We start from the raw sequence: 72,089 nt of genomic DNA, 5'->3' as shown, positions 1-72,089 counted from the left end.
TATGTAGATGTATGCTAACCAGGTTAATAGTGAGACATGAAGGCAAAATGTACCGGCTATAGGATAACGTATAATCTGAGACAGGTAAACCAATAGAACAATCCGCCTAAGTAGAACTGGCACAACAAATGGTTACTATGACAACTACAATATGACAGCAAGTTCTATCGAACCTGTCACGCAGATCATCGCAACAGGCAGTAGTAACACGCGAGTAAGGGAGGTGTAATTTAGATAACAGGAAGTAATGTACATATGTATATATGAGCCTAGGAGCAGTGGATAAGGCACTGGCTAAATAAATGTACGCAATTGCAACAATACACCCAGAGTGTGATACACCGTCAATAATGACACAAAGATTGAAACATTATTACACATTTAGTAACTTAAAATATGTAACACAGTATTCTTGTATGTATACAATAACACTATAAGTCTTTTATAAAATCGAGGATACCGGATATAATACTACACTTTACACTTCCGGTCCTCACAGTGGAACGCAAAATATGCGGTCCACACACACACTGTTTGGCGTCACCACACTGAGAAATTTCCACACACAGGTATTTTTGATTTAGTTTTGATTTGGTTAATGAGCAACATGCTTCTATTTAAGTTTGTTTGATGCACTGTATGTTTATGCTGATGATGGGGTAGATTACCCCGAAAACGTTTCATTAAAATTTACTACGTTTTTTCACTAAAAGACCTGAGAGTGCGACCATTACTTTGGGAATATTGATTACATGTTGGCACCCAGGCGGATGACCATTGGAGGGTAACACTGTGTAACTGATGGGTTTTTATATATATATATATATATATAATATATATATATATATATATATATATATATATTAATATAAGTGTGTGTACATATATATATATATATATATATATATATATATTAATATAAGTGCGTGTACACATATATATATATATGTGTGTACATATATATATATATATATATATATATATATATATTAATATAAGTGTGTGTACATATATATATATATATATATATATTAATATTAATATAAGTGTGTGTACATATACATATATATATATATATATATATATATATATATATATTAATATAAGTGTGTACATATATATATATGTATATTAATATAAGTGTGTGTACATATATATATATATATATATATATATATATATATATATATATATATATATATATATATATATAAGTGTGTGTACATATATAATTAAATATTTCTGTGTTTTACTGTACATTGTTATTCCAATGTTTTTCATTTACAGGATTATGTCCTTTTTAGGGTAAATACATTTTACTATAAATATCTGTATATACCTATACCTTCATATATATTCCTATAGATATGTATTCTACATGAACAGTTTTTTATTTTTATATATATTTATATATATATATAATAAAAAGTACATTATTTTCTATCGCCTAGATTTAGAGTTCTGCGGCCAAAGGGGTGCATTAGCTACGCGTGTATTTTTTCCCCCGCACCTTTTAAATACCGCTGGTATTTAGAGTTCACAGAAGGGCTGCGTTAGGCTCCAAAAAGGGAGTGTACAGGCATATTTACCGCCACTGCAACTCTCAATACCAGCAGTGCTTACGGACGCGGCCAGCTTCAAAAACGTGCTCGTGCGCGATTCCACCATATGAAAGAATGGGGCAGTTTGGGCTGAAAAAAACCTAACACCTGCAAAAAAGCAGCGTTCAGCTCCTAACGCAGCCCCATTCTTTCCTATGGGAAAACACTTCCTATGTCTGCACCTAACACCCTAACATGTACCCCGAGTCTAAACACCCCTAACCTTACACTTATTAACCCCTAATCTGCCGTCCCCACTATCACTGACCAAGGCATTTTATTATTAACCCCTAATCTGCCGCTCCGTACACCGCTGCAACCTACGTTATCCCTATGTACACCTAATCTGCTGCCCCTAACCCCCGCTGACCCCTATATTATATTTATTAACCCCTAATCTGCTGCCCCCAACGTCGCCGCCACCTACCTACAATTATTAACCCCTAATCTGCCGACTGGACCTCACCGCTACTATAATAAATGTATTAACCCCTAAAGCTAAGTCTAACTCTAACACTAACACCCCCCTAAGTTAAATATAATTTAAATCTAACAAAATAAAATAATTATTAACTTAAGTATTCCTATTTAAAGCTAAATACTTAAATTTAAAATAAACCCTAATATAGCTACAATATAAATAATAATTATATTGTAGCTATTTTAGGATTAATATTTATTTCTTTCATGTAATTAGCAAGAGTCCATGAGCTAGTGACGTATGGGATATACATTCCTACCAGGAGGGGCAAAGTTTCCCAAACCTCAAAATGCCTATAAATACACCCCTCACCACACCCACAAATCAGTTTTACAAACTTTGCCTCCTATGGAGGTGGTGAAGTAAGTTTGTGCTAGATTCTACGTTGATATGCGCTCCGCAGCAGGTTGGAGCCCGGTTTTCCTCTCAGCGTGCAGTGAATGTCAGAGGGATGTGAGGAGAGTATTGCCTATTTGAATTCAATGATCTCCTTCTACGGGGTCTATTTCATAGGTTCTCTGTTATCGGTCGTAGAGATTCATCTCTTACCTCCCTTTTCAGATCGACGATATACTCTTATATATACCATTACCTCTACTGATTTTCGTTTCAGTACTGGTTTGGCTTTCTACAACATGTAGATGAGTTTCCTGGGGTAAGTAAGTCTTATTTTCTGTGAAACTCTAAGCTATGGTTGGGCACTTTTTTATAAAGTTCTAAATATATGTATTCAAACATTTATTTGCCTTGACTCAGGATGTTCAACGTTCCTTATTTCAGACAGTCAGTTTCATATCTGGGATAATGCATATGAATAAATCATTTTTTTCTTACCTTAAAAATTTGACTTTTTTCCCTGTTGGCTGTTAGGCTCGCGGGGGCTGAAAATGCTTCATTTTATTGCGTCATTCTTGGCGCGGACTTTTTTGGCGCAATTTTTTTTTCTGTTTCTGGCGTCATACGTGTCGCTGGAAGTTGCGTCATTTTTGAGGTTTTTTTTGCGCTAAAAGTGTCGGCGTTCCGGATGTGGCGTCATTTTTGGCGCCAAAAGCATTTAGGCGCCAAATAATGTGGGCGTCTTTTTTGGCGCTGAAAAAATATGGGCGTCACTTTTGTCTCCACATTATTTAAGCCACATTATTTATTGCTTCTGGTTGCTAGAAGCTTGTTCACTGGCATTTTTTCCCATTCCTGAAACTGTCATTTAAGGAATTTGATCAATTTTGCTTTATATGTTATTTTTTCTATTACATATTGCAAGATGTCCCACGTTGACACTGAGTCAGAAGATACTTCTGGAAAATCGCTGCCTGGTGCTGGATCTACCAAAGCTAAGTGTATCTGCTGTAAACTTATGGTATCTGTTCCTCCAGCTGTTGTTTGTACTGATTGTCATGACAAACTTGTTAATGCAGATAATATTTCCTTTAGTACTGTTACATTACCTGTTGCTGTTCCGTCAACATCTAATACTCAGAGTGTTCCTGATAACATAAGAGATTTTGTTTCTAAATCCATTAAGAAGGCTATGTCTGTTATTCCTCCTTCTAGTAAACGTAAAAAGTCTTTTAAAACTTCTAATTTTTCAGATGAATTTTTAAATGAACATCATCATTCTGATTCTGATAATGGTTCTTCTGGTTCAGAGGATTCTGTCTCAGAGGTTGATGCTGATAAATCTTCATATTTATTTAAAATGGAATTTATTCGTTCTTTACTTAAAGAAGTCCTAATTGCATTAGAAATAGAGGATTCTAGTCCTCTTGATACTAAATCTAAACGTTTAGATAAGGTTTTTAAATCTCCTGTAGTTATTCCAGAAGTTTTTCCTGTCCCTGATGCTATTTCTGAAGTAATTTCCAGGGAATAGAATAATTTGGGTAATTCATTTACTCCTTCTAAACATTTTAAGCAATTATATCCTGTGCCATCTGACAGATTAGAGTTTTGGGACAAAATCCCTAAGGTTGATGGGGCTGTCTCTACTCTTGCTAAGCGTACTACTATTCCTACGGCAGATGGTACTTCCTTTAAGGATCCTTTAGATAGGAAGATTGAATCCTTTCTAAGAAAAGCTTACTTGTGTTCAGGTAATCTTCTTAGACCTGCTATATCTTTAGCGGATGTTGCTGCAGCTTCAACTTTTTGGTTAGAAGCTTTAGCGCAACAAGTAACAGATCATAATTCTCATAGCATTATTAATCTTCTTCAACATGCTAATAATTTTATTTGTGATGCCATCTTTGATATCATTAGAGTTGATGTCAGGTATATGTCTCTAGCTATTTTAGCTAGAAGAGCTTTATGGCTTAAAACTTGGAATGCTGATATGTCTTCTAAGTCTACTCTGCTTTCCCTTTCTTTCCAGGGTAATAAATTATTTGGTTCTCAGTTGGATTCTATTATCTCAACTGTTACTGGAGGGAAAAGAACTTTTTTAATACAGGATAAAAAATCTAAAGGTAAATTTAGGTCTAATAATCGTTTTCGTTCCTTTCATCACAACAAGGAACAAAAGCCTGATCCTTCATCCTCAGGAGCGGTATCAGTTTGGAAACTATCTCCAGTCTGGAATAAATCCAAGCCTTTTAGAAAACCAAAGCCAGCTCCTAAGTCCACATGAAGGTGCGGCCCTCATTCCAGCTCAGCTGGTAGGGGGCAGATTACGTTTTTTCAAGGAAATTTGGATCAATTCCGTTCACAATCTTTGGATTAAGAACATTGTTTCAGAAGGGTACAGAATTGGCTTCAAGATAAGGCCTCCTGCAAAGAGATTTTTTCTTTCCCGTGTCCCAGTAAACCCAGCGAAGGCTCAAGCATTTCTGAAATGTGTTTCAGATCTAGAGTTGGCTGGAGTAATTATGCCAGTTCCAGTTCTGGAACAGGGGCTGGGGTTTTATTCAAATCTCTTCATTGTACCAAAGAAGGAGAATTCCTTCAGACCAGTTCTGGATCTAAAAATATTGAATCGTTATGTAAGGATACCAACATTCAAAATGGTAACTGTAAGGACTATCCTGCCTTTTGTTCAGCAAGGGCATTATATGTCTACAATAGATTTACAGGATGCATATCTGCATATTCCGATTCATCCAGATCACTATCAGTTTCTGAGATTCTCTTTCCTAGACAAGCATTACCAGTTTGTGGCTCTACCGTTTGGCCTAGCAACAGCTCCAAGAATTTTTACAAAGGTTCTCGGTGCCCTTCTGTCTGTAATCAGAGAACAGGGTATTGTGGTATTTCCTTATTTGGACGATTTCTTGGTACTTGCTCAGTCTTCACATTTAGCAGAATCTCATACGAATCGACTTGTGTTGTTTCTTCAAGATCATGGTTGGAGGATCAATTTACCAAAAAGTTCATTGATTCCTCAGACAAGGGTAGCCTTTTTAGGTTTCCAGATAGATTCAGTGTCCATGACTCTGTCTTTGACAGACAAGAGACGTCTAAAATTGATTTCAGCTTGTCGAAACCTTCAGTCACAATCATTCCCTTCGGTAGCCTTATGCATGGAAATTCTAGGTCTTATGACTGCTGCATCGGACGCGATCCCCTTTGCTCGTTTTCACATGCGACCTCTTCAGCTCTGTATGCTGAACCAGTGGTGCAGGGATTACACAAAGATATCTCAATTAATATCTGTAAAACCGATTGTACGACACTCTCTGTCGTGGTGGACAGATCACCATGGTTTAGTTCAGGGGGCTTCTTTTGTTCTTCCGACCTGGACTGTAATTTCAACAGATGCAAGTCTTACAGGTTGGGGAGCTGTGTGGGGGTCTCTGACAGCACAAGGGGTTTGGGAATCTCAGGAGGTGAGATTACCGATCAATATTTTGGAACTCCGTGCAATTTTCAGAGCTCTTCAGTCATGGCCTCTTCTAAAGAGAGAATCGTTCATTTGTTTTCAGACAGACAATGTCACAACTGTGGCATATATCAATCATCAAGGAGGGACTCACAGTCCTCTGGCTATGAAAGAAGTATCTCTAATTCTGGTATGGGCGGAATCCAGCTCCTGTCTAGTTTCTGCGGTTCATATCCCAGGTATAGACAATTGGGAAGCGGATTATCTCAGTCGCCAAACGTTACATCCGGGCGAATGGTCTCTTCACCCAGAGGTATTTCTTCAGATTGTTCAAATGTGGGGACTTCCAGAAATAGATCTGATGGCCTCTCATCTAAACAAGAAACTTCTCAGGTATCTGTCCAGATCCAGGGATCCTCAAGCGGAAGCAGTGGATGCATTGTCACTTCCTTGGAAGTATCATCCTGCCTATATCTTTCCACCTCTAGTTCTTCTTCCAAGAGTAATCTCCAAGATTCTGAAGGAATGCTCGTTTGTTCTGCTGGTAGCTCCAGCATGGCCTCACAGGTTTTGGTGTGCGGATCTTGTCCGGATGGCCTCTTGCCAACCGTGGACTCTTCCGTTAAGACCAGACCTTCTGTCGCAAGGTCCTTTTTTCCATCAGGATCTCAAATCCTTAAATTTAAAGGTATGGAGATTGAACGCTTGATTCTTAGTCAAAGAGGTTTCTCTGACTCTGTGATTAATACTATGTTACAGGCTCGTAAATCCGTATCTAGGGAGATATATTATAGAGTCTGGAAGACTTATATTTCTTGGTGTCTTTCTCATCATTTTTCCTGGCATTCTTTTAGAATTCAGAGAATTTTACAGTTTCTTCAGGATGGTTTGGATAAAGGTTTGTCTGCAAGTTCATTGAAAGGACAAATCTCTGCTCTTTCTGTTCTTTTTCACAGAAAGATTGCTAATCTTCCTGATATTCATTGTTTTGTACAAGCTTTGGTTCGTATAAAACCTGTCATTAAGTCAATTTCTCCTCCTTGGAGTTTGAATTTGGTTCTGGGGGCTCTTCAAGCTCCTCCGTTTGAACCTATGCATTCATTGGACATTAAATTACTTTCTTGGAAAGTTTTGTTTCTTTTGGCTATCTCTTCTGCCAGAAGAGTTTCTGAATTATCTGCTCTTTCTTGTGAGTCTCCTTTTCTGATTTTTCACCAGGATAAGGCGGTGTTGCGAACTTCTTTTGAATTTTTACCTAAGGTTGTGAATTCTAACAACATTAGTACAGAAATTGTGGTTCCTTCATTATGTCCTAATCCTAAGAATTCTAAGGAGAAATCATTGCATTCTTTGGATGTAGTTAGAGCTTTGAAATATTATGTTGAAGCTACTAAGAATTTCCAAAAGACTTCTAGTCTATTTGTTATCTTTTCCGGTTCTAGGAAAGGTCAGAAGGCCTCTGCCATTTCTTTGGCATCTTGGTTGAAATCTTTAATTCATCATGCTTATGTCGAGTCGGGTAAAACTCTGCCTCAAAAGATTACAGCTCATTCTACTAGGTCATTTTCTACTTCCTGGGCGTTTAGGAATGAAGCTTCGGTTGATCAGATTTGCAAAGCAGCAACTTGGTCTTCTTTGCATACTTTTACTAAATTCTACCATTTTGATGTGTTTTCTTCTTCTGAAGCTGTTTTTGGTAGAAAAGTACTTCAGGCAGCTGTTTCAGTTTGAATCTTATGCTTATATTTTCCGATTTTTTCTTTATAAGATTTAAACTTTATTTTTGGGTGTGGATTTTTTTCAGCAGAATTGGCTGTCTTTATTTTATCCCTCCCTCTCTAGTGACTCTTGCGTGGAAGATCCACATCTTGGGTAGTCATTATCCCATACGTCACTAGCTCATGGACTCTTGCTAATTACATGAAAGAAAACATAATTTATGTAAGAACTTACCTGATAAATTCATTTCTTTCATATTAGCAAGAGTCCATGAGACCCACCCTTTTTTGTGGTGGTTATGATTTTTTTGTATAAAGCACAATTATTCCAATTCCTTATATTTATGCTTCACACTTTTTTCTTATCACCCCACTTCTTGGCTATTCGTTAAACTAATTTGTGGGTGTGGTGAGGGGTGTATTTATAGGCATTTTGAGGTTTGGGAAACTTTGCCCCTCCTGGTAGGAATGTATATCCCATACGTCACTAGCTCATGGACTCTTGCTAATATGAAAGAAATGAATTTATCAGGTAAGTTCTTACATAAATTATGTTTTTACAGGCATCTTTGTATTTATTTTAACCAGATACAATATCTATTAAATAGTTAATAACTATTTAATAGCTACCTAGATAAAATAATTACAAAATTACCTGTAAAATAAATCCTAACCTACACTATCAATAAATTAATTAAATAAACTATCTACAATTATCTACAATTAAATCAACTAAACTAAATAAAAAAACAAACAAACACTAAATTACAAAAAAACAAACACTAATAACAAAAAATAAAAAAAGATTACAAGAATTTTAAACTAATTACACCTACTCTAAGCCCCATAAAAAAATAACAAAGCCCCCCAAAATAAAAAAATGCCCTACCCTATTCTAAAATTAAAATTGTAAAGCTCTTTTACCTTACCAGCCCTTAAAAGGGCCTTTTGCGGGGCATGCCCCAAAGAATTCTGCTCTTTTGCCTGTAAAAAAAAAACATACAATACCCCCCCAACATTACAACCCAACACCCACATACCCCTAATCTAACCCAAACCCCCCTTAAATAAACCTAACACTAAGCCCCTGAAGATCTTCCTACCTTGTCTTCACCACGCCGGGTATCACTGATCCGTCCAGAAGAGGGTCCGAAGTTTTCCTCCTATCCGGCAAGAAGAGCTCCTCCAGAGGGTCCAAAGTCTTCATCCTATCCGGGCAGAAGATGACATCCGGGACCAGCAGACATCTTCATCCAAGCGGCATCTTCTATCTTCTTCCATCCGGCGCGGAGCGGGACCATCTTCAAGCAGCCGACGCGGAGCCATCATTCTTCACCGACTGACTAACGACGAATGAAGGTTCCTTTAAGGGACGTCATCCAAGATGGCGTCCCTCGAATTCTAATTGGCTGATAGGATTCTATCAGCCAATCAGAATTAAGCTAGGAAAAATCTGATTGGCTGATTGAATCAGCCAATCAGATTGAAGTTCAATCCGATTGGCTGATCCAATCAGCAAATCTGATTGAGCTCGCATTCTATTGGCTGTTCCGATCAGCCAATAGAATGCGAGCTCAATCTGATTGGCTGATCCAATCAGCAAATCTGATTGAACTTGAATCTGATTGGCTGATTCAATCAGCCAATCTGATTGTTCCTACCTTAATTCCGATTGGCTGATAGGATTCTATCAGCCAATCGGAATTCGAGGGACGCCATCTTGGATGACGTCCCTTAAAGGAACCTTCATTCGTCGTTAGTCCGTCGGTGAAGTTAGATGGCTCCGCGTCGGCTGCTTGAAGATGGTCCTGCTCCGCGCCGGATGGAAGAAGATAGAAGATGCCGCTTGGATGAAGATGTCTGCTGGTCCGGATGTCCTCTTCTGCCCGGTTAGGATAAAGACTTTGGACCCTCTGGAGGAGCTCTTCTTGCCGGATAGGAGGAAGACTTCGGACCCTCTTCTGGACAGATCCGTGATACCTGGCGTGGTGAAGACAAGGTAGGAAGATCTTCAGGGGCTTAGTGTTAGGTTTATTTAAGGGGGGTTTGGGTTAGATTAGGGGTATGTGGGTGGTGGGTTGTAATGTTGGGGGGGTATTGTATGTTTTTTTTGATAGGCAAAAGAGCAGAAGTCTTTGGGGCATGCCCCGCAAAAGGCCCTTTTAAGGGCTGGTAAGGTAAAAGAGCTTTACAATTTTAATTTTAGAATAGGGTAGGGCATTTTTTGGGGGGGGGCTTTGTTATTTTTTTAGGGGACTTAGAGTAGGTGTAATTAGTTTAAAATTCTTGTAATCTTTTTTTAATTTTTTGTAATTTAGTTGATAAAATTGTAGATAATTGTAGATAGTTTATTTAATTAATTTATTGATAGTGTAGTGTTAGGTTTAATTGTAACTTAGGTTAGGATTTATTTTACAGGTAATTTTGTAATTATTTTAACTAGGTAACTATAAAATAGTTATTAACTATTTAATAGCTATTGTACCTGGTTAAAATAAATACAAAGTTGCCTGTAAAATAAATATAAATCCTAAAATAGCTACAATATAATTATTATTTATATTGTAGCTATATTAGGGTTTATTTTACAGGTAAGTATTTAGCTTTAAATAGGAATAATTTATTTAATAAGATTTAAATTATATTTAACTTAGGGGTGTGTTTGTGTGAGGTTTAGACTTAGCTTTAGGGGTTAATACATTTATTAGAGTAGCAGTGAGGTCCGTCGCCAGATTAGGGGTTAATACTTGAAGTTAGGTGTCAGCGATGTTTGGGAGGGCAGATTAGGGGTTAATACTATTTATTATAGGGTTTTTGAGGCGGGAGTGAGGCGGATTAGGGGTTAATAACTTTATTATAGTAGCGGTGAGGTCCGGTCGGCAGATTAGGGGTTAATAATTGTAGGTAGGTAGCGACGACGTTGGGGGGCAGATTAGGGGTTAATAAATATTATATAGGGGTCGGCGATGTTAGGGGCAGCAGATTAGGGGTTCATAGGGATAATGTAGGTTGCGGTGTGCGATCGGCAGATTAGGGGTTAAAAAAATTAAATAGAGTGGTGGCGATGTGGGGGGACCTCGGTTTAGGGGTACATAGGTAGTTTATGGGTGTTAGTATACTTTAGAGCACAGTAGTTAAGTGCTTTATGAACCAGCGTTAGCCCAGAAAGCTCTTAACTCCTGGCTTTTCTCTGTGGCTGGAGTCTTGTCGTTAGATTTCTAATGCTCACTTCAGCCAAGACTCTAAATACCAGCGTTAGAAAGATCCCATTGAAAAGATAGGATACGCAATTGGCGTAGGGGGATCTGCGGTATGGAAAAGTCGCGGCTGGAAAGTGAGCGTTAGACCCTTTCATGACTGACTCTAAATACCAGCAGGCGGTAAAAACCAGCGTTAGGACCCCCTAACGCTAGTTTGGACGGCTAACGCAGAACTCTAAATCTAGGCGTATGTGAATAACATAGGAAAGTAAAATATTCTTTTTGTGCATCGTGTTTTGTGATCTTGGTTTTAACGCAATTGGGTTAGCGCATATGAAAATCTAGTATTCTTAAGGAGCATTAGTGAAAATTTGAATATAAAATATTTAAAAAAAAACATAAAAAAGTATTTAAAATTATTAAACATAATGTACAAAAAAAATACAGATATATTCTATGGATTATTAAAAATATTTACACAGTGATCAGCTGCTGCTCTCTGTGCATTAATCCCAGCTAAGATCTGGCAGGAAGACCACTGTCCCTTCCCCTGAGACTGACAGCAGCACCTACAGACAGTGATCAGCTGCTGCTCTCTGTGCATTAATCCCAGCTAAGATCTGTCAGGAAGACAGCTGCCCCTTCCCCTGAGAGTGACAGCAGCACCTATAGACAGTGATCAGCTGCTGCTCTCTGTGCATTAATCCCAGCTAAGATCTGTCAGGAAGACAGCTGCCCCTTCCCCTGAGAGTGACAGCAGCACCTAGAGACAGTGATCAGCTGCTGCTCTCTGTGCATTAATCCCAGCTAAGATCTGGCAGGAAGACAGCTGTCCCTTCCCCTGAGAGTGACAGCAGCACCTACAGACAGTGATCAGCTGCTGCTCTCTGTGCATTAATCCCAGCTAAGATCTGGCAGGAAGACAGCTGTCCCTTCCCCTGAGAGTGACAGCATCACCTAGAGACAGTGATCAGCTGCTGCTCTCTGTGCATTAATCCCAGCTAAGATCTGGCAGGAAGACAGCTGTCCCTTCCCCTGAGACTGACAGCAGCACCTAGAGACAGTGATCAGCTGCTGCTCTCTGTGCATTAATCCCAGCTAAGATCTAGCAGGAAGACAGCTGTCCCTTCCCCTGAGAGTGACAGCAGCACCTAGAGACAGTGATCAGCTGCTGCTCTCTGTGCATTAATCCCAGCTAAGATCTGGCAGGAAGACAGCTGCCCCTTCCCCTGAGAGTGACAACAGCACCTAGAGACAGTGATCAGCTGCTGCTCTCTGTGCATTAATCCCAGCTAAGATCTGGCAGGAAGACAGCTGCCCCTTCCCCTGAGAGTGACAGCAGCACCTAGAGACAGTGATCAGCTGCTGCTCTCTGTGCATTAATCCCAGCTAAGGTCTGGCAGGAAGACAGCTGCCCCTTCCCCTGAGAGTGACAACAGCACCTAGAGACAGTGATCAGCTGCTGCTCTCTGTGCATTAATCCCAGCTAAGATCTGGCAGGAAGACAGCTGTCCCTTCCCCTGAGAGTGACAGCAGCACCTATAGACAGTGATCAGCTGCTGCTCTCTGTGCATTAATCCCAGCTAAGATCTGGCAGGAAGACAGCTGCCCCTTCCCCTGAGAGTGACAGCAGCACCTAGAGACAGTGATCAGCTGCTGCTCTCTGTGCATTAATCCCAGCTAAGGTCTGGCAGGAAGACAGCTGCCCCTTCCCCTGAGAGTGACAGCAGCACCTAGAGACAGTGATCAGCTGCTGCTCTCTGTGCATTAATCCCAGCTAAGATCTGGCAGGAAGACAGCTGTCCCTTCCCCTGAGAGTGACAGCAGCACCTAGAGACAGTGATCAGCTGCTGCTCTCTGTGCATTAATCCCAGCTAAGGTCTGGCAGCAAGACAGCTGTCCCTTCCCCTGAGAGACAGTAATTCTAGCGGATATTAGGGCAGGCACTCTTACCACACCCCTTATTAATCATTTCTCAATATTCCATAACAAAAATGTAAGGAGTTTTAAATGGAATCTGATGGAGAGTTCCACCAGTTATACAAGGAGATAACAGGACAAGAAACCTGGCAGAATGTGAGGCCTTCTGGATATTCAATAAGGGCATTGGTGAGGTGAGTGCCCGCAAATTAGAGGGACTGTTTAAATCTGTTTCTAAAAAGCTGTGAAGGATATTAAGACATTACACTTTAAACTCTAAGGTTGATGTGAGGTAGCTTAAATAATATTTAGCAGACAAATTACATGAGATATTAATGCCCTATTATATTTAGATAATATTGCATTTTGCTCAAATTTAGCATGTTTGATCTCAGCTCTTATTTCCACAGTTTGGGTTCCGGCCCGGATAACGGGTATTAATCCATCTGAAACATTTGAATAATTTATATAATTAGCTTAATGGGCCAGTTTATTCAGACAATACATACAGCCTCCAGGGAGTGTCAGGACAAGTGGGTCCACTATTACTATCTATATGTATTAATATTACTTAGATGTGACAAGTATAGAATATTGTATTTCTTTCTACAATCTATAATTCATTTGTTTGGCAATAGTACCTAGGGATAGCGGCAACAAGGATTGGACTCATAGGCTAATGATTGCGTTTATATGTGTCAGAGTGTATCAATGCTTTGCATACAATTCATTAGGTATGAGGACGTGAGGTCCTTCCATGTAGTAATTATCTTTCTGTTAATGAAGTTGTTACACATCTTGGGAGGCAGTTTATTAGTTTACATACTACGGACTAACTGGGTATGCCAATAAGGGAGAGAGGGGACACAGGTAACAGGGGATACCGTTTGGTCTATTGTTTTTGGAGGTGTGTGACTCCGGACCAATTGGATCAAAGGAAAATGTTTAATACTTTCAGTGTGAAATGTTTTACATGAGGCTAGGAGCACGGCACAACAGCAAAACATGTCAGCCTATGTACTAATTTTCCTGTGATCCACTCACCCAGGGTTTTACCCAGGGTTGAGCACAACCCATTTGTTTTTACGATGTTGTAATAAAGTTTATTATTTTTAAACCCTAACCTTACTTGGTGCTCCTCAATTGCTCCTTGTCTATCCTATTTTTGGCCACCAGTTAGCATGAACGAAGATGTAGGGTCCTGCAGGGGTACAGTTACCCGGTCTGACAATCCAGTAGTATCCCGTAACAGTCGGAAGTCCGTGGGAGCCACGGGAAGGTGGTAGAGAGCAAGGACAGAGTCAGCAAATGGAGCAGTGATCGGCTGCAAGCAACGCTGCAAGTGAAACTTGATACTTACAATTGGAACCCTCTAACAGCCCAATAGCTGTTTAGATCTGGACTTGGGAACTGTGAGTAAACGCATTGTTGTGGTTCTATGCATTTAGCATAGCGACTCATAAGGTTCCAGTTATCTAACACAGGGGAAGTTGTTGTGGATTTCTTTGGATATTACAGACTGGGAGACTTGTGTGCAACTTATCTATCTGTACCCACACAGCTGTGTGAATATGTCTAGAAATGCAAGTGCTCTATATTCAGGCTCAAACAGTTTTCAAGGATTGCATGAATTTTTCTATTTGCTAAGGCATTTTTACATATGTGAATTGACTGTTAGAAGTGCGAGATCGTATTCCCAATTCTTTTCTCAACTTCACCTATACTACATATATCTGAGCGGTGCTTATCCGCTGACAAATACCCTTATGATAAGGGCTCAGGTGTGGCCAGCAGAATGACTATCATGTCTTTTTCTACCTTTACAACAAAGTTGCTGATAAGTGACCAGCTAAATAGTCATCAACATAAGCGATTACTATTGTAAAATTGAGGTTTGTAAAGCCTATTTTATGTCATTTGATGTTTTCCTATGTTCTCTTTTGTTTGTTTTCAAAATATTCTTTTGGCACATTTAATTGATGTCATTATCACTACATGGCTATGGTATGTGATGTTTTACGCAAAACCTCAATATAAACATTTAAAAAACAAACAAACAAAAAAAACACACACATTCTAATTTCGAATATTGAAATTCAATTGGAATAGACAAATGTATAAAACTTTGTTTTAAATGAATGTTGTCAAATATTCTCCCATCCCTAGTGGCTGGCAGTTTTGTGGTACAACCTTGTACCCATGTGCCATAAATTCATCATCTCTCATACACTGCTCCAAAAAATAAAGGGAACACTAAAATAACACATCCTAGATCTGAATGAAATAAATATTGTAATGAAATAATTTGTTCTTTACATATTTGAATGTGCTGACAACAAAATCACACAGAAATTAAAAATGGAAATCAAATGTTTCAACCCATGGAGCTCTGGATTTGGAGTCACTCAAAATTTAAGTGGAAAAACACACTACAGACTGATCCAAATTTGATGTAATGTCCTTAAAACAAGTCAAAATGAGGCTCAGTAGTGTGTGGCTTCCATGTGCCTGTATGACCTCCCTACAGCACCTGTGCATGCTCCTGATGAGGTGGCGGATGGTTTCCTGAGGGATCTCCTCCCAGACCGGGACTAAAGCATCTGCCAACTCCTGGACAGTCTGTGGTGCAAGGTGACGTTGGTGGATGGAGCGAGATATCATGTCCCAGATGTGCTCAATTGGATTCAGGTCTGGGGAACGGTGGCCCAGTCCATAGCATCAATGCCTTCGTATTGCAGGAACTGCTGACAGACTCCAGCCATATGAGGTCTAGCATTGTCTTACATTAGGAGGAACTCAGGGCCAACCACACCAGCATATGTTCTCACAAGGGGTCTGAGGATCTCATCTCGCTACCTAATGGCAGTCAGGCTACCTCTGGTGAGCACATGGAGGGCTGTGCGGCCCCCCAAAGAAATGCCACCCCACACCATTAATGATCCACTGCCAAACTGGTCATGCTGGAGGATGTTGCAGGCAGCAGAACGTTCTCCATGGCATCTCCAGACTGTCATGTCTGTCGCATGTGCTCAGTGTGAACCTGCTTTTATCTGTGAAGAGCACAGGGCGCCAGTGGCACATTTGCCAATCTTGGTGTTCTCTGGCAAAAGCCAAACGTCTTGCACGGTGTTGGACTGTAAGCACAACCCCCACCTGTGGACGTCGGGCCCTCATACCACCCTCATGTAGTCTGTTTGACCATTTGAGAAGACACATGCACATTTGTGGCCTGCTGGAGGTCATTTTGCAGGGCTCTGGCAGTGCTCCTCCTGTTCCTCCTTGCACAAAGGAGGAGGTAGCGGTCCTGCTGTTGGGTTGTTACCCTCCTACGAGCTCCTCCACATCTCCTGATGTACTGGCCTGTCTCCTGGTAGTGCCTCCATGGTCTGGACACTACGCTGACAGACACAGCAATCCTTCTTGCCACAGATCACATTGATGTGCCATCCTGGATGAGCTGCACTACCTGCGCCTCTTGTGTGGGTTGTAGACTCCGTCTCATACTACCACTAGAGTGAAAGTACCGCCAGCATACAAAAGTGACCAAAACATCAGCCAGAAAGCATAGGAACTGAGAAGTGGTCTGTGGTCACCACCTGCAGAACCACTCCTTTATTGGGGGTGTCTTGCTAATTGCCTATAATGTCCACCTGTTGTCTATCCCATTTGCACAACAGCATGTGAAATTGATTGTCACTCAGTGTTGCTTCTTAAGTGGACAGTTTGATTTCACAGAAGTGTGATTGACTTGGAGTTACATTGTGTTTTTTATTTGAAATAGTTTTTATTGATTTTAAACAGAAATACAGAGTTTCCAAAATTTACATGCACAATTTTACCCCTTCATGACCAGATAAAACAAATTCTGTCATGTAAACATTTTGAAACAGTAAATATGATTTGATGGCCTAACCCATCCCTCTCTATATTCTGCCATTATGGTAGATTACCTAAATGAAATAAGAAATTCAACTCCCCAACCTGTAAAACACTCCCCCCACACCCCTTTTTCCAGGCTGTCCTAACATGTCTCCAACCCACGTGAGGATTAATATGTATCACTAGCCTTCCTCAAAACTTCACCTAATTAGACGGGATATGTCACCACTACCCATGCCATCATTTCTGTTTAAGTATGTCGTGTCCTACTACTTATGTTCCTATTATTCTTCCTGTTCTGACAGATTCTGCACCTCGTACTTCATTAACATCCAAAAAAACCATACCTTATCAAATTGCTCTGGCTGGCCTTGTGACCATGCCGCCGCTTCTGATAAATGAAAGGTGTCTAAAATTTTATCTGTCACTTCCTGCCATGTGGGTGTCCCCACTTTCCAATGTCTAGCGACACAGATTCTCAGACACGTACAGAGAATTCTGATAAAACAGTTAATTGATTTGTTGAATGGTCTTACTCTATCATGCAACAATGCCTGTGATATTGTGAGGGTAATTCTTTCGTTCAGAAGCAGACCTATCAACGTTGAAAGTTTCCCCCAAAGTGTCTGAACCCTAGGGCATTCCCACCACATGTGTCTAAATGTCCCTTTCTCCCTACATCCCCTATAGCAATTACCATCGTGTGTTACTGCATAGTGCATCGTTCTGGTAGGTGTGAGGTACCATCTAAAAACTACCTTGATAGCATTCTCTCTCAGATCTGAACTGAATAATCCTTTACTTGCATCCCTCAGTAAGTCCTCCCATTCATCCTTCTCCCTGACTTCCCCAATATCTCCTTCCCATCTCTCCATTAAAGGTGATTTAGTCTGGCTTCTCGCTTTTTGCATCAGCAAGTAGATTCGAGAGATCAGTTTTTTCCCCCTGAACGGAGCACTTATCATTCTCTCCAATTCTGTAATAGGTGTAGACCGTTTTGATGACATGTAAGTATGTATGGATGAGCTAACCTGTAGGTACAAATACCAGTGAAGGGGCTCCGGCTCTATTCTTTCCCTGATCTGATTGTATGTGAGTATTTTTAAATTCTGCAAGAAATCAGCTACCCTGTACAAGCCCTTGTTCTCCCACTTTCCGACCGACCTCCTCAGTTCACCAGGTATTAAGAATTTAATGGGTTTAAGTAAGGACAACGGTCTACAAAGTTTTAACCCTCTCGTGATTTTTGTCCAAAGGCTTAAAGCCTCCATTGCAACCGGTGATTTATATTCATTCACTTTTAAAAGTTTCTCATATGATGTCCGATGCCCTATTATAACCTGCTATTTATGCCTCTATCTTAGGCCAAATTAGTTCATTGTCACTCTTCCCCATCACTACTGACTGAGCTAGTCTAGAGGCCTGGTAGTAATCAATGAGATTTGGTAGTCCTACCCCCCCCCCATCTGTCTGTGCTGTTTCAATACCTGCACCACTATCCTAGTCCTACCGTCTCCCCTTAAGAATTTTATTAAATTGTCCTGTAAGGCCTCGAGATCTTTAGTGGTTATACCTATGGGCATAGCTCTAAAAATGTACATTAGTCTCGGAAGGAGGTTCATTTTGATTGCCATTAATCTACCATACCATGAGAAGTTCCCTTTTTTCCATTTTACCAAATCACCTCTAATGGCCTTGTAGATTGGAAGATAGTTTAACCTATATAGTTCTGACAAGCTATCGCTCAGTTTAACCCCTAAGTAAGTGATGTGTTTCCCCCCCCACCCCGCAATATCAAATATCAAAGTTTAATTCAATTGCCTTTTTCGTGTGTGATGGAAGACAAATCTGAAGTGCCTCGCATTTGGTGGCATTGATCTTGTAGCCCGAAATCACTGAGAACTCTTCCAGGGTTTTAAATAGGTGTGTTAGTGAGTGTAGGGGTCTGGTTAGTGTTAATAACACGTCATCTGCAAACAACATTAATTTATATTACGAAGCTGCTACCTGTACTCCCGAGATATCTTTCGAGTTCCTAATGTATGAGGCCAGTGGCTCTATGCAGAGAGCGAATAACAGTGGCGACAATGGGCACCCCTGCCGGGTCCCATTTAAGATCGCTATTTGTTTAGATATATGGCCCGCCACCCCCACTACCGCTGTTGGCCCAGAATAAATACCTTTAAGTGCTTGTATAAAGGTCCCTTTAAACCCCATAACTGAGAGCACTTTGAACATGAAACTCCAGTCTACCCTGTCAAACGCTTTTTCTGCGTCTAATGACAGGAATTGAGCTGGAGTCCCAGCTGCCCTCAAGTAATCTATCAGGGTGACAGCTCTCCTAACATTGTCCGGGGCCTCCCTATCCTGTATAAATCCCACCTGATCCTGGTGGATCAGTGCGGGGATAATCTGTTTTAGTCTATTTGCCATTATTTTGGCAAAGATTTTAATGTCATGATTTATTAGGGAAATCGGCCTATAATTCTGACAAGATTTGATGTTTTTCCCCCCTTTTGGTATCACTATTATCTTTGCCTTGAGTGCTTCCCTAGGTATCTCCCAACCCTCCATTATACCATTACAAAAGTTGACCAGATGTGGTACCAATTCTTTCTTGAACAGTTTATAATATTCCCCTGTCAGTCCATCAGGACCTGCAGCCTTTCCTTATTTTAAATCCTTGATTACCCCCAGGACTTCTGAGCTTGTTATTTTCTTATTAAGACTATCTAGATCACTTTCCGTGACTGTTTGCAGTCTCGCTCCTTCTAAAAATTGTCTCTTCTTGGCGGCTATATGTCCTGACCCTACTTTTTTTTCCCTTGTAACCACAGACCCCTCAGTGGTGTGCATGGGCTTCAACATCCTAATCTGTTTGTCAATCCCTGCTTCCCATTTCCCCAAACCCTCTATTCGATCAACATATTTGCCTTTAGGAGACCCAGCCTGTAAGAATAAAAACAAAAACATACAAAAACATCTCACATAAACATTAGATAAACCAATCTTAACTGAACAGTACATTAAGGTAGACTAATAAGGCAGCCAAATATTACTTTCCTATATTGACTCTTAATGGCATACATTTAAATAAAGCCAACTCCACAACAGTATAATAAGCCCATAATAAACTAGAAACTGCTTACATGTCCCTCTTTCATGACCTTCCTATACAATGTTACAAACCATCGTACCTTCCGATGATGCAAAGGGTACAGTCTCTTTTAGCCCCTAAACGTAATTAAACTTTAATAAACATTCTCCTTCAGAATCTCAGTCCTTAGTCCATAATAAACATTGAACATAACCTGTAAGAAAAACATAGCATTAACAGCTGTGTATACTCATCTGTCCGGCGCTCTTGTCCTAGCAAGTCCCATTCTTCTCGGTCGTGGACTAAAAACTGAGCACCATAGAGCTTCACATCAATTAAGCCCTGAAAAGAAAATTCTGTCACTTCATGTCTTCCTTCTCTTCTCGGGGACACGTGCCCACTTCCTCTGGAATGGTTTTCTGATACCCTCTTCACCCCCTGTAGGGGGTCTTTGCTGTTGGAAAGTTGGTGGCTCGAGTTTCATTTTTCTGCAGGTTTCTGGAATCTCTGCTGGGTCCTTGATTGATAGGACTCTATTCTCCCAGGAGATGTGCAAAGCCAATGGGAATCCCCATCTGTAAGGGATTTGATTTTTCCTCAGCTGGGCTGTGAGTGGGCGAAGTGCTCCTCTTCTCTGTAGTGTCCTTAAGCATAAATCTTGAAAGAATTGGATGACATTGCCCTGATGCTTAAATGTTGGATTTCTGCGTGCTGCCGCCATTATTTCCTCTTTTTCTTGGAATCTGAGCATCCGAATTATAATGTCCCTAGGCGGGTCATCCCCTTTGGGTTTCGGCCTGAGTGCCCTGTGAGCCCTTTCTATCTGGAATTTCTCCTTACCTCCAACCCCTGTAATACCTTGGAATAGGTTGAATAGATACGTGTTCAGCTCTTTTGGGGTCACTGATTCTGGGACACCTTTCAGGCGTATATTGCAGCGGTGACTGTGATTCTCTAGATCTTCGAGCTTGTCATGTATATCTTCCAGTTCTTGCTGCTGAGCTGTCGATTGAGTTGTAATATCATTCAGGCCTTCTGCTAATGCTTATCTGCTTTCTTCAAGAGAGTCAACTCTAGAACCTAGTTCACAAACTTCCTGCTTAAGTTCCGTCAAACTGTTAGTGACCGTGTTCTGGAGTGTTTCAATTTTCTCAAGATGTCTCTCTAAATTTGTAGAAATGTCTTGTTTTGACACCAGTTGTTCTAGGTCAGCTCTAGTTAAGGGTTCATGGCAACCCGTACTCGTATGGGGGTTCGTGTCATTATCTCCGTCTGACTGAGGTGATTGTTGTTCTAGCGATTTCTCCCCTCTGGTAGCTTTAAAAAAGATGGGTGCCGTAGACTGCTTGTTTATAAGCGTAGCTTTAATGTTCCTTTTGGAGGCCATTTTTGAGGCTCCCCTTTGACCAGGCAAAGTTTTTCTTTTGTAGATTTCAGCAAATGCACCTACAACAGTCTCTTACTCTCTTTAATGCCCCTAGTTTTCACACTCTCCGTTATTCAAAATTTAGCATTCAAAAGGGGCAGCTCCTCCTGATTTCTAAAGGCAGTCTCAATAATTTACAGCTCCTCTTTTGGCCCTCTTCAAATATATAAGATGTTTAAGGCCTCTTCTAGGGATAAAATATGTGTTCATTGTGTGCTTTGCTATGTCTCCCTTAAATCTCTGAGGGGTATGAAGAATCCTACAGGGCATGAGCTTGCTTCAGTTATACAGACTGTAGGTCTCATTCATTTATTTATGCATCATCCTAGCACTCACTGAACAGTAAGATTTAAACTGCTCACTTTTTCCCCTGCAGCCCTTTGGCATCACTCCATAGATTTCCCCTTGCTGTTTAATAGCAACTGCATCCCTTCTATAATTAGTGCGGGCCTCCTTGTACACCTCTGTGAGCAGCCAGACCTCCCATCACACTTGCGGTGTTACCCGCTAATCGGTTCAGCCCTTGCTGTGTGACCCCAGTTGTGATCACCCTCTGCCTCTCAAGAATACTTCCCCGCTGACTTGCGGTAATCACCGCTACTCACTTCATCTCCGTTTGACTTAGCAAGCACCGCTTTGCAAGCCGATGTTCTCACAAGTGCGCCACGTGGCCTTTTAACATGGCCGCTGTCTCTCTGTGCCCGTTATACCGGTTGAGGTTTTTTCTTGCCGGGTGCTATGTGCGGCGCTCCGCCGCAAGACTCACACTGTCCTGACACTCTGGGCTCACCTCCACTCTTCTTATATCTGGCTTACATGAGGCTGTCTGCTCAAAAATGCCTGTAAGCTAGCTTGGCTGTCTGGAGCTTTACCCTTATGCGGCCATTTCGCTCTCACTCCAGGCTCCGCCCTACATTGTGTTTTTTAAAGGGACACTGAACCCAAAATTTTTCTTTTGTGATTCAGATAGAGCATGAAATATAAAGCAACTTTCTAATTTACGCCTATTATCAAATTTTCTTCATTCTCTTGGTATCTTTATTTGAAATGCAAGAATGTAAGTTTAGATTCCGGTCCATTTTTGGTGAACAACCTGGGTTGTTCTTGCTGATTGGTGGATAAATTCATCAACCAATAAAAAAAGTGCTATCCAGAGGTCTGAAGTTATAAAAAAAAAGCTTAGATGACTTTTTAAAATAAAGATAGCAGGAGAACGAATAAAATTGATAATAAGAGTAAATTAAAAAGTTGCATGCTCTATCTGAATCATGAAAGAAAAAAATTGATTTCAGTGTCCCTTTAAGTGTTACCTTTACAGGGAGTGCAGAACTATTAGGCAAGTTGTATTTTTGAGGATTAATTTTATTATTGAACAACAACCATGTTCTCAATGAACCCAAAAAAGTCATTAATATCAAAGCTGAATAGTTTTGGAAGTAGTTTTTAGTTTGTTTTTAGTTATAGCTATTTTAGGGGGATATCTGTGTGTGCAGGTGACTATTACTGTGCATAATTATTAGGCAACTTAACAAAAAACAAATATATACCCATTTCAATTATTTATTTTTACCAGTGAAACCAATATAACATCTCAACATTCACAAATATACATTTCTGACATTCAAAAACAAAACAAAAACAAATGAGTGACCAATATAGCCACCTTTCTTTGCAAGGACACTCAAAAGCCTGCCTTCCATGGATTCTGTCAGTGTTTTGATCTGTTCACCATCAACATTGCGTGCAGCAGCAACCACAGCCTCCCAGACACTGTTCAGAGAGGTGTACTGTTTTCCCTCCTTGTAAATCTCACATTTGATGATGGACCACAGGTTCTCAATGGGGTTCAGAGCAGGTGAACAAGGAGGCCATGTCATTAGATTTTCTTCTTTTATACCCTTTCTTGCCAGCCACGCTGTGGAGTACTTGGACGCGTGTGATGGAGCATTGTCCTGCATGAAAATCATGTTTTTCTAGAAGGATGCAGGCTTCTTCCTGTACCACTGCTTGAAGAAGGTGTCTTCCAGAAACTGGCAGTAGGACTGGGAGTTGAGCTTGACTCCATCCTCAACCCGAAAAGGCCCCACAAGCTAATCTTTGATGATACCAGCCCAAACCAGTACTCCACCTCCACCTTGCTGGCGGGAGTCGGACTGGAGCTCTCTGCCCTTTACCAATCCAGCCACAGGCCCATCCATCTGGCCCATCAAGACTCACTCTCATTTCATCAGTCCATAAAACCTTAGAAAAATCAGTCTTGAGATATTTCTTGGCCCAGTCTTGACGTTTCAGCTTGTGTGTCTTGTTCAGTGGTGGTCGTCTTTCAGCCTTTCTTACCATGGCCATGTCTCTGAGTATTGCACACCTTGTGCTTTTGGGCACTCCAGTGATGTTGCAGCTCTGAAATATGGCCAAACTAGTGGCAAGTGGCATCTTGGCAGCTGCACGCTTGACTTTTCTCAGTTCATGGGCAGTTATTTTGCGCGTTGGTTTTTCCACACGCTTCTTGCGACCCTGTTGACTATTTTGAATGAAACGCTTGATTGTTCGATGATCACGCTTCAGAAGCTTTGCAATTTTAAGAGTGCTGCATCCCTCTGCAAGATATCTCACTATTTTTGACTTTTCTGAGCCTGTCAAGTCCTTCTTTTGACCCATTTTGCCAAAGGAAAGGAAGTTGCCTAATAATTATGCACACCTGATATAGGGTGTTGATGTCATTAGACCACACCCCTTCTCATTACAGAGATGCACATCACCTAATATGCTTAATTGGTAGTAGGCTTTCGAGCCTATACAGCTTGGAGTAAGACAACATGCATAAAGAGGATGATGTGGTCAAAATACTCATTTGCCTAATAATTCTGCACACAGTGTATTATTTTTTTGAGCAGTGTATAACAATACAGATAACAAAACATTGTTCATATTTACTGAGATTCTACTGAAAAATATCATACACAGAGATAAAAATATATTTTAAATAGTAAATCTAAACTTCTACTTAGCTTTTCAGTCATTTTTTTTCAGTCATCTCTAAAATAATCATTTAATTATACTGAACATAAGTATAAATCACAGTTGTTTTTTTGATTGTGTTTGTAGAATTGGTAAATGTATAATTATAGTTATCTTTACCCATCTGCAAGAAACTTGCCCAGCATTGCAATTAGCAAATTGAGAGGAACACTATATATATGTGGGTGAAACTGACACACAAAATCCTTATGCGCGGGCAATGAGCACGTGCATTGAGTCTTGTATAATATGGTGCTCAACGCTTCTCTGTCAGCCTGGAATATGGTCAAGATCACTGCAGCGGTCCAGCTGTTGTCTTTGGCTTTCATTATATTTATTGCTGATAGCAGTGACTTTGAGACATTGAAAATTCTTAAGGAAAAATATTTCAAACAGGGAGATTTTTTACTGGGTGCAGTAATGCAGCTGGTGCTTCCTGGAAAAATATTCAGCATCGATTACACAGAGTCACCTTCATTTTATAATCCCACCTGGTAAGCCACCATTACACATTTATTCCATCTGCTACGCCACTATTACATATTTATCCCATCTGGTAAGCCACCATTACACATTTATCCCATCTGGTAAGCCACTATTACATATTTATCCCATCTGGTAAGCCACCATTACACATTTATCCCATCTGGTAAGCCACCATTACACATTTATCCCATCTGGTAAGCCACCATTACATATTTATCCTATCTGGTAAGCCACTATTACACATTTATCCCATCTGGTAAGCCACCATTACACATTTATCCCATCTGGTAAGCCACCATTACATATTTATCCCATCTGATAAGCCACTATTACACATTTATCCCATCTGGTAAGCCACCATTACACATTTATCCCATCTGGTAAGCCACCATTACATATTTATCCCATCTGGTAAGCCACTATTACACATTTATCCCATCTGGTAAGCCACCATTACACATTTATCCCATCTGGTAAGCCACCATTACATATTTATCCCATCTGGTAAGCCACCATTACACATGTTTATGTGAAACTATTAAATAGTGTTAGTATTCCAATCCAACAGAATTCCAGTACAAATTACCTCATGAATTTTGTACACAGTTTAAAAATTCAAACGCATAACCAATCAGAAAATCACAACTATATATTGCATAGGGACAATTCAACAGCAGTACTGGGTCTGTCAGTGACACTTTTACTGCAGCTTTCTGCATGCCTTTGGGACTTTTGTAAACCAATATATTTGATACTCCATGTTGGTTGGTTTTGAGTGGCATTTTCAGCTGGTCATGCAGCAATTTTACTATATTAAAGTGATGGTAAATGTGAACATCCAACAAACACTCAAATTTACCATCACTAAAAATAAAGCTGAGTTTAAGTGATCAATTATTAAAAAAAGGGTGCTAAGCTCACCCTGACCGTGCCACTGCACCTTGCTAAACTCAGCGGCTCTGGCCGCCAATGGCACATCGCTCTTCTACCAATGAGGTGATGTTTGCCCCTATAAACCAATAGCCATACCAGCATACATAACACTGTCAGATGACACACACAGCTATTGGTTTAGAGGTAAAAATGTCATCTCAGAGCCACTGAGTATATCGAGGTGAAGTGGCACATTCATCGTAAGTTTAGCACTTTTTTTTAATAATTGATTACTTAAACTCAACTTTATTTTTAGTGATGGTAAATCCTAGCACTTGTTAAATGCGCAGATTTACCATCACTTTAAGTTCCTGTGCATGCTAAGGCCTAGATTTGGAGTTCGGCGGTAAAAGGGCTGTTAACGCTCCGCGGGCTTTTTTCTGGCCGCACCATAAATTTAACTCTGGTATCGAGAGTTAAAACAAATGCTGCGTTAGGCTCCAAAAAAGGAGCGTAGAGCATTTTTACCGCAAATGCAACTCTCGATACCAGAGTTGCTTACGGACGCGGCCGGCCTCAAAAACGTGCTCGTGCACGATTCTCCCATAGGAAACAATGGGGCTGTTTGAGCTGAAAAAAAACCTAACACCTGCAAAAAAGCAGCGTTCAGCTCCTAACGCAGCCCCATTGTTTCCTATGGGGAAACACTTCCTACGTCTGCACCTAACACCCTAACACCCTAACACCCCGAGTCTAAACACCCCTACCCTTACACTTATTAACCCCTAATCTGCCGCCCCCGCTATCGCTGACCCCTGCATTACACTTTTAACCCCTAATCTGCCGCTCCGTAAAACGCCGCCACCTACGTTATCCCTATGTACCCCTAATCTGCTGCCCTAACATCGCCGACCCCTATGTTATATTTATTAACCCCTAATCTGCCCCCCACAACGTCGCCGACCCCTACCTACACTTATTAACCCCTAATCTGCCGAGCGGACCTGAGCGCTACTATAATAAAGTTATTAACCCCTAATCCGCCTCACTAACCCTATCATAAATAGTATTAACCCCTAATCTGCCCTCCCTAACATCGCCGACACCTACCTTCAATTATTAACCCCTAAACTTCCGATCGGAGCTCACCGCTATTCTAATAAATGGATTAACCCCTAAAGCTAAGTCTAACCCTAACACTAACACCCCCCTAACTTAAATATAATTTTTATCTAACGAAATAAATTAACTCTTATTAAATAACTTATTTCTATTTAAAGCTAAATACTTACCTGTAAAAAAAACCCTAATATAGCTACAATATAAATTATAATTATATTATAGCTATTTTAGGATTAATATTTATTTTACAGGCAACTTTGTAATTATTTTAACCAGGTACAATAGCTATTAAATAGTTAAGAACTATTTAATAGTTACCTATTTAAAATAATAACAAATTTACCTGTAAAATAAATCCTAACCTAAGATATAATTAAACCTAACACTACCCTATCAATAAAATAATTAAATAAACTACCTACAATTACCTACAATTAACCTAACACTACACTATCAATAAATTAATTAAACACAATTGCTACAAATAAATACAATTAAATAAACTAGCTAAAGTACAAAAAATAAAAAAGAACTAAGTTACAGAAAATAAAAAAATATTTACAAACATAAGAAAAATATTACAACAATTTTAAACTAATTACACCTACTCTAAGCCCCCTAATAAAATAACAAAGCCCCCCAAAATAAAAAATTCCCTACCCTATTCTAAATTAAAAAAGTTACAAGCTCTTTTACCTTACCAGCCCTGAACAGGGCCCTTTGCGGGGCATGCCCCAAGAATTTCAGCTCTTTTGCCTGTAAAAAAAAACATACAATACCCCCCCCCCAACATTACAACCCACCACCCACATACCCCTAATCTAACCCAAACCCCCCTTAAATAAACCTAACACTAATCCCCTGAAGATCTTCCTACCTTGTCTTCACCATCCAGGTATCACCGATCCGTCCTGGCTCCAAGATCTTCATCCAACCCAAGCGGGGGTTGGCGATCCATAATCCGGTGCTCCAAAGTCTTCCTCCTATCCGGCAAGAAGAGGACATCCGGACCGGCAAACATCTTCTCCAAGCGGCATCTTCGATCTTCTTCCATCCGGTGCGGAGCGGGTCCATCTTGAAGCAGGCGACGCGGATCCATCCTCTTCTTCCGATGTCTCCCGACTAATGACGGTTCCTTTAAGGGACGTCATCCAAGATGGCGTCCCTCGAATTCCGATTGGCTGATAGGATTCTATCAGCCAATCGGAATTAAGGTAGGAATTTTCTGATTGGCTGATGGAATCAGCCAATCAGAATCAAGTTCAATCCGATTGGCTGATCCAATCAGCCAATCAGATTGAGCTTGCATTCTATTGGCTGATCGGAACAGCCAATAGAATGCGAGCTCAATCTGATTGGCTGATTGGATCAGCCAATCGGATTGAACTTGATTCTGATTGGCTGATTCCATCAGCCAATCAGAAAATTCCTACCTTAATTCCGATTGGCTGATAGAATCCTATCAGCCAATCGGAATTCGAGGGACGCCATCTTGGATGACGTCCCTTAAAGGAACCGTCATTAGTCGGGAGACATCGGAAGGAGAGGATGGATCCGCGTCGCCTGCTTCAAGATGGACCCGCTCCGCACCGGATGGAAGAAGATCGAAGATGCCGCTTGGAGAAGATGTTTGCCGGTCCGGATGTCCTCTTCTTGCCGGATAGGAGGAAGACTTTGGAGCACCGGATTATGGATCGCCAACCCCCGCTTGGGTTGGATGAAGATCTTGGAGCCAGGACGGATCGGTGATACCTGGATGGTGAAGACAAGGTAGGAAGATCTTCAGGGGATTAGTGTTAGGTTTATTTAAGGGGGGTTTGGGTTAGATTAGGGGTATGTGGGTGGTGGGTTGTAATGTTGGGGGGGGGGTATTGTATGTTTATTTTTACAGGCAAAAGAGCTGAAATTCTTGGGGCATGCCCCGCAAAGGGCCCTGTTCAGGGCTGGTAAGGTAAAAGAGCTTGTAACTTTTTTAATTTAGAACAGGGTAGGGAATTTTTTATTTTGGGGGGCTTTGTTATTTTATTAGGGGGCTTAGAGTAGGTGTAATTAGTTTAAAATTGTTGTAATATTTTTCTTATGTTTGTAAATATTTTTTTATTTTCTGTAACTTAGTTCTTTTTTATTTTTTGTACTTTAGCTAGTTTATTTAATTGTATTTATTTGTAGCAATTGTGTTTAATTAATTTATTGATAGTGTAGTGTTAGGTTAATTGTAGGTAATTGTAGGTAGTTTATTTAATTATTTTATTGATAGGGTAGTGTTAGGTTTAATTATATCTTAGGTTAGGATTTATTTTACAGGTAAATTTGTTATTATTTTAAATAGGTAACTATTAAATAGTTCTTAACTATTTAATAGCTATTGTACCTGGTTAAAATAATTACAAAGTTGCCTGTAAAATAAATATTAATCCTAAAATAGCTATAATATAATTATAATTTATATTGTAGCTATATTAGGGTTTATTTTACAGGTAAGTATTTAGCTTTAAATAGGAATAATTTATTTAATAAGAGTTAATTTATTTCGTTAGATAAAAATTATATTTAAGTTAGGGGGGTGTTAGTGTTAGGGTTAGACTTAGCTTTAGGGGTTAATCCATTTATTAGAATAGCGGTGAGCTCCGATCGGAAGTTTAGGGGTTAATAATTGAAGGTAGGTGTCGGCGATGTTAGGGAGGGCAGATTAGGGGTTAATACTATTTATGATAGGGTTAGTGAGGCGGATTAGGGGTTAATACATTTATTATAGTAGCGCTCAGGTCCGCTCGGCAGATTAGGGGTTAATAAGTGTAGGCAGGTGTCGGCGACGTTGAGGGGGGCAGATTAGGGGTTAATAAATATAATATAGGGGTCGGCGATGTTAGGGGCAGCAGATTAGGGGTACATAGGGATAACGTAGGTGGCGGCGATTTGCGGTCGGAAGATTAGGGGTTAATTATTGTAAGTAGCTGGCGGCGACGTTGTGGGGGGCAGGTTAGGGGTTAATAAATGTAATACAGGGGTCGGCGGGGTTAGGGGAAGCAGATTAGGGGTACATAAATATAACGTAGGTGGCGGTTGGCAGATTAGGGGTTAAAAATTTAAATCAAGTGGCGGCGATGTGGGGGACCTCGGTTTAGGGGTACATAGGTAGTTTATGGGTGTTAGTGTACTTTAGGGTACAGTAGTTAAGAGCTTTATAAACCGGCGTTAGCCAGAAAGCTCTTAACTCCTGCTATTTTCAGGCGGCTGGAATTTTGTCGTTAGAGCTCTAACGCTCACTTCAGAAACGACTCTAAATACCGGCGTTAGAAAGATCCCATTGAAAAGATAGGCTACGCAAATGGCGTAGGGGGATCTGCGGTATGGAAAAGTCGCGGCTGTAAAGTGAGCGTTAGACCCTTTAATCACTGACTCCAAATACCAGCGGGCGGCCAAAACCAGCGTTAGGAGCCTCTAACGCTGGTTTTGACGGCTACCGCCGAACTCCAAATCTAGGCCTAAGTTTGCAATCTTTTTGTGTTTAAATAGATTTTCCTGCTATAACATTTACCATTTTGTTCAGTTTTTACTAATGTAAACAGCTATTGCATTTATGTAGAAAGTGAAATTAAGGACAAATTATTAGCTTCCTGATAATATAACCTTCATATCTGAGAAGAATTTTAAATGAATAATGCAGCTTTATTTTGTAAAATAAGTATATTGTTTTTATGATTTTTCCCCCCACTGATGTTTATATCACCTAGAACCAAAAGACCCTCACTTACCAATTACAAACTAATACATATATATAGGATTTGAGCATAATTTGTTGTTTGTACAGAGAGAGATAGGGGGGCCATGCTCTTTCCTTGGCTTAGTTAAATAACAATACTTTATTAAAAAAGGAGCATAAGCAAATCTTCCTTTCTAATCTCTAATAGCTAAATATTTATAACGATATATACACAATAAAACACCTACCTAGTGCCCCCCTAACTGCTATATGATTCAGTGGATGCTTGTCAATATGGACAGGAGGGGCTGTGCCCCGCTAAAAAAATGTCCCCGGAAACCAAATTAATATAATAAAACAAAGGAGCATTAAACTATGTTTTATTACAGCACTTTTTTTTATTACCAGCAAGAGGGGCTTTCTAGTTAGAACAATACAGGAGAGTGAGGGACCAGATGTGGGGTAAATAGCTGTGAAATAGGGCTCACCAGGGCAGACTGTATAAGCACCCAGTTGCATTCATTTCCAAGTAGGACAAATATGCATTAGCTCAATGAATGAAAAATGTTTTCAACTAGGCACCTAGTCATAGACACCCAATTATCTGCCCAAGTAAAGACCAGATTACGCCTGGAGCGCTGTTACATGCAAGCAAAAAGGGGTTTATCGCAGGTGTTTGTGTGTTTTGGGTTTATTGCTCGTATCTCAAGTTGAAAGTAAAAGTGAACGCTTGAGCAAAATTGCTGTTTAGGCCACAATGATGACCGCATCCTCAGAGCTCTGGTAATTGTTTCTCTAAACAGAAGTCTCACAAAACACATCAAAAATACATTACAAAGTACAGTTACACAAATAACACCATCTAATAAAATTATTTAAAATAAAATTGCACAAAAAAGTTTTGAGGGCTCAAAGATATGAAGTTAAATGGCTTTAACATAGAGATACATACATATACATGTCTAAATGCGGATGAGCGAAAACAAATTACTTTGAACTTGTAATACGAGCGTTAACCGACAAATGTAAAAAACTAACTTCTAGTGGAGTTAGCGCTCGAGGGGAGCATTAAATATCACTTCCCTTGTAATCTGACAATAAACTAGGAATGCCTCGGATTGGAAGCAAGCCCCTATTTACCCACCTTTCTTTGGGAATGTTCTTTATTTACTTTGTATAACAGATTCTGAACATAGGCTATGATCATTTGAGGTCTTCATCTGGGTATTATTAAAGGAACATTATACACCAATTTTCATTTAACTGCATGTAATAGACACTACTATAAAGAAGAATATGCACAGATACTGATCTAAAAATCCAGTATAAAACCTTTTAAAAACATACTTAGAAGCTCCCAGTTTAACACTTTTGATTAGGTTGACTGGAACACCCAGTGAAACAAAGACTCCCCCCCCCCCCTTCCTCTGCATTTGAAAATACTCTTTACACAAACAGGAGCAAGCTGGAGTAGGTATACATCAGTATACGCCTACAATTTTAGGGCTTGGTTAGGAGTCGGAAAATCAGCACAATGCTCTTTGAAAATAAGCAAAAACTATACATTTGTACTAAAAAAAACACTGTATGGGCTATATACAAAACATTTTTGCAAAGAAAAATCTAGTGTATAATGTCCCTTTAACATAGAAGTATGGATCTTAACAAATTACATATATATAGATATATATTTATATACACATACACACACACACATCTACATGTAGGCGCACTGCACTATTTTGTCAGCTGCCTGAGATCATGCAATGAAAAAGGTGAGTTGATAAAAGCATGGATGTAGAATATTCATAATACACTTACACTACATAAAGGGCACATTTATGAAGATTGAGACCACATTAGAACATTGTGATTATCTTTACTATATACCTTGCTGCTCTGTGCATATTTATCAGCCCCAGAACTGCAGCTGACACTTGCCTGAGGATTGATATGACCGTTCACACACTGTCATTGTGACTGTATTAAAGGCTAGTGTCATACGGTATCAGGCAGGCATCCTGCTGTAAGACTATCTTTATTTACCAGGTATGTCTTGCTCATATTGTCTCCTGTATGTTTTAATTTACATTATTTAACAACTGGCTTATGACAGACAATAAGTTAGATTAGGTTGCTGACCCCTGGGTTAGGCCTTAGTAAAACACACCTTTTATTTTGCTATAAGCATGGCTATCCTAAGGCTAAGCTACTATTATGCCTGTTGCTGTCAGTGGACTTTTTTGCCTTGAACCTTTTATAAATGTGCCACACTCATGTGTGTGAGTACAGTACTGGCAGTACATGTGTACGTGTATGTGAGATTATATAGTTGTGTATTTGATAGTATGCATGTGAGTGTGGTTGTGTTGTAAGTGCATGTGAGAAAGTGTGTGAGTTCAGCTATTGTGTAGTTTATGTTTGCATTGTGCATGCTGAAGGGATAGGGTGGGATATCACATTCAATGTTTAGTTTGGGAAGAGCCTAGATGCCCCACTAACTGACAACTTCACCAGCTGCCACAGTCATGACTGTTGATAGAAAACTGATAAATCCACCTTATAAGAGCAAATTACAATGGGAGAGAGGGAAAACAGCAGTTCACAGAAAAGTAGATAACATTAACTCCAGACAGCCTGGTGTATCCTCAGGATAGTTGTGATGGATTGGATTAAAAGTCCAAATTGGAAAAAAACAGTTAAAGGTTTCGAGACATGCAGGGGGATACAGAGCATACAGTATGATATTAAGTCTGCGGTACAGTCTGAGGTGAGGTCTGATGTGGATATATAGCTGACAAAGGATACAGGTCTGATTTGATGTTTTATATAAGCAACTGTATTCAGGACCAGAGGACTAATCTGATGAATAATTTTATAAATGTTATTATTATACTTTATTTATAAAGTACCAACAAATTCTGCAGCACTGTCCATGGGTACAATTGATATAAGTGCAACTATAATACAATATTTGACAAACAATACAGGAGGAATTTAGGGCCCTATTCTGATACAATCTAGAAGGGTAGAAGGTTGAGGAACAGGAGGTGAAGACTGCAATTGTGAGAATGATGTTAATACAGAGATGGATGAGGGTAATTATTAGGTAAGTGAAATTAATTTGTTATTGAGTTGGGTGGTAGGCTACCCCAAACAAAAAAGTCTTTAGGGAGAGTTTAAAAGAAGCCCGTTTAGGGGAATGTCTGACAGCACGAGGAAGTGCATTCCAATGGGTTGGTGCTGCACAAAACAAGTCCTGAAGTCTAGCATGGGAGGAGGTAGTATAAATGGAGAATAGTAGAGGGCCTAGGTGGTACTCCAAATGACAGAGGCATTGAAGAGGAGGAGTCGCCAGCAAATGACACATAAAAAAGACCTATTAGAAAGATAAGAGTGAACCGAAGAGACAGCCGTGTCACAGAGACTAAGAAAGCTGAGAGTCTGTAGGAGGAAGAGGAGGTTTAACTGTGTTGAAGGCAGCTGAGAGATCAAGTAAGATAAGTATAGAATAGTGGCCATTACTTTAGCAAAATGAAATGTTATGTATTCATATAACTGACTTGGGCTTCAGATAACATGATTCTGATCTGTTGTAGGTGAGTGAGTATCTAACTTACAGGGACACCAGGGACATGTGTCTGATCTGAGGTTTGATGTTGAGATATAACTAACAGGTACTTCAGGGGAGATGGCTATTATCACCTATAACTAAGCATTTAACTGGCTGAGGCTTTAGGAACATGCATCTGACCTAAGGTTCAATATGGAGAGGTATCAGGTTTGGTGCACTTGATTAAACGCAATCGGGTTAGCACGTGAGTATGAATGTTAGGATTTGGCAGATTGTGCGCTCTATTGAACTCTATTGAATACGTTAACATTCAAAGTTCAACTTTCTGCTCACACTAGGTATTCACTCACGTGTTTACTTTAGACTTTTAATACGAGAGCAACTGGTCGCGTAAAAAAAAAAAAAAAAAAAATCCCCCAAGAAACCCAAAACACACACCACACTCTAATTAGCGAAGTTAATGCACAAGCAGGAGAGCAAAATAGCGCTCCACGGGCTAAATTACAAGTGTTGCATTATGACTAAATTGCATCATTTTCCATACTGCAGCTATTACAAGTTTGCAAAAACCTCTATAGCGCAAGAAAAATCACCACTAACGCAAAAATCCATTCCGCAATCCAAGAGTTGTAGCTAAAACTATTTTGCACATTTTTTTTCCACACCACATTCTAAATTTACATCTCAAAGTAAGTTACACTCATATTAACACTCAGCATTATTTAATCCCCTATAGCGCTGCCTAAAAAAACAGGCTTGTGCGGGCGATATGGTGTTTTAAGCTCCATACTGCACCAAAAACAAGCGCTGAATTAACGTGCTCATTATCAATGGGGATAGCAGGTCAGAAAAAACCTAACACCCGCAATCGTGGAAAGAAAAGCTCCGTAACACAGCCCCATTGATGTCTATGGGGAAAAAAAAAAAGTTTAAACCTAACACCCTAACATAAATCCCACGTCTAAACACCTCTAATCTACTGCCCCCGACATCACCAGCACCTACATAATATTATTGACCTCTAGTCTGCCACCCCCAATATCGCTGCCACCTAAATAAAGCTATTAACCCCTAAACCTCTGGCCTCCCACATCACTACCAATAAATAAACCTATTAATCCCTAAACCACCAGCCCCCCACATTGCAACAACCTAAATTAAACTATTAACCCCTAACCCGAACACTCCCTAACTTTAACATAATTAAAATAGAGCTAAATTAAACTTACAATTATTAACTAAATAAACCTATTAACCCCTAAACCACCAGCGCCCTACATCACAACAATCTAAAATAAACTATTAACCCCTAAACCTAACTCTACCCCTAACCCTATCATTAACATAATTAAAATAGGATCTAAATTAAATTTACAATTATTAACTAAATAGCTATTTAAAACTAAATACAAACTTACCTGTGAAATAAAACCTAAGCTAGCTACAATATAACTAATAGTTAATTTATTAACTATTATTTTAACTAGATAGTTAGTAAATAGACTAGTTATTAACTATTTACTAACTATCTAGTTAAAATAAATACAAACTTACCTGTGAAATACAAAACAAAAAATATCCCAAATAATAAAAATTATTCCTATTCTAATAACCTTTAAAAAAAATAAAAAAGCCTAATCTAAAATAAACTACCAAGGGCCCTTAAAAGGGAGTTTTAGGGGCCCTTAAAGGGGCCTTTTGTAGGGCATTGCCCTAAGTTAAACAGCCATTTTGCTACAAAAAACAAACACCCCCTAACAGTATACAAACCCCCAAACTACCAAGGGCCCTTAAAAGGGCCTTTTGTAGGGCATTGCCCTAAGTTAACCCCTTGAGTGCCAACGATGGCTCTGAGCCATCACAGAGGTTCCCACTCTGATGATAACAACGGCTCAGAATCATCGCTAGCACTCTCCCACCTTGAGGGAGATCTGGGGGCTCCCACCCGCTCCTACCCTGGTGATCGAGCCTTTATAGTGACAGGCATTGCCGGGGCTTCATGTTTTGCGTGGTGATGTCATGCGCAATGACGTCACCGCGCAACTTTATTAAAAAATTACAATTTTAAGTATAGGTAAAAGGGGGCATGCTGCTTAGAAGTCTGTATCTTGGGCATCTAAGCAGCTACAGACCCCAAAGACCCACCGTTGGAAAGGCAATTGCCTAAGTCTTGGGGATATGGGAGAAAAAATAGTTTAAAAAAAAAAACAAAAAAAAAAAAACACCCTTTAAAACAGCTTAGCATCCAGGTGGGAAAGTTAGCACTCAAAAGGGTTAAATAACTCTTTTACCTGAAAAAAAAATTGCAAAGTCCCACTATCATTACAACCCCCCCCATAAAAAAAAAAAAAAACACGATCCAAAAAACCTAAGCTACCCATTGCCATGAAAAGGGCATTTGAAGTTCCGCTTGAACAATCTTCATCCCGGCAGAGAAGTCTTCATGCAGGCAGTGAGAAGTCTTCATCAAGACGGCCTCTTCTATCTTGATCCCGGCGGCGCAGAGCGGATCCATCTGGCGCGGAGCTTCCTCTTCATACGGTCGCCGCTGTATACTGAATCTTCAATGCAAGGTAAGTGATTCAAAATGGCATCACTTGCATTCGTATTGGCTGAAAGATTTGAACCAGCCAATAGAATGAAAGCTGCTGAAATCATATTGGCTGTTCAAATCAGCCAATAGGATTTAAGCAGCTCTAATTCTATTGAATGATGAATCAGTAAATAGAATGAGAGCTGCTTAAATCTTATTGGCTGTTCAAATCAGGGTTTTTGTAATTAGATACTTTGTCATTTTTTAGAGTAGTGTTAGGATTTTTGTAGCTTAGTTTATTTAATTGGTAGTTAGTTTAAACTTAGTTTTTTTTAATTTGACAGGTAAGTTGTAATTTTAATATAATGTTAAGGGGTTATTAGGTTTAGAGGTTACTAGTTTAATTTATTATATTTCGTTGTAGGGGGGCTTTTGGTTTAGGTTAATTGGTTTATTATAGTGGTGGTGGTGTAGGGCTAAATAACTTTAGCACAGTGGGGGCAATGTGGGCGGACAGCAGATTAGGGGTTGCAATGCGGGAGGGTGGTGGTTTAGGGGTTAATAACTTTAGTATAGTGGTGACGATGCCGGGGAGCAGCAAAAAATAGGGGTTAATACATTTTTTTTATAGTTGTGGCGATGTCGGGAGTGGCAGATTAGGGGTTAATACATTTATTATAGTGTTTGCGATGTGGGGGGGGGGCCTCGGTTTGGAGTTAATAGGAAGTTTATGGGTGTTAGTGTACTTTTTAACACTTTAGTTATGAGTTTTATGTTACAGCTTTGTAGAGTAAAACTCATTTACTACTGACTTTAGATGGCGTTACGGATCTTGTCGTTTTAGGCTGTAACGCTCACTTTTTAGCCTCCCAGAAAAACTCGTAATACCGGGGATATGAGAATCCCATTTAAAAAAAAAACAAACAAAAAAAACATAATTTTTAAGAGTGCGGTACTGATGTTGAGTTACAGGCTAAAAGGCTTGCAGTGCACCTATACCGACAAGACTTGCAATGGCTATGGTGCCGTTTTAACGCTGAGAATACCATATTAAAAGACGAACGTACAAACTTGTAATCTAGCTGACTAATAAATAAAAATTAGAAATAATATTGCACAAAAAAAAAAAAAAAACTTAACGAACCAAAGATAGGGATTTTACATTGATTTGCATACACATATATAGAAAAACAGGAATTTAGATATACTGTATATTCATATGTTAAAATCATAGAGATATGAAAATAGTTATCACACGGATTTTAAAACGGAAAATCTTATATAAATACAGATATGTCTACAAATAGATATTCATAAGCATATTCTGATTTTAAAAGTAATAAATAAAATTGGCAATTTTTTTATTTTTTTTAATGTACAAATATCATCACATATAAACAGAAATATTTACTTACAAACATATGGAGATGATAACGTTTACAAAATATTCTTGCAATAGGAAATATTCTCAATGTCATGTTTAATATTAGCGAAAGGCATGACTTCATTCACTTTGCACAAAACAGGAGGGTTTTACTGATTTTTAACTATTTGTCTTCTCTATTGACTTCTATGGTGAATATGTGCATGATACATTGCTCATTTGGATACAATCTGTAACGCCTGCCTATTGAAGTCTATGGCGGTTTGCCCAGTTCGCCCATTCGCAAACAGTTGTGGAAGTTTGCTTCCGCTGTTCGTGAACGCAAAATTTTAGGTTCGCAACATCACTAATTTTGACAAATAACCATTATAAACAAATCAGCATTTGAAATAAAAATACATTCACTGAAGATAGAAAATAATCACATTTAACTCCTTAATGACCACATCACTTTTCCATTTTCTGTCCGTTTGGGACCAAGGCTATTTTTACATTTTTGAGGTGTTTGTGTTTAGCTGTAATTTTCCTCTTACTCATTTACTGTACCCACACATATTATATACCGTTTTTCTCGCCATTAAATGGACTTTCTAAAGATACCATTATTTTCATCATATCTTATAATTTACTATAAAAAAAATTATAAAATATGAGGAAAAAATGGAAAAAAACACACTTTTTCTAACTTTGACCCCCAAAATCTGTTACACATCTACAACCACCAAAAAACACCCATGCTAAATAGTTTCTAAATGTTGTCCTGAGTTTAGAAATACCCAATGTTTACATGTTCTTTGCTTTTTTTGTAAACTATAGGGCCATAAATACAAGTAGCACTTTGCTATTTCCAAACCATTTCTTTTCAAAATTAGCGATAGTTACATTAGAGCACTGATATCTTTCAGGAATCTCTGAATATCCATTGACATGTATATATTTTTTTTTAGTAGACAACCCAAAGTATTGATCTAACGAACCAAAGATAGGGATTTTACATTGATTTGCATACACATATATAGAAAAACAGGAATTTAGATATACTGTATATTCATATGTTAAAATCATAGAGATATGAAAATAGTTATCACACGGATTTTAAAACGGAAAATCTTATATAAATACAGATATGTCTACAAATAGATATTCATAAGCATATTCTGATTTTAAAAGTAATAAATAAAATTGGCAATTTTTTTATTTTTTTTAATGTACAAATATTTTTTTAATGTACAAATTAGCGATAGTTACATTAGAGCACTGATATCTTTCAGGAATCTCTGAATATCCATTGACATGTATATATTTTTTTTTAGTAGACAACCCAAAATAGGCCCATTTTGGTATATTTCATGCCACCATTTCACCGCCAAATGCAATCAAATAGAAAAAATTGTTCACTTTTCACAAATTTTTTCACAAACTTTTGGTTTCTAACTTAAATTATTTACAAACAGCTTGTGCAATTATGGCATAAATGGTTGTAAATTCTTCTCTGGGATCCCCTTTGTTCAGAAATAGCAGACATATATGACTTTGGTGTTGCTTTTTGGTAATTAGAAGGCCGCTAAATGCCACTGCGCACCACACGTGTATTATGCCCAGCAGTGAAGGGGTTAATTAGGGAGCATGTAGGGAGCTTTTTGGGGTAGTTTTAGCTTTAGTGTAGTGTAGTAGACAACCCCAAGTATTGATCTAGGCCAATTTTGGTATATTTCATGCCACCATTTCACCGCTAAATGCGATCAAATTAAAAGAAACGTTAATTTTTTCTCAATTTTAGGTTTCTCACTGAAATTATTTACAAACACCTTCTGCAATTATGGCACAAATGGTTGTAAATGCTTCTCTGGGATCCCCTTTGTTCAGAAATAGCAGACATATATGGCTTTGGCATTGCTTTTTGGTAATTAGAAGGCCTCTAAATGCCGCTGCGCATCACACGTGTATTATGGCTAGCAGTGAAGGGGTTAATTATGTAGCTTGTAGGGAGCTTGCAGGGTTAATTTTAGCTTTAGTGTAGAGCTCAGCCTCCCACCTGAAACATCAGACCCCCTGATCCCTCCCAAACAGCTCTCTTCCCTCCCCCACCCCACAATTGTCCCCGCCATCTTAAGTACTGGCAGAAACTCTGCCAGTACTAAAATAAAAGGTATTTGGCCCTTTTTTTTAAAAAAAAAAAAAAAGCATATTTACATATGCTGATGTGTAGGATCCCCCCTTAGACCCCAACCTCACTGATCCCCCACCATACTGCTCTCTAACCCTTCCCCTCTGCAATAATGGGCGCCATCTTGGGTACTGGCAGCTGTCTGCCAGTACCCAGTTTTGTAACAAAATGTGCCTTTTTTTTTTTTTTATTCCCTTTTCTGTAGTGTAGCTTTCCCCCCCCACCGAGACCAACCCCTTCCAGGACCCTTAGATTGCATTTAAGTTGGTTTTTTTTCAACTTTTTAACTTTTTTTTTTCTGTAGTGTAGCGGTTCCCACCCGCTCCCGCCCCGTGCACGCGCCCGCCCACCACCCCCGTGCACGCGCGCGCTCCCGTGCGCGCCCCCGTAGCTCCCGCCCCCCGATCCCGCCCCCCTCCACTCCACATAGCGCACCGATGGCCGCCACCCGCCTCCCACGTAAGCTCCCACCCACCAACGATACCGGCCATCGATGTTCGGTGCATAGAGGGCCACAGAGTGGCTCTCTCTGCATCGGATGGCCAAGGGGGGTTATTGCAGGATGCCTCCATATCGAGGCATCACTGCAATAACCGGAAAGCAGCTGGAAGCGAGCAGGATCGCTTCCAGCTGCTTTCCAGACCAAGGACGTACGCCACACGTCCTCGGTCATTAACTGACTTTTTTTTGAGGACGTGTGGCGTACGTCCTTGGTCGTTAAGGGGTTAAAGGCATGGGGAGGGGGTGAACTTATATATATATATAAAAAAAGTATTTTGAAAAGAGAATAGAATATTTAAAAATATGTTGGAAAGATATTTCAGTATGCCTTACAGGTATTTAATAAGAAAAAACGCATTTGTCATTGTATGACATTATAACATAGCTCAAACATATATTAATTAGGATTATATAGACGTTTAATATCCATAATGCTATACTGCTTATTAGAAATGATGAAAAGTGAGGGTGATGGAACACCCAGGAGGTGGCACACTAAAAATAACTAGTGAAAAAAAGGGAATTGATAGAAATGTTTGTAATGTGAAATATAATAAAGAAGGTAAATAGAAAAACTCACAATGTTTGAAGGCAGAGGCAGGCTGACACTTGCAGCCGTCAGCTAACTGGATACTGATCCTGTATCAAGGTTGAGACCAGTTCTAAGGTAAGATCACAGGGCAGTTTGAATCCAATTATCAAACAACAGGCTGAAGATATGGTGCAGGCAAACCAATTGTGATGTAATGGTTTGTATAGTTATTTGTGCAGATAGAGCAAATTCAATCTGAATAATCAGGCAGAAAGACTCCTTCATATATAAATGTTAAAGGACAAGTTTACTGTTGCTGCAATGCATTTTTCGACCACACAACACAGTCGTTTCATCAGGCATAACAATAAGATAAAAATACAAGTACAAAAGCTCTTTTTTAAGCTGCCACAATGTGTTTCATTGGTTATCCAGCGCTTTCAAATCATCCAATGGACAACGGAGGGTTAAGGTGTCAAGTGTGGAGTCAATAATTCATTAATAATGTGTATTTGCAAACAGGCAAAGAAATCTGTGATGAGACTTTTTTAGGAAAAAAATTCTAGAAAATTGCATATAATGGTTTAAAAGAAAAAAAAAGGGGGGCTTTGTTATGAAAGGAATGGTATTAATAAATATGTAATTAAGGATATTTGTAAATTCATAAGATATACTATGAAACACATGCGTTACAATGAAATAAGATAGTATACACTTTATTGCATAAATAAAAAATATATACATTTGTTATTTCAAAAACCACTGGGAGAGTCAATATATATATAACAAAATATATACCATTTGTTTGTGACAATGATTGGAATAAAAGTTTGTGTAATGAACCCAATAACTTAGATAACAGTAACTAAGTGTAACAACTGTCTAAGATAACGTGTGTAGAACCATATATGTGGTGTTATGGTGAACAAAAAAAGAAACAGCAGTAGAAATTCCTGATCAACATCATATATATGAATAAATAAATAATCTAAACAAGATTTTTTTGTAAAATTAATTATTTAAAAAACGTTTTCTGCATGAGTTAGTGGGAGCTAGCTGAGTTAGCCCAAACATTAGTGTGTTATACTCAAGATAAATTTCTGTTTGACTAATGTCGAAAGACAAAGAGGACATATGTATCTGTATCTGTATTTTAAACGTCAATAAAGTTTCTACGTTTTTCAGCCTTCTATCTGGTGCCTTTTGTAGTGCAGATGCATCTTTGTTCTTTTGACAAATAATTGTGACCTAAATGCAATTGACAAAAAAATATAAATGAAAAATCTTTTTACATTTTTTTTGTATGTAAACAACAAAATTTCCATCTAAACAATGAGATGAATAGTTAAATAAACTGATGTGCCCAGCTGTATATAAATAAACAGCTGAGTATATGGACCATCTATATATGATCTTTTAAAACAATATGTAAAATATGTAGAAAATAAAATAAAATATATATATAGAAACTTCTCAAAAGGAAGAGGCACTCATAGGTCTTAATAAGCAAAAAGTACTTTTATTAGTTCATAGGTTCAGTCAACGTTTCGGTCCTCACAGGGACCTTTGTCAAGACTGTTCTATATACAGAAAATACAAAAGGGTACAGATAGTGTGAACATTATCAAAGGGGAAAAGACACATTACAGTGCTTAAAGGCTTGTACATAGTGTCCCCAGAGGGACGGAAAGAGAAAGAAAGCATTTAAAACAAAGGATAACCAACATATGTTTAAACACATAGATACAGTATTCATAGGAAGCATTGTCACAGGGTAGTGTAATAAGTGTTAATAGTTGATTAGAGGAGGCCATAGGACATAATCCCTACTACTCTTCAAAAGCGACGTGAATTAAGATTCATCACTGATGGCTCTAGTGGTTCCGGTGGAGGAGGAGCAAGAATGTGCTGCTGAGCTCCCTTCTCCAACCCTACAGCTGTTGGCGGTTCTCTTCGCGCCATACCCTAATTCTAGTGGTGGCTACTGGGATAGCTATAGGCATCGCTACTGGAACCATAAACAGCGAAAAAATTTCACCTCGCTGTTACAGCAAAACAAGCCAAGAGAGAAGCAAAGAAGGGAAGTGTGATCCCCAGGCTAAAGAATTTTCCCTAAAATCGACACTTGCTCTAATTTAAAAGTATAAGAATCTTTGAATAAAGATACAATTTATACCTGCTTATCCATGGGTCACGCAAGCTGAGCAGGGAATAAGTTGAGAGACCCCTTTGATAACCTAAAGACTCTCCCGCTCTCCCCCGGCAGTGACAGGCTCATACTTACAAGTCTTACTGAACCTTAAGGGAGTCCCAGCATCGTGGGATGAAGCACACCTCCCCCTGCTGAACACGAACGTTAATTTACCCGGGACTATACCCGCTCAGTATACGTTGTCCTCTCTCTCTTCCTGCCGTTCCGGAGCGAACAGGGGTGACGACAGATCTTGACGTGACAGAAGGCTAAAGGTACTTACTTCACCTGCTGTTGCCGACTCCCGGCAAACGTACCCTGCTCTCCCCTTTGTGAATGGTCTGAGACTCTACTCTCTTCGTGGAAGCCCAATTGCGACATCAGTGGAACCACCCCTCTCCCACGGGTGCTGCGAGAGAGGGGTAGGAGTTAGAGCCATCTTAGCGGAGCAGCACGAGTTAAGGAAGATACTTGCGTGGGAAAGCACTCCACTTACTGTTTCTCTCCCTCCTCTCCCACCGATGCTGCGTGAGGGAGGGAGAGACTGTCAACGGCCCGAGATGGAGGACCTGGACTGTGAGGGATAACTAGCGTGAAGCAGTCTTGGATTCGGAGAGCCGCCACTTTCACCTGAGTAAAAAATCCTGTTACCCCTGATCGATTAACCCACGACAGGCAGATGACGAGGAGAGGTGAGTTTTACACTGTGTTCAGCCGTATGGGTGGAAAGGGGGAGTAGTGGGAACACTATTTTTGGAAAGGAGTAAGAAGGAAGGAGGATAACACTGCCAAAGGGAATACAAGGGAAGAACAGAAGTGTCTGTCAGAATACGGCAACAGCAATAAAAACACAGGGAAAAGAGAACTTTAAACATTTAAGCTATTCTTAGAGAGTATAACAAACTAGTTGATACAAGTATTTCCTTATACTGACTAAAGAAACTCTTTTCTTGCAACATTGTATGGCACAGAAGTTTGAAATTGCTCCCACATGTATCAGTGCTAATCAGACTTATTCCTGCTGCCAAGAAATTCTCTTTTATTTTTTTTTTTGTTTTTCCAAAAAAGTCAGAGTACACTAAAATACGGTCAGAAGGTGTCTTTTTTTTTAAGAACTCCTGAAAGCTACAAAGTGTACAATTAAGACGTGTGTTTTCTTTGTGTTTTATTTTTGTTGCTTTTTTATTTTTCTTTGTTTTGTTTTGTTTTGTTTTTTTCTCTGCCGTTGAAACTGTGCTACTTAATTAGCTTATAACTCCCCTTATTGATTTATACTACAGTTCAAAGTAAAGAACACAGCCGAAAAAATTAAATACATTTTGTCATACATGAAGGTGCCTTCCCTTCCTCTAGGGGAAGCACTGGGTTACAAAATTTAAAGTCCTTAGTCTGTGTTAGTATAACAGAAGTCTTAAGGGCCCTCCCTGAGTAACGAGCTAAAGGCACATATGAAAACATCTTTTTTTTATTTTAGTTGAGTAGAACCAACGAAATTTGTTCAATACTCAGTTAAAATATTATTTTCTCCCAAAGAGTGCCCATAGTTTTTCCTTTTAGGAAAATAATCCTAAATAGTTAACAAGTTAAGTAAATCCTTGCCGGCTGAAAATAAAGGGAGCTATTTATCACCTTTGAATTTTTCATATTTGTTGGTATTACTTTTTGTTAATCCCCTCTGTTAATTATTTTTCTGGAGTGTTCACATTATCGTAAGAAGCCTAGAATAATTATTTATTTTACAGTTCAGAATTTCTGAAAGTCACAAAGTGTATAATTAAGACTTGTGTGTTTTGTTTTTTTGTTTGTTTTTTTTTCTCTGGTCTTTTTCTTATGCCGCTAAAATTATGGCATTTAATTAGTTTTTTTGTTTGTTGAAAAAGGCAGAAAATTAAAGAAAAGGAAAGAAAAAAGGGGAAAAAAATTAACTCCTTAATTGTATATCCTAAATTACTCAACAGAATATTTCCCCCTCGGCAGGATATCTGTCCGGATTTCCTGTAGGACTTAAGATACTTTGTATAATAGATTGAGAAAAAGCCATCAGGGGAAAATATTGTCTTAGCTCAAAATATTTGACTTCCTGTGTTTTTTGAGATGGCTCACCATTGAGTAGCATTCAAGCCGGAATAAGCTCATAACTCCCCCTACTGATTTAAATTACAGTTTAAAGTAAAGAATTCAGGCTAAACTGTTTAATAAACCTTGTCACTCATTAGGGTGTCTCCCCTCCCCCTAGGGGAAGCCCTAGAATTCATAATCTAAAGGCCTTAGTCATTGTTAGTGTAATTGAAGTCCTAAACATAGAAACATAGAAACATAGATATTGACGGCAGATAAGAGCCATAGGCCCAGCAAGTCTGCCCGACCTTACCTAACAGTATAAACTTATCTAGTTCGTAGGATAGCCCTATGCTTGTCCCATGCATTTTTAAAGTCCCCCACAGTGTTTGTTGCTACTACCTCTTGAGGAAGTTTATTCCATAAATCAATCACTCTTTCTGTAAAGAAGTGCTTCCTCAAATTACTCCTGAATCTACTACCCTTTAGCTTGAGCTCATGACCCCTTGTTCTTGAATTTTCCATTTTATGTAAAATACCCACAGCCTCAGTTTTACTAAACCCTTTAATGTACTTGAAAGTTGCTATCATATCACCTCTTTCCCTTCTCTCCTCTAAGCTATACATATTTAGGTCATTGAGCCTATCCTGGTAAGTTTTATTTTTTAGACCATGTACCATTGTGGTAGCCCTCCTTTGCACAGATTCAAGTTTGTTAATATCCTTCTGAAGATATGGCCTCCAGAACTGCACACAATACTCAAGATGAGGCCTAACTAATGATCTATAAAGTGGCATAAGAACCTTACTATTTCTGCTGCAAATACCTCTACCAATACATCCAAGCATTCTGCTAGCCTTACTCGCTGCATTACTACATTGTTTACTAAGTTTTAAATCATCTGAAATAATAATTCCCAAGTCCTGTTCCTCGTCTGTAACAGTCAGTAAAGTGTCATTGAGTCTGTAATTAACATTTGGATTTTTCTTCCCTAAATGCATTATTTTACACTTTGCTGTGTTAAACTTTAGATCCCAGTCGTTTGTCCAATCCTCCAATTGTTGTATATCACTTCTCATTTTGTCTACCCCCCCTGGAACATCCACTCTGTTGCAAATTTTTGTATCATCTGCAAAGAGACATACTTTCCCCTGTAGCCCTTTGCTGATATCGCAGATAAATATGTTAAACAAAACAGGCCCCAGAACTGACCCCTGAGGAACACCACTAGTAACAGCCCCCTCTGCTGAATGAACTCCATTTACTAAGACACTTTGTTTTCTGTCCTTAAGCCAGCATTCCACCCAGTTCACAATTTTTGAATCTAGACCAAGGAGATATAGTTTGTGAATAAGTTTATTGTGTGGGACGGTGTCAAATGCTTTGCTGAAATCTAGATATGCTACATCAACTGCTCCTCCCTTGTCTAATACTTTTGTTACATAATCAAAGAAGTCAATTAGATTAGTCTGACATGATCTCCCTGAAGTAAAACCATGCTGATTCTGGTCCTCTAAATTGTTTGTCTTTATGTAAGTCATAATTCTTTCTTTTAAGAGGCTTTCCATTAATTTCCCTACTACTGAAGTTAAACTAACTGGCCTGTAGTTGCCAGATTCTTCTCTACTGCCCTTTTTATGAAGAGGTATTACATTTGCTATTCTCCAATCATCTGGGACAGCTCCTGTTAATAGTGACTGATTAAGCAGATCAGTTAATGGGACAGTTAGCACTGATCGAAGTTCTTTTAAAACCCTTGGATGAATATTATCAGGACCCACTGCCTGACTAAGGAACTAAAGGTACACAGGAAAACAGTTATTCCTAGCTGAGTAAAATCAATAAAATTTGTTTAAGATTCAGCTAAATTATCATTCGCTCCCAAAGAGTGCCTATATTTTTTCCTCTCAGGAAAATAATCCTAAACAGTTAATAAGTTAAGTAAATCCTTGCCGGCTTATATTAAAGGGAGCTATTTATTATCTCTAAGTTTTCCAGATTTGTTGTTATCATTTTTTGTTAATCTCCTCCGTTAATCAACAGGGCTAAGAAAAATTATTGCTTATTTATATCAAAAGTTGAACCCCAGGTAATATTCGAATAACTGATTTCCCTACGTGACTGAATAAGAGAACTTATTTTAATCACATTTTTTTCCCTCCCCTTCTTCCTCACGGTCTTCCCCTTCCTCCCTCACTTTCTTAAGTTTGCTGTGAGCTGTCCACTTAAGGGGCTATTATCTCCCCCTTCACAATATTTTTTTACCTCACATTGGTAGATCACACCTTCTTATTCCACCTCACAGAAATTTTTTTTTTTTTCTTTTTTTTCTTACCATTCACAAGTCAACTTCGGAATCACTGATTAAATTAACAATACATGGACAAATACATTCACACACACTCCAAAACGTCTCCTTCAGTCATGTCAAGGAAACAAAGAGATAAAAGGAACAAATCAGTTCTTGAAACCTCAGTAGGTGCACAATCTTCTCTCTCCAATCTTCCAGTTATGTCTGAAACACTAGACACTCAAGCACTGGTTATAAGCATTTCAGAAGCCCTAGCCCCTAAATTAGAGATATTGAAAAAGGAAATTAAACAAGACATAGCATCCTTGTCTAGTGAGGTGAAACAATTCGCTCACAGACTCTCTGAGGCTGAGCAAAGGATATCTGATCTCGAGGATCTTAATATAACCTATAAAACTGCTCTTGACTCCACAAAAGCCTCTCTTCTAAAAATGCAGAGTAAAATAGAGGACATAGAGGACAGATCCAGAAGAAACAAGTTGAGGATCATTGGGGTCCTGGAGGATAAACAGTTCGAAGACCTAGATAAGCTGCTTACAGTAACACTACCTCAACTACTTCAGATTCCAGAATCCCACCCACAGATTGTTATCGAAAGGGCCCATAGGATAGGTACATTCATCTCCACCAAAACAAATAGGCCGAGACCAATAATCGCAAAGGTTCTAAATTTCCAACATAAAGTCACATTGCTTCAAGCCTTCCGTAAACATCAGCCAATCTTTCTGGGTGAAGCAAAAATTCTTATATTTCAGGATTTCTCGATAGAGACGGCCACTAAAAGGAGGGAGCTTGCCCCACTTTGCTCAAATTTTATTTAACAAGGTGTTTGGGCAACCTTACTCTACCCAGCAAAACTGAAACTGATAATAGATGGTCAAACACATTTTTTTGAGTCGGCACATGAAGCACGAAAATTTTATAATGAGAAATACCCCATAGTATAAAAGTCAAATAGGCTAGCAAAATTAATATAGACAAGATAGATGCCCCGAGCAAGTTAGATTGCATAGGCTCCTTAGGTAGGTATATGGAGGGAAATAGGACCAAAAACCCTCCAATGGCTTGTTTTGTTTCTTCTGGGGACATCTCCCTCCCCCCCTTTTTTTTCTCTTCTTTCTTCTCTCTTTTCCTTCCCCTTCTTTTCTTTCACCTTATTTTTATTGAATGGCTATCGATAATAAAATGAAAATAACCTCATGGAACATAGGAGGCCTTACTTCACCCATTAAACGTAAAACTATATTATCTCACCTGAGAAAAACTAACACGGATATAGCCTTCCTGCAAGAAACCCATTTAAAACCAGAAGAAGTGTTTAAATTGAAAACTTCCTGGGTTAAAGAAGTCCTATTTTCCTCTTCTCTATAGAGAAAGAATGGGGTATCAATTCTTCTGGGTAAAAAGCTCTCATATGAGATTATACATGTAGTCACAGATCATGAAGGAAGGTACATAATGGCAAAAATTAAAATAATGAAGATACTGTACACATTTTGCAATGTCTATGCTCCAAATGTTTTCAGCTTCCCTTTTTGGGAAACCCTGCAAAACAGGCTCATGTCATACGCAGAGGGCTTCCTAATTCTTGGTGGCGATTTTAATATGGCCCCGAAACATCCCTTAGATAGATTGAGACAGAATTTCCAAACTAGAAAAACTAAAAGAGATAATTTGGAAGCAAAATTATTTGCCAAACTAACAAGCAATTTAAAGGTTGGTGATATCTGGAGACTTCAAAACCCCGATACTAGAGACTATACATGTCATTCGAAGGCGCATAAATCACTATCCAGAATAGATCTCTTCCTGCTGGACGATAGGCTTTCTAAATCAAATGTCACAGCAGAAATCTCATCAATTACTATCTCTGACCATTCTCCGATCTCTCTTCATTTCCAGTTAAGCTCCATGTATTCTAGGAATATTGGTTTCCGGGTCCCTCGGTATTTAGCTGCGGACATTAAGTTCAAGAACTGGCTCATAGCTAGATTTCGCGAATATGCAGGTTTTAATCGAGAACATATTTCCAGACCCGCGGTGTTCTGGGAAACAGCTAAAGCAGTCCTCCGAGGGGACATATTGGCATACAACATTTCAAGGACTAAAAAATTTAAGCTAAGAGAAAAAGAACTATTAAAAGCAGTAACAAATGCATACAATCAATACATCTTTCAAAAAACATCGGAGAATTGGGCAAAGTACACAGCCGCACTAGCGGAAAGAGATTCATTCTTTCTTCATCAAACATCTTGGAAGGATCTTCGACTGCAGGCGAAACTATATCGATTCGGGAGTAAAACCGGGAAGTTATTGGCGAATTTGGTTAGGAAAGATAGGGCCCCTCAGATGATAGACTCTATATACACCAAAGGTAAAAATCTTAAAACACCTGAGGAACTACTTGATGTCTTTGCAGATTACTATAAGTCCATATATGCATCTAAGACCTCAAATGTTGAAGAACGTGAGGAATTCTGGGGGAAAATATCTTATCCGAAAGCATCTTCTGATTTGCTTGAGGGGCTATGCGCCCCGATAGCAGAGACAGAAACAGTCGCAGCAATTAAAAAACTTGCTTTGAATAAAGCATCTGGACCGGATGTCCTCCCAAACAAATTTTATAAGATCTTAATGCCTGAAATATCAATACATTTAACAGCACTCTTTAATGATCTATACATAAAGGGCAACATTCCATCACCTGACTTTGTTGCTTCACATACTACCCTTATCATTAAACAAGGCAAAGATCCAGTCAAAAAAGAATCATTCAGACCCATAGCACTCCTCAATACCGATTATAAACGGCAATTTTGGCACAAAGACTCCAAACTCTTCTTCCTACCATTATCCATAAAGATCAAGCTGGTTTCTTGCTGAAACGTAATTCATCAGCTAAAATAAGAGAGGTATTTCTTACAATTGATTATTTCAAAGCTGAAGAAAGACAGCGGGAGGCGGTGAGAGAGGACACCCCGGACATGGCGATCATTTCAATTGATGCAGAAAAGGCGTTCGACTCGGTGCATCATGACCATATCCTATTTACCTTAAAACAATTTGGAATTACTGTTCACTTTCTGAGTTTTTTTAATAATTTGTATAAAAACGCCTCCACGAGAATAATAGTTAATGGTCTCCCTACACAGACTATTAAACTAGAGAGGGGCACGAGGCAGGGTTGTCCTCTTTCCCCGCTTCGGTTTGATTTAGCTATCGAACCTTTTGCAATTCAAATTCGGTAACAAATAGACGGGATTAAGATTTATAACAAAATAATGCAAATTGCATTATATGCAGATGATGTCTTAATATATGTATCTAATACTTCTAGAAATATACCAAAACTCCTTACAATAATCCAACAGTTTGGCTCATTTTCAGGCTACAGTGTCAATGCTGAGAAATCCGAGTTACTTTGGGTCAAACAGACTAAGGACTCATTACTATCTATTCCTTTCAAAACGGTACAGGAATCATTCAAATACCTAGGTATTTGGATATCAGCTAACCCCGATAACTGGTACACTTTGAATATACTCCCTGTTCTTACCAATATAAAAGAAACTTTAAAAAATTGGCAGAATCTTCCTCTCTCGCTGTCTGGGCGCATAGCTCTTTTTAAAATGACTCTTCTTTCCAGAATTCTTTATGTCCTCCAAAATACCCCACTATTTCTTAAACCAAAGGATATCTTATCATTCAATGTGGTATTGCAATCATTCATCCGGCAGAACAGAAAGCCTAGAATCTCGTTAGCTAGGTTAGTGCTACCTAGAAATCTTGGGGGACTATCTCTCCCCGACCTCCGATTATATAATCAAGTGTTCTTGGCACGAATTGTAGCAGACTGGGTCACCAACAGTATCTATGTAACAAATGTTGAACTAGAGAGTAATATAGTATATCCATTCACACTGACTGCTTTGATTCATTGCAATGGTAAAACGCTACCCACCGAGGTAAAAAGGATAAAATCTATATTTAACCCAATCTGTATGTGGAGAAAGATTTGTTTCTCTCTCCATACTAAATCTGAGGTCTCAAGGCATGCCCCAATAATGAATAATCCTCAGATCCCACCAGGAATGCAGTCAGCTTTATTTTCTATCTGGGCAATTTTAGGCTTGGTAAAGGTCGAACAACTCCTAGATTTTGAAAGAAGATGTATTAGGACTTTTAACTCTCTCAAGGAGGAATTCCATATCCCTAACCAAATTTTTTTTCCTACCTTCAGGTGAGACATTTTGCTCTTAAACAGGTGGCTGATCATGGCTGGGACTGGTCACTTGGAGATGTAGAGAACTGGATAACACTAGTTAAAAATGGACTCACCTCAATCTCATTTATTTATCACACCTTGACCTCACTCAAAGGCCCTGATACAATGGAAAAACTACACTCTAAATGGGCCTCAATGCTTGGGCAGGACTCCCTCGACCCAGCTCTAATTACTTTTTCGATTCACGAAGTCTTCAGAGTCACTTTTTCTGCAACTTGGAGGGAATCGCAAGTAAGGCTTCTACAAATGACTTACTTTACCCCAGAAAAGGGCTCCAGATGCCGGAACACTGGGTTTAACAAATGCCCAAAGTGTTCATTTGCGGCGGCTAACCTTCTGCATATGATGTGGGACTGTCCAAAAATCCGGAATTTTTGGTTAAGAATACAATTCTGGCTTAATAATACAGTCAATGTTCCTTCCTTCACATTCTCATCTAGCAGGATAGTGTTCTTTGCTGACAATTTAGGGTTACCACATGATAATAATAAAATTATAAGCATGGTCATCCTAGCGGCTAGATATTTGATCCTAAAGAAATGGAAAACCAAAACAATTCCAAGCATCACAGAAGTAAAAAATTGCCTAAAGAAGCAATGCATCATCGAACAATTTGATACTAACCTACAAGATGAAAGAGACATTAGAAATTTTTTCTCTAAGTGGTCCCAATTTATTAAAGCTCTCTCTCCCAGCGAGATTGAATACATAATTTATCCCTTTAAAGACACCGAACTGATTCTGCTAGGAATTTGGTAGACAGTACAATGTCTAATGAGATCTAGATGAGGAGGGGAAGGGAAGGGAAAAATTTTTCCCTTTTTTTTTTCTCTTCCCCTTTCTTCTTTCTTTCTTTTTTACGAAACTATGAAGAAAGTCAAAAGGTTGCAGGGCAGAATGTATAATTCCCTACTAACGAGGGAAGGTACTTGATTAGGTTCATGGTTTATAATGGAAAATGGAATAGACCTTCCCAATACTTATTTGTCTTATTTAGTGGCCTGAATGGGTTTTTTTTTTTTGTTTTTTTTTTGTGTGTTTTTTTTTTCTCTTCTCTTTACTTTTTTCTAGTTTTTCTGTATGTTCACTCCGTAATTTTAGTTATAATGAAAATCCCAAGAATGTGATATAAAACTAGACCTTACTAGAATGTTTATCATTATATAGATAACTCATTAAGCTTTTCAGTTAAAGATCTTTTATTAACTTATTGTTTATACCTCTGTTTGGTTCTTGTCTTCCTCCCTACCCTGTGTGGTGGGACGAAGGTCTTGATTGTATTATTATTTTCACTTCTTGGATTAAAATAAATAAAAAAAAAAGATTCATCACTGATGTGCTTAGATCTGCTGGGATCCAGTACCGCTGGGGTTTCCCAGTGAGTATAATAACCATCAAAAATGGGACCCCTATAACACATCGTTACCCTGATGATCTCCACAATTTCAACGAGAAGTTGGGCCTAAAAATCACCTTTCCAGAGCCAGAATTGGCCAGTGGGAGAGCTACCCCTGTGGCTCATTTGGACAACAACCAAGTATCTGATTCCACGTCAAGATGAGGTATCGTATCACACTCATTACACTATGTACTGATTAACAGTTATACACGAGGGTCACAACTCTGCTCTTACTCACTAAAGGCCCAGAGAACTTTGGGACTGGACTACCTCAGTATGGGACTGGCCGAAACGACTAGTTGACCCTGAAGGGCGTACATGCAATGGGTGTGTAGATGGCTGCATGCCATAAAAAATAGCAGTTCCTGATATACATTTAAGGTTAAGATACATTTTCCCCAGGGCCTGGCATATACGCAAACATGGCCTTTAAAATAATGAAGTTGTCCACAGGATCAATGATTAATGTGTTTTATCATCTGTTAAACTTGTTTTACCATATTCCTCAATATGTTATCACTGTTTATGGAATATAATTTGCTCTTAAAAGTTTTAGTTTAAACTCTAGGGTTAGATAGATAAGATGGCAACTAAGACCAACTGTTTACAGGGACAGAGAATTAATAGCTGTAAAGGTACACAGGCTTGTATTTTTGTATTTCTTTTGTTATCTTTATTTTCTATTGGCTTGTTCAACTGTTTATGGTGGTTCCGGCTGTTCTTCCTTGATTGGGATAGTAGCTGGAAACCACTGACAGTAGGTTTCACCTCCTTCATAACTCAGAACTCACAAGATGCAATACGTACATAACTTACTCAAATGTCTTCTTTCTCAGGTCTACTAACACCCAACTAACTCACGCTCTCCTACCTTAATTAAGACACTCCCTTTGCCGGCGGGAATTAATCTTTTATATCATTCTTATTCTTAAACATTAAATCAACCCTCGGGGAGAAAGGGCTCTTTCCTCTCTCCTCTTAATAGTAACCACACACTACCCTAAGCTGTTAGGTTACGAATCCTCTCTACCTTCCTTTTCTTTATCAAGGTACTCTCATACCAGTTACTTTTATCTGCTCTAACATATCTATAGTCTTCTCTCTCTCTGGGTTTTCCCCCTTATTTTTTTTTTAATTTTTTTTTTCTCTCCCCTCCCTCTCTTCCCTCTCCCTCTTACCTCTTCCAGACCTCTCCCAACCCCCTTACTTACCTATGGCTTGTAAAACTCTCACATTTGTAACTATAAATGCGAAGGGCCTAAATAGTCCTGCCAAACGTAATATGGTAGTTAGGGACTTTGGTAGAATAGGAGCGGACATTGTCCTTAGTCAGGAATCCCATTTCAAAAAAGGACACGACCCAAAATGGCAATATAGGGACTTCCCTCTAGCCTTCTTTGCATCAGGGCCAAACAAAAAAAAAATGGAGTTGGAATTATATTCAAACACTCCATCCCTTTTCAATCTATCCAAGTAGTGAGGGACCCTGAAGGCAGGTTTATTATACTAAATGGGTTATTGTTCGGGCGACCTATCACAATTGTTAATGCATATTTTCCTAATAAAGCCCAAAAGTCCTTTATGAGGACTCTCTCTAACCACATCCTAGACCACACAAAGGGTTCACTTATCGTAGGTGGAGACTTTAACGTCCCAATGGACCCCAAACTAGATACATCAGGAGGCAATTCAACAATACCAAAAAGGGATTTAAAGAACATCTCTCACCTTCTTAGAGATTTGGCCATACATGGTGTGTGGCGTTTGGTGCATCCGACCAGGAGGGACTACACCTTCTCCCATCCCCATAAAATGTACTCCCGATTGGACTATCTGTTTGTGGACCCGGTTATCCTGTCTAAAGTAAAAGTGTCCAAAATCTTACCAATTACCTGGTCAGATCACGCTCCCGTGCTGTGCACCCTGGAGTGGCCGGAGACACCCCTTGCCCCATTCCAATGGCGCTTGGATGACCACCTGCTGGACGATGTTCTCGTCAAAGCAGACCTAGAGAAATCCATAGCGGAGTACTTCACTATTAACACTATAACAGACACTTCAGAAGTTACCAGATGGGAAGCACATAAGTGCGTTATCAGGGGAGTACTAATAAAACACAAGGCCAGGTTGGGTAAAATACATAGGGAAAAATACAATAAGCTACTACAAACACTTGCATAAGCAGAAAAGGCACACAAACGATACCCAGAAGATACAACCCTCTTAGACTCACTAACCCAGGCCCGTACAACTTTGAGGGATTTCTTACACTTAGACCAGCAGAAACAAGCCCTGACACTTAAGCAGTTTTACTACACACACGGGAATAAATCAGGCCGTACTCTAGCCAGAACTTTACGGCGTAAGCGCCTAAAATCCTATCTCCCTACAATAAAAGATAAAGATGGGAACAACAAGACAGATAGCTTTGCCATTGCAGAAACCTTTAGAAAATATTACAAAACCCTATACAACATTAAACAATCAAATGAAGAAGCCGGTCCTTTCCAGGGCTCACAGGATCCCCCCGAACCATCTAATTATACTACTAAATTAAACCTCCCCAGTCTAGACCCTGAGGACTCAGCCTCACTGGATTATCCAATCACCCATGAGGAAGTCAGGGACGCTATCAAACAAACCCCTATAGGGAAAAGCCCGGGCCCAGATGGCTTCGGGAGCCCGGGCCCAGATGGCTTCGGGAGCAAATATTATAAACTATTCTCGGCCACCTTGACTCCTAATCTTGCTCAATTATTTAACATTATTGATGAAGTAGGTGGATTCCCTAAACAAATGCTAGAGGCGTACATTACTGTCTTACCTAAACCAGGTAAACCCCCCACAAGACCCGAAAATTTTAGGCCAATCTCCCTACTTAACGTAGACGTAAAACTATACGCCAAAATTCTTGCAGTTAGACTCAACAAGATTTTAACTAAACTAGTGGCCCCAGACCAGGTTGGGTTTGTCCCTGGGAGGGAGGCGAGGGACATCACACTCCGCATCCTTCAATTAATCTCTCACACTCATACTATTCGGGCCCCAATGATTCTGGTCTCCACAGATGCCGAGAAGGCCTTTGACCGGGTCAACTGGGGCTTTCTCTGATCTGTACTAAAACAGATGAATATTAGTGATACCTTTACTTCTAAAATCTTCCCACTGTACACCACCCCTACCGCCAGGGTGAGGGTAAATGATATACTGTCTGAGCCATTTCACATTACCAATGGCACGAGACAAGGCTGCCCTCTGTCCCCAATCCTCTTTGCTCTGTCTGTTGAAGTTTTGGCCCACAAGATTAGGCAGAACCCTTTGATACATGGCATTCAAATAAATAACTCAGTCCACACGATCACGCTATATGCGGACGATATTTTATGCACGCTGTCGGACCCTGAGAGTTCGCTGCCGGCACTGCTGGACGAGTTTAAGGAATATGGTAGGTTTTCCTACTTCCATCTTAACATTTCTAAATCGGAAATTTTAAACGTCACCACACCCAATGAAACCCTACTCAGAATTAAAACATCTAGTCCTTTGATTATCCAACCTCACAAACTGAAATATCTAGGGATTTACTTAACGGCAGATCCTAAAGACTTATTCTCGGCTAACTACAAGCCCCTGATGGAGCAGATAACAGCTGGTCTCTCTAGCTGGAGTAATAAACAGATCTCATGGCTGGGCAGAGTCCAAGTAATTAAAATGAATATCCTACCTCGAATTCTATATATATTGCAGACACTGCCTATCCCGTTACCTAGACAATACATTGCTAACCTCCAGAACATCATAGGGCAATACATTTGGCAAAAAAATCAGACCACGTATCCCAAAGAGCACTATGTTCCTCCCCAGACTAAGGGGAGGGTTAGGAGTGCCGAATATTGAATCATATAGACAAGCTATACTATTGCAGCGACTGGTTGAGTGGTGCCACAACTCAAATGACAAAAGATGGATCTAGCTAGACAGGGAGCTGTTGAGCACCGAGAATGTGGGCACATGGGCATGGATCTCCCCTCACTCTAGACCGGTTGAAGTCTCACGCTCTCCACTCTGGCGGGAGGTGTTCTCAACTTGGGATAAACTCCTCAAAACATCCACCCATGTTTCCACGATACCCTCCCCTATGACACTGTATAGAAGAAACCCTGACATACCGACAATAGGTTTCCCCCCACTGGATAATCCTTGTCCACAGGCGCAACAGCTTGCCATAAAAAATATAATGACGGGAGACAGACTGACACAGAGAGAGGAGTTCTCGGACAGTACTGGGGGTCCTCCCCCGTCTTGGTTCGCTTATACCCAACGGGCATACACACTACAGACACACAAAAGAAAAGATGAGTTTGGCCGACCATTGACTAGATTCGAAACCCTATGCTCACAGCAAAACCAGCCTGCTCATGTGATTTCCAAAATCTATAATATCCTCATATCTAAGAATGGTACTGAATATCCCTCCTTCACCCATAAGTGGGCTAGAGATTTAGATAGAGAGATCAGCCACAAAGAGTGGGACCGAGTTTTTGAGAACCCAGCTACTATCTCCTCTAATATCACAGAGATGAACTTCAAAATACTAGCTAGGTGGTATCTAACCACGGTTAGACTGCAGCACATATACAAGAAATGCTGTGGAAAGTGCTGGAGTGGATGTGGGGAGGACGCAGACTTTCTACACATATGGTGGGACTGCAGGGAACTGGGCACCTTCTGGTCGGATGTGATCAATTAAATAAATGAGAAACTCAACTCACACATATAAAGTGACCCAGGCATCATTCTTTTTTTGGACTTGCCTAAAATCCACAGCAGGCATAGAAAACATCTGTTGTTTATTATGTTAAATAGCGCCAAGGCCCTTATCCCCCAGAGATGGAAATCTCATGAGGTCCCCACAGTGGCCTTATGGAGAGGTCAGGTTTCCTCCCTTCTCCAAATAGAAAGATACCAATACATGAAAAATGGGAATATAGACATATTTGAAGCAATGCTAGAACTCTGGAACCCTTCTCCCAGTGCCCCCACAGAGTAACTCCTATTATCAACTGATGTAAGCACATCCATTCTCATTTCCCTAATGGATACACCTGTTATCTCTCCGTTCCCCCTTTCGCCTCCTATCCCCCCTCCACCTCCCCATCTCTCCCCCTTCCCCCCCACTTTTTTTTTTTTCTTCTCTTTCTCTTCTTCTCATCTTTACCTTTGATTATCTCTACCTTTATCATAATTCTTCTTAAATTTTTACATACATTTGTCCAAGTAACATTTGGAAAGTCATCCGAGTCACTCCTTCAAGGGCAACCAGATAGAATATTCTACTTATCCTACAGTCCACTTGGACTAATTCCTTTGTCTTATGTTACCTATTATTATGTGGTTTGCATTTACTAGAAATTTTAAAAAATGAGCTGTACTAGTTTCAACAAGGAAAAATTTGAAAAGGACTCTATGTTTGAACTCTGTGGCTGACTCTAAAGATGTTCTAATTCTCAGAAGACTGTATGTGTTACAGGTTTTTTGACTGTATGAAGTTCTGTAATACCTGATTTTGCTGTATTATCTTCCTTTTCAATGTTGTATAATATATGCTCAATAAAAACCGTTTAAATAAAAAAAAAGGAAAGCATGAGACATGTCTCTTATGTAAAACAAAAAGTCAATATGAGTCATAAGGGTAGTAAGGGTAGTATGTGACACAAAAATAGAATTAAACATTTATGTGAAATCAAAGGTATCACTAGTAGTGGTTATAATGTTCAAGTAAAAAATAGATAAGGGGCTCACGTACCATATTTATTCCCAATCCCAGTGTGTGCAAGCGGTAAGAGCAAGTGGTGTATGGAAATCATTACAAGAGGCTCATCATAGGAATCAATAACCCTGTCCTGAGCATACTGTCTATTTTACAAGTCTAGAGACATAAGCGTGTAAAGTGCCAAAATGAGCAGCATGGCGGTGGCAGATCGCAAGCTGAAGAACTTACTTCAAATTCCAAAGTGTCAGGCGATCAGCGGTGAGCAGATTGTGTTTCTGCGCCGCCCTTAAATAGCCAGTAATCGTCCGCTACTAATGACGTAGCGAGAGGCGCGGGAGTGCGTCTCTGGTAGTCATGGGAACAGGCCGGGCCGGGGTGTAAGCACTGTTAGCGCAAGCTCAAAAATAAAGTTGACAGGCTCTGGGGGAAATGCACAGGGGAAAGAAGGAGTCATTGTGAAATAATCCCTGTATGAGAGGGAAATAAAAATGGATAACTGTATATATATAATTAGACAGTGTGTCACAGGTTACTATGTTGACACAGTGTAAGTGGTAGATACACAGCCACCCAGGGGTGGTAATTGAAGAAAAGGGACATACGTTGCGAGGGAGTTTGAAATACCAGGAGCAAAAATGTACATAATATGTAGTATGTCACAGATGAAGGCAGACAAGGATGCTGCTGTAGCACAACAGTACCAGGGTGCTAAATAGACAAAAAAGAGTTCAAATGTAATACTCGCAAGCACTGATGTTGGGTGGGAGTGGTATGTGGGAAATGTGTGGCAATTTAAAAACATGTAGGTGTATGTGTGTGGAGCAAGGGGAGCATGTAAGGGACACCAAACATAAAAATCCAAGAGAGCTGGAACAGGATGTTCATGTTTAGTACAAGTGTTGGTAATGAGTAAAAGCACTGGGGACACTATGTACAAGCCTTTAAGCACTGTAATGTGTCTTTTCCCCTTTGATAATTTTCACACTATCTGTACCCTTTTGTATTTTCTGTATATAGAACAGTCTTGACAAAGGTCCCTGTGAGGACCGAAACATTGACTGAACCTATGAACTAATAAAAGTACTTTTTGCTTATTAAGACCTGTGAGTGCCTCTTCCTTGTGAGAAGTTTCTACCTATTTACCATAGAGTGCACCCAGGCGTATACCACCAACAGTGAGTGCTTGGATCCCAAAAACTTGTATATATATAAATAAAATTAGTGGGACCTAGCTGAAACATGGCCCAAAAAATGTATACTGACATTGAGGACACTGAAGTGTTAACCTTCACAGAGGTGGAAGCTGCTAGGATTTTATTCTCTGCAGAGGAGGATACTACAGGTGCAGAAACAGTGAGTTCTGTGTTTCTGGCCCTTTTAAAGTTAAAGAAAAAAGAGATTGATCTAAAGTTACACAGATTATATCTATCAGACGACTACAGGAGAAAACTTATCCCAAGAGGTTTTCGAATCAGAAATCTACCCACTATTGGACAGACAAACAGTGAATTCTGTAGAAAATGGTGTGCCATCTTAAACAAGTGTAGTCTTGATTTGATTCTGCTTGTAACTGAAGAAGTGAGAACACTCTTGGATAAAATTAAGTGTGAGATTAATGACCTTGAAGAAAAGAAACTTGAGATGATGACAACTGATGATACGGAACCCTGGTTTGAGAAACTAACCACGCAATTGAAACAGTATAAGGATGAATTAATCCAGTTTAAGAATCGGAAGCTCACAATGGTATGTGATGATGACAAAGAAAAGAGGGTGTACCGGTGGCTTACTGGTAGTGATGTCCCGAACTGTTCTCCCGCGAACGGTTCACAGCGAACATAGCTTGGTCGTGATCGCGTTTGTGGGCGAACACATGGCGATGTTCGATCCGCCCCTATGTGTCATCATTGAGGAAACTTTGACCCTTTATGTCACAGCCGCCTGACACATTAGAGCCAATCATCATCAGACACTCCCTCACAGACCCTCCCAGCTACTCGGAATCCGCCATTTTAGACTCATAACGACCATGCTTTCTTAATGAGAGGACGTGTTGTGTTTTTGCTCCTGACATTAATAGGAAAAACATAGCTAGGCTAGTGTATTTACAGTCCAGAAGGACTCCACTCATCTCTGCTGCAAGCACAGCACCCCAAAAAGCCCTTTTTAGGGCTATATTTCGTGCCTTTTTTTTTCGTTTTTTTTTTTATTAGCATTTGCCTGGCATTCAGGCTGTGTGTTTAAGGCTCACAGCATATGCTGTAATTACTGCCACCACTGATATCTCCCTAACAACATTAGTTTAAATTTAACTAACCAAAAATTTTAATTATTTTGCTAGTGTAATTTTTTTTCATTTTCTATCAGGCCAGTGTCACATAGCATATATTCTCGTTCATTGCTCTGTGCCAGCCACCAGTGTTAATATCCGTTTATAACATTATTTTAAATAAAAAAAATAAAAAAAAAAAAAAATGTTGCTAGTGTAATCTAATTACATTTACTATCAGGCCTGTGTCTGTCAGGCTCACTCAGCATTAATATACCTAATTTTTTCTCAGTCTTTTGGTTAATTGGTCTGTGCCAGGCAGCCACCCAGCACTCATATCTTCTTCACCTTAATTTAAATATAAAAAAAAAAGTTTAAATTTGTTTGATAGTGTAATCTAATATAATTTTTTATCCCGCCTGTGTGTTTTGCTGACATACAGAGCCTACTGTGTTTACTTGCTGCCCTCCCTAGTCTATGAGCCACGACTCATATGTGTTTAACCTTTTTATGTGTTTAAATCATTTTTCTTGTGTAATCTAATAGTATTTTCTATCAGGCGTGTGTGTATCTGACTTACAGAGCCTACTGTTTTTAATAGCTGCCCTTCCAAGGCTATCAGCCACGACTCATATGTATGTGCTTAACCTTTTTCTTAAAATTTCCAAAAAAAAGTCTTTAAATCATTATGCTAGTGTAATCTAATTTTATTTTCTATCAGGCCTGTGTCTAACTGTCTATCTGACTTACACAGCATACTGTTGTTAATTGCTGCCCTACGTAGCAGCCAGCCAGTGCGACCACTCATAGAGTCATATGTGCATTGCACTTCTTAACATAATTTTAATATTAAAATCTAAAATTTTAAAATATTTTGCTAGTGTAATCTAACATAATTTTCTATCAGGCCTGTGTTTTTGTCACTTACACAGCATACTGTGTTAAATTGCTGCCCTACCTACCATCCACGACTCATATCTGCCAGCCTGTGTGCCAGGCCCAACTAGCCAATTAGTGGCACCAATCAAAATTCTTCTAACAGTATATTAAAAATAAAAATCATTATTTTTTGGACTGCAAATATTCAGTCTCCTAGTGCCATTGAATTGCATTTACCTCCTGCCTGCCACTGCCAGCATTTTGTGCCAGGCCGTCTAGCCAACTATTTACACCAATCATAATTGTTGTCACAGACAGTATAGTTACTAATTAAAATTAAAAAAAATTTGATTGTTGATCTTAATCCTCACTTTGCTCGTGCCATAGAATTGCACTTTTCTACTGCTTTCCAAGCCTGTGTGCCAGGCCTACTTTCAAAATATTTACACCAATCATATTTGTTGTCACAGTATTCTTAATAATTAAAAATTAAAAATTTTGGTAATAGTTGTTGTGAATCCTCAGTTTGCTGGTGCCATTGAATTGCACTTTCCTCTTGCCTTGCAGCCTGCTGTGTGCCAGGCCCACCTAGCCAATTATTGCCAGCAATCATATTTCTTTTAACAGTATTGCAAAAATTATCAATCATCACTGTTTTGACTGTCAGTATTCAGTCTCCTAGTGTCCTTGAATTGCATTTACCTCCTGCCTGCCAGCCTTTTGTGCCAGGCCATCTTGCCAACTATTTACACCAATCATAATTGTTGTCACAGTATAGTTACTAATTAAAATTAAAAAATTCTTGATTGTTGATCTTAATCCTCAGTTTGCTCATGCCCTAGAATTGCACTTTTCTACTGACTTCCAAACCTGTGTGCCAGGCCTACTTGAAAAATATTTACACCAATCATATTTGTTGTCACAGTATTCTTAATAATTAAAAATTAAAATTTTTGGTAATAGTTGTTGTGAATCTTCAGTTTGCTGGTGCCATTGAATTTCACTTTCCTCCTGCCTTGCAGCCTGCTGTGTGCTAGGCCCACCTAGCCAATTATTGCCAGCAATCATATTTCTTTTAACAGTATTGCAAAAATTGTCAATCATCACTGTTTTGACTGTCAGTAATCAGTCTCCTAGTGTCCTTGAATTGCATCTACCTCCTGCCTGCCAGCCTTTTGTGCCAGGCCGTCTTGCCAACTATTTACACCAATCATAATTTTTTGTCACAGTATAGTTACTAATTAAAATTAAAAAATTCTTGATTGTTGATGATCTTAATCCTCAGTTTGCTCGTGCCCTAGAATTGCACTTTTCTACTGCCTTCCAAGCCTGTATGCCAGGCCTACTTGAAAAATATTTACACCAATCATTTTTGTTGTCACAGTATTCTTAATAATTCAAAATTAAAATTTTTGGTAATAGTTGTTGTGAATCCTCAGTTTGCTGGTGCCATTGAATTGCAATTTCCTCCTGCCTTGCAGCCTGCTGTGTGCCAGGCCCACCTAGCCAATTATTGCCAGCAATCATATTTCTTTTAACAGTATTGAAAAAATTGTCAATCATCACTGTTTTGACTGTCAGTATTCAGTCTCCTAGTGTCCTTGAATTGCATTTACCTCCTGCCTGCCAGCCTTTTGTGCCAGGCCATCTTGCCAACTATTTACACCAATCATAATTGTTGTCACAGTATAGTTACTAATTAAAATTAAAAAAATCTTGATTGTTGATCTTAATCCTCAGTTTGCTCGTGCCCTAGCATTACACTTTTCTACTGCCTTCCAAGCCTGTGTGCCAGGCCTACTTGAAAAATATTTACACCAATCATATTTGTTGTCACAGTATTCTTAATAATTAAAAATTAAAATTTTTGGTAATAGTTATGAATCCTCAGTTTGCTGGTGCCATTGAATTGCACTTTCCTCCTGCCTTGCAGCCTGCTGTGTACCAGGCCCACCTAGCCAATTATTGACAGCAATCATATTTCTTTTAACAGTATTGCAAAAATTGTCAATCATCACTGTTTTGACTGTCAGTAATCAGTCTCCTAGTTTCCTTGAATTGCATCTACCTCCTGCCTGCCAGCCTTTTGTGCCAGGCCGTCTTGCCAACTATTTACACCAATCATAATTGTTGTCACAGTATAGTTACTAATTAAAATTAAAAAATTCTTGATTGTTGATCTTAATCCTCAGTTTGCTCGTGCCCTAGAATTACACTTTTCTACTGCCTTCCAAGCCTGTGTGCCAGGCCTACTTGAAAAATATTTACACCAATCATATTTGTTGTCACAGTATTCTTAATAATTAAAAATTAAAATTTTTGGTAATAGTTGTTGTGAATCCTCAGTTTTCTGGTGCCAGTGAATTGCACTTTCCTCCTGCCTTGCAGCCTGCTGTGTGCCAGGCCCACCTAGCCAATTATTGACAGCAATCATATTTCTTTTAACAGTATTGCAAAAATTGTCAATCATCACTGTTTTGACTGTCAGTAATCAGTCTCCTAGTTTCCTTGAATTGCATCTACCTCCTGCCTGCCAGCCTTTTGTGCCAGGCCGTCTTGCCAACTATTTACACCAATCATAATTGTTGTCACAGTATAGTTACTAATTAAAATTAAAAAATTCTTGATTGTTGATCTTAATCCTCAGTTTGCTCGTGCCCTAGAATTACACTTTTCTACTGCCTTCCAAGCCTGTGTGCCAGGCCTACTTTCAAAATATTTACACCAATCATATTTGTTGTCACAGTATTCTTAGTAATTAAAAATTAAAATTTTTGGTAATAGTTGTTGTGAATCCTCAGTTTGCTGGTGCCATTGAATTGCACTTTCCTCTTGCCTTGCAGCCTGCTGTGTGCCAGGCCCACCTAGCCAATTATTGCCAGCAATCATATTTCTTTTAACAGTATTGCAAAAATTATCAATCATCACTGTTTTGACTGTCAGTATTCAGTCTCCTAGTGTCCTTGAATTGCATTTACCTCCTGCCTGCCAGCCTTTTGTGCCAGGCCATCTTGCCAACTATTTACACCAATCATAATTGTTGTCACAGTATAGTTACTAATTAAAATTAAAAAAAATTCTTGATTGTTGATCTTAATCCTCAGTTTGCTCATGCCCTAGAATTGCACTTTTCTACTGACTTCCAAACCTGTGTGCCAGGCCTACTTGAAAAATATTTACACCAATCATATTTGTTGTCACAGTATTCTTAATAATTAAAAATTAAAATTTTTGGTAATAGTTGTTGTGAATCCTCAGTTTGCTGGTGCCATTGAATTTCACTTTCCTCCTGCCTTGCAGCCTGCTGTGTGCTAGGCCCACCTAGCCAATTATTGCCAGCAATCATATTTCTTTTAACAGTATTGCAAAAATTGTCAATCATCACTGTTTTGACTGTCAGTAATCAGTCTCCTAGTGTCCTTGAATTGCATCTACCTCCTGCCTGCCAGCCTTTTGTGCCAGGCCGTCTTGCCAACTATTTACACCAATCATAATTTTTTGTCACAGTATAGTTACTAATTAAAATTAAAAAATTCTTGATTGTTGATGATCTTAATCCTCAGTTTGCTCGTGCCCTAGAATTGCACTTTTCTACTGCCTTCCAAGCCTGTATGCCAGGCCTACTTGAAAAATATTTACACCAATCATTTTTGTTGTCACAGTATTCTTAATAATTCAAAATTAAAATTTTTGGTAATAGTTGTTGTGAATCCTCAGTTTGCTGGTGCCATTGAATTGCAATTTCCTCCTGCCTTGCAGCCTGCTGTGTGCCAGGCCCACCTAGCCAATTATTGCCAGCAATCATATTTCTTTTAACAGTATTGAAAAAATTGTCAATCATCACTGTTTTGACTGTCAGTATTCAGTCTCCTAGTGTCCTTGAATTGCATTTACCTCCTGCCTGCCAGCCTTTTGTGCCAGGCAGTCTTGCCAACTATTTACACCAATCAAAATTGTTGTCACAGTATAGTTACTAATTAAAATTAAAAAATTCTTGATTGTTGATCTTAATCCTCAGTTTGCTCGTGCCCTAGCATTGCACTTTTCTACTGCCTTCCAAGCCTGTGTGCCAGGCCTACTTGAAAAATATTTACACCAATCATATTTGTTGTCACAGTATTCTTAATAATTAAAAATTAAAATTTTTGGTAATAGTTATGAATCCTCAGTTTGCTGGTGCCATTGAATTGCACTTTCCTCCTGCCTTGCAGCCTGCTGTGTACCAGGCCCACCTAGCCAATTATTGACAGCAATCATATTTCTTTTAACAGTATTGCAAAAATTGTCAATCATCACTGTTTTGACTGTCAGTAATCAGTCTCCTAGTTTCCTTGAATTGCATCTACCTCCTGCCTGCCAGCCTTTTGTGCCAGGCCGTCTTGCCAACTATTTACACCAATCATAATTGTTGTCACAGTATAGTTACTAATTAAAATTAAAAAATTCTTGATTGTTGATCTTAATCCTCAGTTTGCTCGTGCCCTAGAATTACACTTTTCTACTGCCTTCCAAGCCTGTGTGCCAGGCCTACTTGAAAAATATTTACACCAATCATATTTGTTGTCACAGTATTCTTAGTAATTAAAAATTAAAATTTTTGGTAATAGTTGTTGTGAATCCTCAGTTTTCTGGTGCCAGTGAATTGCACTTTCCTCCTGCCTTGCAGCCTGCTGTGTGCCAAGCCCACCTAGCCAATTATTGCCAGCAATCATATTTCTTTTAACAGTATTGCAAAAATTGTCAATCATCACTGTTTTGACTGTCAGTAATCAGTCTCCTAGTGTCCTTGAATTGCATTTACCTCCTGCCTGCCAGCCTTTTGTGCCAGGCCGTCTTGCCAACTATTTACACCAATCATAATTGTTGTCACAGTATAGTTACTAATTAAAATAAAAAAAATCTTGATTGTTGATGATCTTAATCCTCAGTTTGCTTGTGCCCTAGAATTGCACTTTTCTACTGCCTTCCAAGCCTGTGTGCCAGGCCTACTTGAAAAATATTTACACCAATCAAATTTGTTGTCACAGTATTCTTAATAATTCAAAATTAAAATTTTTGGTAATAGTTGTTGTGAATCCTCAGTTTGCTGGTGCCATTGAATTGCAATGTCCTCCTGCCTTGCAGCCTGCTGTGTGCCAGGCCCACCTAGCCAATTATTGCCAGCAATCATATTTATTTTAACAGTATTGAAAAAATTGTCAATCATCACTGTTTTGACTGTCAGTATTCAGTCTCCTAGTGTCCTTGAATTGCATTTACCTCCTGCCTGCCAGCCTTTTGTGCCAGAAAGTCTTGCCAACTATTTACACCAATCATAATTGTTGTCACAGTATAGTTACTAATTAAAATTAAAAAAATTCTTGATTCTTGATCTTAATCCTCAGTTTGCTCGTGCCCTAGAATTACACTTTTCTACTGCCTTCCAAGCCTGTGTGCCAGGCCTACTTGAAAAATATTTACACCAATCATATTTGTTGTCACAGTATTCTTAGTAATTAAAAATTAAAATTTTTGGTAATAGTTGTTGTGAATCCTCAGTTTTCTGGTGCCAGTGAATTGCAATTTCCTCCTGCCTTGCAGCCTGCTGTGTGCCAGGCCCACCTAGCCAATTATTGCCAGCAATCATATTTCTTTTAACAGTATTGCAAAAATTGTCAATCATCACTGTTTTGACTGTCAGTAATCAGTCTCCTAGTGTCCTTGAATTGCATTTACCTCCTGCCTGCCAGCCTTTTGTGCCAGGCCGTCTTGCCAACTATTTACACCAATCATAATTGTTGTCACAGTATAGTTACTAATTAAAATTAAAAAATTCTTGATTGTTGATCTTAATCCTCAAGTTTGCTCATGCCCTAGAATTGCACTTTTCTACTGCCTTCCAAGCCTGTGTGCAAGGCCTACTTGAAAAATATTTACACCAATCATATTTGTTGTCACAGTATTCTTAGTAATTAAAAATTAAATTTTTGGTAATAGTTGTTGTGAATCCTCAGTTTGCTGGTGCCAGTGAATTGCAATTTCCTCCTGCCTTGCAGCCTGCTGTGTGCCAGGCCTACCTAGCCAATTATTGCCAGCAATCATATTTCTTTTAACAGTATTGCAAAAATTGTCAATCATCACTGTTTTAACTGTCAGTAATCAGTCTCCTAGTGTCCTTGAATTGCATCTACCTCCTGCCTGCCCGCCTTTTGTGCCAGTCCCTCTTGCCAACTATATACACCAATCATAATTGTTGTCACAGTATAGTTACTAATTAAAATTAAAAAATTCTTGATTGTTGATCTTAATCCTCAGTTTGCTCGTGCCCTAGAATTGCACTTTTCTACTGCCTTCCAAGCCTGTGTGCCAGGCCTACTTTCAAAATATTTACACCAATCATATTTGTTGTCACAGTATTCTTAGTAATTAAAAATTAAAAATTTTGGTAATAGTTGTTGTGAATCCTCAGTTTGCTGGTGCCAGTGAATTGCACTTTCCTCCTGCCTTGCAGCCTGCTGTTTGCCAGGCTCACCTAGCCAATTATTGCCAGCAATCATATTTCTTTTAACAGTATTGCAAAAATTGTCAATCATCACTGTTTTGACTGTCAGTAATCAGCCTCCTAGTGTCCTTGAATTGCATTTACCTCCTGCCTGCCAGCCTTTTGTGCCAGGCCATCTTGCCAACTATTTACACCAATCATAATTGTTGTCACAGTATAGTTACTAATTAAAATTAAAAAATTCTTGATTGTTGATCTTAATCCTCAGTTTGCTCGTGCCCTAGAATTGCACTTTTCTACTGCCTTCCAAGCCTGTGTGCCAGGCCTACTTGAAAAATATTTACACCAATCATATTTGTTGTCACAGTATTCTTAGTAATTAAAAATTAAAAATTTTGGTAATAGTTGTTGTGAATCCTCAGTTTGCTGGTGCCAGTGAATTGCACTTTCCTCCTGCCTTGCAGCCTGCTGTTTGCCAGGCTCACCTAGCCAATTATTGCCAGCAATCATATTTCTTTTAACAGTATTGCAAAAATTGTCAATCATCACTGTTTTGACTGTCAGTAATCAGCCTCCTAGTGTCCTTGAATTGCATTTACCTCCTGCCTGCCAGCCTTTTGTGCCAGGCCATCTTGCCAACTATTTACACCAATCATAATTGTTGTCACAGTATAGTTACTAATTAAAATTAAAACATTCTTGATTGTTGATCTTAATCCTCAGTTTGCTCGTGCCCTAGAATTGCACTTTTCTACTGCCTTCCAAGCCTGTGTGCCAGGCCTACTTGAAAAATATTTACACCAATCATATTTGTTGTCACAGTATTCTTAGTAATTAAAAATTAAAAATTTTGGTAATAGTTGTTGTGAATCCTCAGTTTGCTGGTGCCAGTGAATTGCACTTTCCTCCTGCCTTGCAGCCTGCTGTTTGCCAGGCTCACCTAGCCAATTATTGCCAGCAATCATATTTCTTTTAACAGTATTGCAAAAATTGTCAATCATCACTGTTTTGACTGTCAGTAATCAGCCTAGTGTCCTTGAATTGCATTTACCTCCTGCCTGCCAGCCTTTTGTGCCAGGCCATCTTGCCAACTATTTACACCAATCATAATTGTTGTCACAGTATAGTTACTAATTAAAATTAAAAAAAATTTGATTGTTGATCTGAATCCTCAGTTTGCTCGTGCCATTGAATTGTACTTTTCTACTGCCTGCCAGCCTGTGCGTTAGGCCCAACTATCCAATAGTGCCAGCAATCATATTTCTTTTAACAGTATTGCAAAATGTGTCAATCATCACTGTTTTGATTGTCAATCTGCAGTCTACTAGTGCCCTTGAATTGCATTTTCCTCCTGCCTGTGTGCCAGTCCCAACTAGCCAATTAGTGCCACCAATCATATTTATTGTAACAGGATTGGAATTTTTGTTAATCATAACTGTTTTAACTGTTTAACTTCAGTCTTCTAGTGCCATTGAATTGCAGTTTCCTTTCTCCCAGCGTGTGTGCCAGACAGGCACATTTGCCAACTAGTGCCAAACAATCATATTTGTTTTCACAGTACTTGTAATATTTTTTATTTTAAAAAAATAACAATTTGTGATTTTTAAAACATCTGTCTTTTTTGTTGTTGTCAGTCTCACAGCGTATACTGTGCCCACTTTCACAGTGCCACCACTCAATTGGTGTAATAGTATTGTTAGTGTCCATTTAAAAAAAAATGACAGGCAGAGGCAGGTCATCCCGCAGGTTCCGTGGTCGTGGTGCTGTGATTCCTTTAGACCCTACAAATATGCACATTATTCAGTTGCCGGGTGCCAGGGGGGACGCAAAAACTTCTGAGGAGGACCTAGTTGAATGGCTAACACAGGACACCCAATCTTCTTCAGCTTCCGCTGCTAGTCCTCCTAACCTTGACGCACCATCTAAGTCCAGCTGTGCTTTGGGCAGGTCTCAAGTGACCAGTGCCACTCCCCCGCCTGTCGCCACCACCAACACTAGCACCACAGCCGCTTCACTTGATCTGTCACAGGAGTTATTGACACATCATATGGAAGAAATGAGTGATGCGCAACCATCATTGACAGAGGATGTAGATAATAGTGATCAGTCTCAGTCAAGCAGCATTACCGACATGGAGGTACGGTGTGATGATGATGATGATGTTGAACCCGCTGCTGCTTCCTTTCTTGATGTTTCAGATACAAGTGAAGCGGTTGATGATGATGTGTCGGTGGTTGTCACGTTGGTGCCTGCTAGAAGAGAAGAAGAAGAGGGGGAAAGTTCAGATGGGGAGACAGAGAGGAGGAGGAGACGATTTGGAAGCATGGGGAGGTCGTCTCAAGGAGCTAGTGGCACAGTCAGACAGTATGCATCATCACCAGGGTTCAGCCAGACAGCACGCCAACGCCCTTCAACGCATGCTGTTGAAACCACCAGAATGCCGTCATCGCAGAGCTCAGCAGTGTGGCATTTTTTTGTGTGTCTGCCTCTGACAACAGCGATGACATTTGCAGCCTGTGCCAAAAGAAACTGAGTCATGGGAAGTCCAACACCCACCTAGGTACAACTGTTTTGGGAAGGCACATGGTCTCCCATCACAAACGCTGATGGGAAGAACACATGAGTAGAAGCAGCACACAAAGTGAAAGCCGCCCTCCTCCTCCTGCTCCAGCATCTTCAGCCACGTCAACCAGTGCTGTCCTCCTTGCCCCTTCTCAAGCATCCTCCACTCAGTCTCTCTTACGTAGCAGTTCCTGGTCATCTGCCCACAGTTAGGTGTCTGTCAAGGACATGTTTAAGCGTGAGAAGCCAATTTCTCAAAGTCACCCCCTTGCCCAGCGTCTGACAGCTGGCTTGTCTGAACTCTTAGCCCGCCAGCTTTTACCATACAAGCTGGTGGAGTCTGATGCTTTCAAAAAATGTGTATCTATTGAGACACCGCAGTGGAAGGTACCTGGCAGAAATTTATTTTCACAAAAGACAATCCCAAACCTGTACTCTGTTGTGAGAAAGGAAGTTATGGCATGTCTGGCACACAGCGTTGGGGCAAGGGTCCATATGACCACGGATAGCTGGTCTGCAAAGCATGGTCAGGGCAGGTATATCACCTACACTGCGCATTGGGTAAACCTGCTGACTTCTGACAAGCATGGAATGCGTGGCTCTGCAGAAGAGTTGGTGACACCGCTACGACTTGCAGGCAGGCCTTCTGCTACCTCCTCTACTCCTCCTACTCCATCCTCTTCCATAACCTCTTCCTCGGCTGAGTCCTCTTCAACTTCTGCATCTTGCTCCACATCTATGGCACCACCCCAGCTCCGCAGGTAGTATGCTACATCCCGGGTACGGCAGTGTCACGCCGTCTTGGGGTTGACTTGCCTGAAAGCGGAGAGTCACACCGCACCAGCACTCCTGAC

The sequence above is a fragment of the Bombina bombina genome, chromosome 4 (assembly GCF_027579735.1).
Source record: "Bombina bombina isolate aBomBom1 chromosome 4, aBomBom1.pri, whole genome shotgun sequence".
In the NCBI taxonomy this organism is placed as follows: Eukaryota; Metazoa; Chordata; class Amphibia; order Anura; family Bombinatoridae; genus Bombina; species Bombina bombina.
This window is presented reverse-complemented; position numbering follows the sequence as displayed.